General features: G+C 36.7%; 2 protein-coding genes and 1 non-coding gene across 3 annotated transcripts; all 3 read left to right on the forward strand.

Moving 5' to 3' along the window:
- The first annotated feature begins 26574 nt into the window (after positions 1-26574).
- LOC112721605 (uncharacterized) lies at positions 26575-28281 on the forward strand. The gene has a single exon (XM_025772653.1). It carries the CDS (start codon positions 26575-26577, stop codon positions 28279-28281), a length of 1707 nt encoding a protein of 568 aa, XP_025628438.1.
- A 377-nt stretch (positions 28282-28658) lies between these two features.
- Positions 28659-30645, forward strand: LOC140176166 (uncharacterized). Its single transcript, XM_072206056.1, has 5 exons — positions 28659-28866; positions 29005-29310; positions 29629-29842; positions 29924-30245; positions 30469-30645. The coding sequence occupies exons 1-5, from the start codon at positions 28659-28661 to the stop codon at positions 30643-30645; spliced, it is 1227 nt and encodes a 408-aa protein (XP_072062157.1).
- A 16115-nt stretch (positions 30646-46760) lies between these two features.
- LOC112724646 (small nucleolar RNA R71) lies at positions 46761-46868 on the forward strand. Its single transcript, XR_003163800.1, has one exon. It is a non-coding gene; the product is annotated as a small nucleolar RNA R71 (small nucleolar RNA).
- Positions 46869-72089: the final 25221 nt, after the last annotated feature.

Consider the following 72089-nt stretch of genomic DNA (forward strand, 5'->3'; position numbering starts at 1 on the left):
ATTTCTTCTAAATTTCTAATTATCTGGACTTAACAAGATACGTGACATATAATCCTCTTATGTTTGGGTAATTAGAAATTCTGTGGCATATAAACTAAAATTGAACTTAACCCTCTAATTGGAATTAAGTGACGAAGGAATTGGCGGTTGATGAATGTTAGAGGAGACTAAAAAGGTCTAAGGAATTAGGGTTTAGTCACATATAATTTGTCATGAATTAAATCCTGTATGATTAAAATAGTTGGTAAGAAAAGTTAATCCGAAAAATAAATATCTCTGAAACCTTAACTGTTTTCTCCATATATTTCACAACCCGTTTACTGCTTACTTTCTAATCTTCTGAATTTATTGTTTGATGCAATTGAACTCTCAACACTCTTTTTTGTTTGTCTAACTAAGTAAATCACTTAACCATTGTTGCTTAGTCCATCAATCCTCGTGGTGACCCCATCGGTAACCACCATCGAATGCCAATGCATACTGTTCGCGGGAGATTTGGTTTAACCAGTTAGTGTAAGCCTCGTCCCGTTCTCTTAAACGCTAGTAACGCAATTCGTACTTGCGAACCGTCCTCGAATATCCTGCACAATAAGAAAAAACAAATAGAAAAAAACTAGATCACTAAGACTGTTTGAAGGTAACTCTGTTAATAATGAACTTCGAATTACTCAATATTACCTATATTGACGACAAGTTTTTGCAGGTACAGTGCCTTGAACTTTTTCAAAAAATTTGACTCTATATGCCTGATGCAAAACATGTGGAAAGCTCTAGGAGGCGACCAAGCTCCGTTACTGCGGGTCACAGGCACAGCTGCATTGATGGATTCGTGTCGGTCAGAGATCAGTCACACACCATTCCGAGTCACTACATGTTGTCGCAGGTTACTAAGAAAAAAGTGCCACACATCAGAAATCTCCCCCTCCACAATAGCAAATGCATTTGGGACGATATTGTTGTTACCATCCTGTGAAACTACAACCAACAGACAATCCTTATACTTTCTGTACAAGTGAGTCCCATCCACCTGGACAACTGGTTTACAATGTCTAAATGCTCTAATACAGGGGGTAATAACTCTAGAAGACTCGATGCGATACCCGGATATCAATTACCAAGTCATCGCCTTAATATGCAGGCATAGTCTCAAAATGGACGACTGCTGATGGCTCTTTATGACACATAGCCTCAAATAATATGGACAAAGCTTCGTACGCTACTTTTTAACCTCTAAATATTTTTTTCACTGACTTTTTCTTAGCCAACTATGCTTTCCGATAGCTGATGGTGTAATTGAATTTCGACTGCACTTCCACAATAACTGATTTCACCTTTATCGAGGGGTCAGCCTCAACCAATGGCTTTATTGCTTCTGCAATTGTGTTCAAATCCAATTTCGAATGATCCTGAGAAATGGTTGCTCTGGTATAAGTGTGACTACCATTATACCTCCTTATAACCCAACAGTACTTTCTATTAATCATGCTAACCTTGATAAGCCAATCACAACCTGACCCATACTGCATATATAACAACTCTAATTTTTGCACTAACGCAAATTTTTCTTAAAATAATATTTTAAAAGCGATTAGTTTTATTTTGACGAGTCAACTTCGAACTCCAAAGTAAAATAAATGATAATATAATTTTATTATTATGTTATTTATTTATTTTAGTTACTCTAATTATAATGGAACTTAGTTAATCATATTAATATTATTATCAAGTTTGACTTTTACCGATATAAATAATTATTGGTATTTTTTGATGAGCTTAGAGTTACTAAAGCTTCATCAAATATCTTTTAATTTCTAAATTATTAATGTCATTTATATGAGTAACTCATACCTATTTAACCTTATATATATTATTATTATAAAATTGTTATCTTTATATTTACTATATGATCATTATTATATTAATATTTATTTTTCTTTTCTTTTGGCCGAAAGCCATTACGGATCACATTTTATTTGCATTAATCATAATCATTCATATATATGAATAACCATATGTGTATATATATGTGCATATATATGAACATGGCGTGAAGGCAATATACACATGCGTATATATATGAAAAACTAAGACACCTAATCCTTTTTATCACATTTAATCATCATCATTCAGCTTCCTTTGGTTCCATTTCTTTCTTTCACTAACGGTGAGAGTGAGAGACCGAAGCTGCATGGAGAAAACCGTAATCCCACCGAACTTTTGACTTCAATTTTTTACGATTTCTAACTCTAATAAAAAATTTAATTCGATAAAAGTATTTGTATCCTTTTTTTTACATGTTGATATTATTTTTGTCCAGTAGAAGTTAACGGTGATGTAGCTCCTCTTCTTCTCGAGTTCAACCAATTATAGACGATTTTTGATGTTTTTCTCTTCAGTAGCTCGATTAAAAAGTTTTTTCAGAGTTTTCTTTGATTTTGAATTTGTACGGAGGTAGGGTTTCGTAACTTTATAATAATTAAATGTGGATTTGGTTGATTATTGTTTGAGTTTGAATGAGTTTATGTTGAATTATTGTTGTTGCTTGTGATTTGTTAGTTTGGCTATGAGGAACAGCTCAGTTATGATTGTTTTAATAGTTTTGGGACTATTGTGATATGGTATTTTGAGAAAATTGATGAGATTTGGTGGTTAAAAGATCAAATTAAAATATGAGAAAAATTGGTAACTGAAAGACTTGAAAACGGATTAAATTATAAATAATATTTTAAAAGAAAAGGGCTAAGGATTTCGGTTTTAGTATAAGAGAAAAATTAGTATTTAAACTTTATTTTTAAAAGAAAATATTGTATTTGTGAATAAAAATCGAGGTACAATTTGTAATTATATAAGTTTTCAGGTACTTTTGGTAATAAGTAAAGTTCAGGAGTAAAAATATGTATTTTATAAAACTTTAGGGTTATTTTTATAAATATGAAAATAAGTGAGGGTTCAAATATAATTTTATAAAATATTAAAGTTAAAAAAAGAATATTAAAAAGTTTGTGGTTTAAAAATTAATTAATAAGAGTTTAAAAACTAAGGTTTTATAAACTAAATTTTAAGAAAAGATATATATATATATATATATATATATATATAAATATAAAATTTAAAATATTTTATTTATATTATTGTTATTATTATTTTATTAAGAATATTATTTAGTAAAGATATTATTAATATTATTATATGTTAGAGAAGAGCAAACAGAATGATCTTAAAAGTTTTAGAGAATGCAGACTTAATTAAAGTACTTTACAATTTTTTTCCATAAGATATTTAGGGAAAGGCGAAGGAAGAATGTGAAGTTGAGTTATGATAAAGAATTAAAAGATTAAAGATAAGAATAGAGAAAGAAAAGAAGTAAGAAAATAAAAAAGAAAGATGAAAAAGAAAAGAATGTATTAACTAAAGGGATATCTGCCACAGGAGAATAGAGAGCAAAGTCTAAAAGATTTTAATGAACGTCTGCCATAGTAGAGCAGATAGAAAAGAAGGTATTAATTAAAGGGATCTTTACCGCAGTAGAGTAGAGAGCAAAGATTGAAAAGAAATTGAATACTGTTTGGGCCTTACTGCCAAGTGTCTAGTGGGGACGGCGATACATAATGTTCACTTGATACTATAAGGAAGGCTCAGTGAGGACGGCGATACGTAACGCTCACTGGACACCGGAAGGAAGGTTCCCCCATGAGGACGGCAATGTGTAACGCTCATGGAGGGGACGTTGGCTGAGATAGGGACGGCGATACGAAATGTTTATCTCAGGACCAGTGTCAGGAATCGGGCAACAAACCGACACATGAGCTCATGGCCTGTATAGGACTAGACATGCATCATACTTGTTTGCGCATATCTCTATGCTGTGAAATTCTGTGAACGTGTCTGCGTGCTTTTTGGTTAATTGACTTCTGAGTGAATTACTTGTCATGATTTGTTGAAGTTTTGTCTATGTTCTGTGGTGTATTCTGTTGACAAAGGATTAAAATAGAATGAACCTAATTATCCACCCCGACCCTAATAAGAACTCCCAAGTTCTTACCCTGTAACACCCTACCATACAGAGTCTTATGCTTAAGTCATAATTCAGAGATGGCAAGGTATTACGACCTCTAAAACAAAAATTTAGTACGTATAGTATTATGAATGATTGATTATAACTAGGAGCCTTTGAAGAAAAAGGGGTAAACAAAAACCGTAACTCGAAAACGCAACACTCCGAATGATAACGTAACGAGCAAAGGATAAGCTAGCGCAAGATCATATATATAAAGAGTGTCAAAAACGGGAATATCAAGACTCAAAACCCGGTTGCGAAGATAACCGGTCCGAGCATAGCAATATATACATATAATAAAATAAGGAAAACCCCAAGGAAAACCCAAAGGGACATAAATACCGAAAACCTAATCTCCAAAATCCCCTCTAGAAGGAGTAATCACAGTTTGTATTATTTAATGGAGATAAAAGTATCTAAACAAAATATATATCCCAAAACAGAGTCCCGAGAACAAAGGATCTTCGCTAATCCAGAAGTCTCCAGCATGCCTCAACGAGAAGCCTCGCGTCCTGCATCTGAAAACCACAAAATCCGCATGGGTGAGAACCAGAGGTCCCCAGTACGGTAACAGCTTCCACATATATAATACATAATAATAGAGGAAAGCCGAAGGCAATCCTAGAACTTCCTTCAGATAATATCAAAGCTTATAAACAAGCTAAACCGTAAGTGGCAACTGACTAAAGATTCTTCAGTCTAACTAATACTTCCCTTTCCAATTCCTTCAGACCTCCCAACCACCAGCAGGAGTATAATATAGCAAACACAGTTATATCAGACAAGAGATTTACAAATAGGAACAGATAAGGCATTTAGGCAATTAGCAAGTAATATGCAGTCAAATAGGCAATCTCAAACAATTCATGTAGTATGCTTATGATGCATGCCTGTCCCTAGTGGCTGATGATATCATCTGTCGGTTATAGAGCCAACCCGACAAGTCCTGGTAGCTAGCCATTGGACTGTCCCTCTGTCGTGCATCCCCAACTCGAGTTATACTCATCATAAACTTGATCATAATCATGATCCATATCCATCACCCTCACTGGTGAATATTTATCCATCACCATCACTGGTGAATATTTATGGGGGCGAGCTCATCCGGGCCTTTCACAGTGCCCGGCCACACTTACGACATAGGGTCAAAAGAGCTTCGAGTCTCAACCTGGAGCACATGGTGGCTAGCCATTGCTACTACCCAGGGAAACCCTCATCTCCAATGGTGGAAGTGCAAACCTTCACAATTCAATCAACATCATATATGCATTTATACTTGGCCATAAACATGGCTCCGCCGTAACACGGCAATAATCTAGCCATCCGGCTCACGGTTAAATCCATAACCAGCCAATTCATTAACAATTACGGCCCTTCGGCCCATGGCACAACAAGCACTTCCACCGCCATTCTCCGCATCTCACATAATCATCTTTGATCCTCAATGATCATTCATTTTTCCCTTGCTTCACTCGCAAGTTACCACATTCACTAGCCCTTTTTCTCATGCTAGGCATATCATAATGATTTAAGACATAAGTGGTGAGATCGGAGGCTTAGAAGTATGAAATTTGGCTTTTAAAACTCAAAAATCAACTTTGGGATGAAAACAGGTCCACGCGTACGCGCACTCCACGCGCACGCGTGGATGGCGCTTTCTCGAAGAACGGCGCGTACGCACCAAGTGCGCCTATGCGCGAGGGGTCATTCTGCTAAAAATTTTCTAAGTTAAAAGCTGCAGAATTTATAGATTCAAACCCCAATCTTCCGACGGACATAACTTCCTCATTTTAAATCGTTTTTCACTCGTTCTTCGAACGGCATGGACATCCCGGATCCAATTTCATTTCTAAACAGATTTGGCACAAATCAGAGATCCGTAGTCCAAGTTATGTCCCGTCAAAGTATGCCCAAAAACCATGTTTTCATACAAAACCACAAGGTGCCATTTTCAAAACAAGCCACTTTCAACTCTTTTCAAAATCAATCAAACATGCCAATTTTAATCCTTCTCTTTGAAATCATTCAAAATGTACCAAAATCAACAACAAGCCATCCTCAACTCACACATTGACACTTTACCAAGGTTTCCAAAACCACATCCAACCATTTTAACACTTCTCAATCAAATGGCTAAAGGACAAACACAATATCATGTCATACATCCTTCCTCATCCCAATTTCCAATAATACCATTTCCAATTAACCATCATTATACATAATCAACATCATACTCACCATCAACATGGTACCACCCATCAATTCAACCTCAATCATCCATCAAGCATATATCACAACACGCATTTCTCATATTTCACACAATCAAGGCATCAATATTCATAATCACATATATGAACACATCATATATTTCAACCATTCAACAACACCAACAATTCAATGCCTATCTTAGGGCCTCTAGCCTAAGTATTTCCTACCACATTACATATTAGATACGGGAAACTAAAACCATACCTTAGCCGATTCCCCAAGCTCAACCGGAGCACTTCCAAACCACTTGTCCACAAGCTCTCAAGGTATCAACACCTCCAAGAACAGATTTTATCACACAAAACCCTCTTCCAAGCTTTCCAAAATCACCAATCAAGCTCCAATATTCACATATACACAACCTAAGCCACAATCATCATACCCATACACAACATCTCAATACCCAAACATCATAGAACAACAAATTATACTAGGGTTGAGAATCTTACCACACCCAAGGTCCAAGGAGACAAGATTAACCTTCTCCTTCAAGAGAGTTGGGTCCTATAACATCAAAGAACCCAAAATCTCAACATTTTTGCTCATGAAACTCGAAATCAAGGGCTGGAATTTCGAACAGTAAAACGTGGCTTACCTCAAGATTGATTGTATGGGTTTTGTAGAGCTCTCCGCGGTGAACGCGTGGCCGCAAACGGAGCGGCAATCGGAGCTCTAGATCAAAAGTTATGGTGGTTTGAAGATTAAGTGAGAGAAAGAACTTGAGAGAGTGTTCTTCCCTCCATAGCCTCCATTTTCAGCGTGTTTAGTGTGTTGTGAGGAGAGAGAGTGCTGAAAACTAGGGTTTTGGTTTAGTTATGTTGGGCCAAGGGCCCATTTTGGGTCCGGTTGGTCCGGTTTGGCCCGTTCGGTCCAATCTTGGTCTGATTTCTATAAAATTGGTACCGAAATTCTCGTCTCAATTTCCTCTATCACATTTAGCCATAAAAATAACATTTTTGGCTTTCTAGAATAAATTCTCATTTATGGGTTAATTAGCCATTAATTAACCGGGTCTTACATTCTACCCACCTAATTGGGAATTTTGCCCACAAAATTCAAATTCAATTACCTGAGAATAAGTGCGGATAATCCGTTCGTATCTCCGACTCAAGTTCCCAAGTGTGTTCTTCAACACCGCCTCGACTCCAAGCCACTTTAACTAATGAAACCTCTTTTCCACGCAATCGTTTGATACTAGTATCGTCAATTCTAACTGGAGCCACTGGAAGCGTCAAATCTTCCCTTAACTGAACCGATTCGGGTTCTAACACATGGCTAGCATCAGGGGTGTACTTCCGAAGCTGCGACACGTGAAACACGTCGTGCAGGTTCGAAGGATGAGGTGGTAGAGCCACGCGATACGCCACCGGCCCAATCCTCTCCAGGATCTGAAATGGATCAATGTATCGAGGATTCAACTTCTTTGCTTTAATCGCTCTACCTATTCCTGTGGTCGGAGTAACCTTAAGGAAAACATGATCTCCTTCCTCAAATTCCAAGGGCTTCCGCCTCTGATCGGCGTAACTCTTTTGGCGACTCTGCGCCGTAAGCATCCTATCTCGGATTTTCTTAACTTGTTCAGTAGTCTCAGCTATCATTTCCGGCCCCAACAAGCCTTTCTCTCCAGTTTCATACCAGCATAGCGGAGATTGACATTTCCTCCCATACAATGCCTCATACGGAGCCATTCCGATGCTCATATGGTAACTATTATTGTATGCAAACTCCACTAACAGCATATACCAATCCCAACTTGCCGGTTGATCCAAAACACAAGCTCTCAACATATCCTCTAGTGTTTGGATCGTCTTCTCAGATTGACCATCTGTTTGAGGATGGTAAGCTGTACTCAAGCTTAATCGGGTTCCAAAAGCTTTCTGAAATGCACCCCAGAATCTCGAAGTGAAACGAGGATCTCTATCAGAGATTATAGTAGCAGGTACACCATGGAGTCTCACAATCTCCTTTATGTATAACCGAGCTAGCTCCTCAAGGGTGTAAGTCATCCGAATGGGCAAAAAGTGAGCTGACTTTGTCAGTCGGTCCACAATCACCCAGATAGCATCAAAACCAGTCCTTGGCAATCCCGACACAAAGTCCATTGCAATACTTTCCCACTTCCATTGCGGAATCTCTAAAGGTTGCAACATCCCGGAAGGTCTTTGATGTTCAATCTTTACCTTTTGACAAGTTAAGCACTTTGAAACATATTCCGCCATATCATTCTTCATACCCAGCCACCAAAACATCGCCTTTAAATCATGGTACATCTTAGTACTTCCCGGGTGAATGGAGAATCCGCTTTTGTGTGCCTCCTTTAAGATATCTTGCCTCAAAGTACCAACATCCGGCACAATGATCCTACCCTTGAATCTCCATAACCCATCTTTTTCTTCCGACACTCTCCACTATTTTCCTTGCTCGATAGCCGGTAACACCTTCCATAACGCTTCATCATTTTCATGAGCCTTTAGGAGTTCGGACTTAAAGTCACTTGAGATTTCTAATCGGCTTAAACACAAGGTTCCAGATACTTCTCGAGCACCAATTTTTAGACTCTCGAATCCCTTGAGCAACTTCTCCTCTTGAAGCATCATTCAAGACGCATATAACGACTTCCGACTTAACGCATCCGCCACTACATTTGCCTTTCCCGGATGGTAATTCAACTCAAAGTCGTAGTCCTTCAATAATTCCATCCACCTCCTTTGCCTCATATTAAGCTCTTTCTGATCAAAGAGGTATTTCAAACTCTTGTGATCGGAAAAGACTTGGAACTTAACCCCATAGAGATAATGCCTCCACACCTTCAAGGCAAATACGACCGCAGCGAGTTCCAGATCGTGCGTAGGGTAACTAACTTCATGAGGTCTCAACTGTCGTGAGGCATACGCCACCACATTATGATGCTGCATCAGCACGCACCCTAGACCCTTCAACGATGCATCACAGTACACCTCAAAAGACTCGTTCGGCTCAGGTAACACTAACACAGGTGCAGTGGTCAACTTTTTCTTCAATGCCTGAAAGCTCTCCTCGCACTCAGGAGTCCAAACAAACATAGTGTCTTTGCGAGTTAACTTTGTCAACGGCAAAGCTAATTGCGAAAAGCCTTTGATGAACCTTCGGTAATAGCCAGCTAAACCCAGAAAACTCCTTATTTCAGTTACTGTGGTTGGTTGCTTCCATTCCATCACAGCCTCCACCTTAGTTGGATCTACGGCTATTCCCCTCTTACTCACCACGTGACCCAAAAACTTTACCTCATCCTTCCAAAACTCACACTTAGACAATTTCGCATAGAGTTTCTTCTCCTTTAAAATTTGCAACACGGTCCGCAAGTGTTCCGCATGCTCTTCTTCGGTCTTGGAGTAAATCAGTATGTCGTCAATGAAGACAACAACGAATTTATCCAGAAACGGACGGAATACTCTATTCATGTAATCCATAAACACTGCAGGAGCATTCGTCAACCCAAAAGACATCATAGTATACTCGTAATGACCATAACGAGTCCTGAAAGCGGTCTTAGGGATATCCTCACCCCTTACCCTTATTTGGTGATAACCGGATCGCAAATCGATCTTAGAGAAAACCCCAGCTCCTTGTAACTGATCCATGAGATCATCAATCCTTGGCAATGGGTACTTATTCTTTATAGTGACCTTGTTCAGCTACCTGTAATCCACACAGAGCCGCATACTTCCATCTTTTTTTTTCTTTACCAGTAACACTGGAGCACCCCACGGGGAAACACTTGGTCGGATAAAGTTCTTACCCAACAATTCCTCTAACTGAGACTTTAGCTCGGCCATCTCTAACGGTGACATCCTATAAGGAGCACTTGAGATTGGTCCCGCCCCAGGCACCAACTCAATAGCAAACTCGACCTCTCGGTTAGGTGGAAATTCCTCAATATCATCGGGAAACACTTCCGGAAACTCACACACTACCGGAATCTGATCCAACTTTTGATCATCACCCGAAACACCAGCGGTTAACAACAGGATACCCTGACATTCGATTCCAGAACAGTTCACCATCATCGAATTCAAGTAATAATTATTCACCACGACCGGCCCTTCTGTATCTTCCGGCATAAAGTACACCGACTTTGTAGAACAATCAAGCAGGACATGGTTCTCAGATAACCAGTCCAATCCCAAGATAAGATCAAGACCGATCATCGGTAAGCAGATTAAATTATGGACAAAATCACGCTGCTTGAACCTGAATGAAACTTTCGGGCATCCTAGCCTAGTTACCATGGCCTCATAGGTAGCATTATACACTTTTAAGTCATAACCTAAGGTTACGATCTTCAATCCTAACTCATGGGCTTTCTCAAATGCAATAAATGAATGTGATGCTCCCGAATCAAATAAAGCATTTAAAGTTTGACCAGCCATTTCACAGTTACCTCGAATGAGTGTCTCAGATCCCTCTGCACCCACAGCTGAGGTGGTGAACATCCGACCAGTCTGTTGTGCTTTTCCAGCACCTTGCTTTTGCTTCTCCGGACAACTTGTGGCTTTATGCCCTGCTTTTCCACAATTGTAGCACAAACCCCATCCGGCTTTGCATGGTGCTCCCGGATGGTGACTTCCACACCTAGTACAAGCTTGATCATTCTGAGGCTGCTTCCCAAACCTTTTCCATTGGGAGTGGTTGTTGTTGGGCCTCCTAAAAGAACCTCCCCTCTTGAAGGGCGGACCTCTAGGTGCAAAGCTCTTCCCTCGATTTTGTGAAAATGATCCTTTGTGACTCCCTTTCTCAGTGGCTGCCCTCTTCACACACTCTTCAGCAACCCTACACTTGTTCACCAACTCGGAGAAAGTCCTAATCTCCATTGACCCCACCGAACCGAAAATATCACTCCGGAGTCCTCCTTCGTACTTACACACTTCCATTCCTCATATTCCACCGGAGTCCCTTGACACATACGAGAGAATCTGAACAGCTCCTCAAACTTGTCAGTATACTCAGATACGAACATAGTACCCTGCTTCAGCTGCAACAATTCAAGCTCCTTGGCCGTCCTAGCAGAAGTCGGAAAGTACTTCTTATAGAACTCCTCTTGGAAGACATTCCAGGTGATATAATCATCACCCTGCTGCAGGAGGCGTCGGATTCCTTGCCACCAATGCGACGCTTCCCCAGTGAGCAAATAGGTAGCGAACTCTACACGCTGCCCTTCAGGTACCACCTGCGCTTGCAGTGCTCGTTCCATGGCTTGAAACCACGTATCGGCTTTAGTCGGGCTAGTAGTTCCCTTGAACTTAGGGGGATTAACCTTCAAAAAGTTTGCCAGTGTCATCGGGCCCTGAACTCTACCTCCGTCATTACCATGGTTGTTCATCTGTTGACCAAGAGCCTCAGCAGTGGCTTGCATAGTAGCAGCCATGTTCTCCAACGCAGTCATAAAGTTCACCGGGTCATTAGGATTAGTCTCCGGCGCACGAGCATTAGTACGACCTCTCTCACGACCTCTACCGCGTCCACGAGGCGCCATTTGGTTCCTATACACACCAAACAATCGATATTAAGTTGATCAGTCTCAATATCGGAAGTTCAGTGCTTCAAAGTCCCAAATGCATGCTCATGAACGTTTATGCCAATTATATCAAGCAGATATACTAGTAGCACATAACACACACACAGAGAATGCACAGAAGCATAGTCAGTCCATTCCTCAGGCTCTACAGGAACGAACTGCTCTGATACCATAATGTAACACCCTACCATACAGAGTCTTATGCTTAAGTCATAATTCAGAGATGGCAAGGTATTACGACCTCTAAAACAAAAATTTAGTACGTATAGTATTATGAATGATTGATTATAACTAGGAGCCTTTGAAGAAAAAGGGGTAAACAAAAACCGTAACTCGAAAACGCAACACTCCGAATGATAACGTAACGAGCAAAGGATAAGCTAGCGCAAGATCATATATATAAAGAGTGTCAAAAACGGGAATATCAAGACTCAAAACCCGGTTGCGAAGATAACCGGTCCGAGCATAGCAATATATACATATAATAAAATAAGGAAAACCCCAAGGAAAACCCAAAGGGACATAAATACCGAAAACCTAATCTCCAAAATCCCCTCTAGAAGGAGTAATCACAGTTTGTATTATTTAATGGAGATAAAAGTATCTAAACAAAATATATATCCCAAAACAGAGTCCCGAGAACAAAGGATCTTCGCTAATCCAGAAGTCTCCAGCATGCCTCAACGAGAAGCCTCGCGTCCTGCATCTGAAAACCACAAAATCCGCATGGGTGAGAACCAGAGGTCCCCAGTACGGTAACAGCTTCCACATATATAATACATAATAATAGAGGAAAGCCGAAGGCAATCCTAGAACTTCCTTCAGATAATATCAAAGCTTATAAACAAGCTAAACCGTAAGTGGCAACTGACTAAAGATTCTTCAGTCTAACTAATACTTCCCTTTCCAATTCCTTCAGACCTCCCAACCACCAGCAGGAGTATAATATAGCAAACACAGTTATATCAGACAAGAGATTTACAAATAGGAACAGATAAGGCATTTAGGCAATTAGCAAGTAATATGCAGTCAAATAGGCAATCTCAAACAATTCATGTAGTATGCTTATGATGCATGCCTGTCCCTAGTGGCTGATGATATCATCTGTCGGTTATAGAGCCAACCCGACAAGTCCTGGTAGCTAGCCATTGGACTGTCCCTCTGTCGTGCATCCCCAACTCGAGTTATACTCATCATAAACTTGATCATAATCATGATCCATATCCATCACCCTCACTGGTGAATATTTATCCATCACCATCACTGGTGAATATTTATGGGGGCGAGCTCATCCGGGCCTTTCACAGTGCCCGGCCACACTTACGACATAGGGTCAAAAGAGCTTCGAGTCTCAACCTGGAGCACATGGTGGCTAGCCATTGCTACTACCCAGGGAAACCCTCATCTCCAATGGTGGAAGTGCAAACCTTCACAATTCAATCAACATCATATATGCATTTATACTTGGCCATAAACATGGCTCCGCCGTAACACGGCAATAATCTAGCCATCCGGCTCACGGTTAAATCCATAACCAGCCAATTCATTAACAATTACGGCCCTTCGGCCCATGGCACAACAAGCACTTCCACCGCCATTCTCCGCATCTCACATAATCATCTTTGATCCTCAATGATCATTCATTTTTCCCTTGCTTCACTCGCAAGTTACCACATTCACTAGCCCTTTTTCTCATGCTAGGCATATCATAATGATTTAAGACATAAGTGGTGAGATCGGAGGCTTAGAAGTATGAAATTTGGCTTTTAAAACTCAAAAATCAACTTTGGGATGAAAACAGGTCCACGCGTACGCGCACTCCACGCGCACGCGTGGATGGCGCTTTCTCGAAGAACGGCGCGTACGCACCAAGTGCGCCTATGCGCGAGGGGTCATTCTGCTAAAAATTTTCTAAGTTAAAAGCTGCAGAATTTATAGATTCAAACCCCAATCTTCCGACGGACATAACTTCCTCATTTTAAATCGTTTTTCACTCGTTCTTCGAACGGCATGGACATCCCGGATCCAATTTCATTTCTAAACAGATTTGGCACAAATCAGAGATCCGTAGTCCAAGTTATGTCCCGTCAAAGTATGCCCAAAAACCATGTTTTCATACAAAACCACAAGGTGCCATTTTCAAAACAAGCCACTTTCAACTCTTTTCAAAATCAATCAAACATGCCAATTTTAATCCTTCTCTTTGAAATCATTCAAAATGTACCAAAATCAACAACAAGCCATCCTCAACTCACACATTGACACTTTACCAAGGTTTCCAAAACCACATCCAACCATTTTAACACTTCTCAATCAAATGGCTAAAGGACAAACACAATATCATGTCATACATCCTTCCTCATCCCAATTTCCAATAATACCATTTCCAATTAACCATCATTATACATAATCAACATCATACTCACCATCAACATGGTACCACCCATCAATTCAACCTCAATCATCCATCAAGCATATATCACAACACGCATTTCTCATATTTCACACAATCAAGGCATCAATATTCATAATCACATATATGAACACATCATATATTTCAACCATTCAACAACACCAACAATTCAATGCCTATCTTAGGGCCTCTAGCCTAAGTATTTCCTACCACATTACATATTAGATACGGGAAACTAAAACCATACCTTAGCCGATTCCCCAAGCTCAACCGGAGCACTTCCAAACCACTTGTCCACAAGCTCTCAAGGTATCAACACCTCCAAGAACAGATTTTATCACACAAAACCCTCTTCCAAGCTTTCCAAAATCACCAATCAAGCTCCAATATTCACATATACACAACCTAAGCCACAATCATCATACCCATACACAACATCTCAATACCCAAACATCATAGAACAACAAATTATACTAGGGTTGAGAATCTTACCACACCCAAGGTCCAAGGAGACAAGATTAACCTTCTCCTTCAAGAGAGTTGGGTCCTATAACATCAAAGAACCCAAAATCTCAACATTTTTGCTCATGAAACTCGAAATCAAGGGCTGGAATTTCGAACAGTAAAACGTGGCTTACCTCAAGATTGATTGTATGGGTTTTGTAGAGCTCTCCGCGGTGAACGCGTGGCCGCAAACGGAGCGGCAATCGGAGCTCTAGATCAAAAGTTATGGTGGTTTGAAGATTAAGTGAGAGAAAGAACTTGAGAGAGTGTTCTTCCCTCCATAGCCTCCATTTTCAGCGTGTTTAGTGTGTTGTGAGGAGAGAGAGTGCTGAAAACTAGGGTTTTGGTTTAGTTATGTTGGGCCAAGGGCCCATTTTGGGTCCGGTTGGTCCGGTTTGGCCCGTTCGGTCCAATCTTGGTCCGATTTCTATAAAATTGGTACCGAAATTCTCGTCTCAATTTCCTCTATCACATTTAGCCATAAAAATAACATTTTTGGCTTTCTAGAATAAATTCTCATTTATGGGTTAATTAGCCATTAATTAACCGGGTCTTACATACCCCATCCTTCTTCCCCTTCAGATGTAAACAGGACCCACTACAGGATATAAAGGTGATAAAAATCTTGTCTTTTGGCTGCAAAGATTGATCAGGGACAGTAAGAGCTGGTAGTGTATTTTGGGTGGCGCCTTCAGCTTAGCGTAGGAATTTTGGTTTAGTCTCTCACTGTCGGATTGATCCACCGAGAGATTAGGAGTTGTGCAGACTGGTTAGATTAGTTTGGATTCCAGATTGGGGGCTTTCTTTATGGGCCAGGGCCCGGAGTGTTATATATATATATATATATATAAGCAGTATAAGTTGGTACACTGACTTGACTTCTGTATGACTCTTGTTTATAATGTTTGTGATGTATATTATTCTACTTATCTTACATGCCACTTTACTCATTGGTTTCTTGTAATTTTGTACGTGAATGTTTAAGCTTTCCGAGATCTGCCGTTTTTGTACCAAGATTTTCACATAAAAAAGAGGAAGTTTCCAAGAAAAATTAATCTCATGCTAACACGATTACAGGCTTAATAATAAGTAATAGTTAAGTCTAGGAAGGCAAGTTAGTAGCGCTCGGTTTTCAGTATGATCATGACATATTGGAAATTGGGTCGTTTTAGCGTACACTTGGCATAAAATTTCAGCGACTCCGCTTATACATCCGATAGTCTACACCGCTTCGGATAGTATAATCTTTCATCGCCATAATAACAGCTTCCCTGGAACTGAATTCCATTTCCACGACAAATTCACCATCTGCCACAATAGAAATTTCTACCACGACAGCCATACGATAAATATTTAATAAGTGAAATTAAAAGTAAATCAATACTCACTAAATCAATATTAATATAAATAAATTTTACATCAAGTTATTATTATCTCAATTTTAACAAAATAAAAACATAAACACATAAATAAATACTAATTAATAAATATTAATTAATATTTAACTAAATCAATAACTAACTAATAATATTATTAACTAAATAAACACATAAACAAATACTAATTAAGTATATTATCAAATGTCACGTAATTATTTGGTCCATCGATCAATATAAATTATTACAAAATTCTAATCCTTCGTATAAATATAAGCAATTACGTACCTGCATTCATATATTCTGGAAACTCCGGAGCATGCATGACTTCTAAATCCAAAATTCACATGAAAGATGGCTCCTCAAATGGATGTTCGTTTGCGAGTGCATTTGTCACGTCTGTCACATTTAGTGCCATAGTGCCGTCACCTTGATTTTCGTCTCCGTCTGGACCAACGACTTCGTAATTGCTTTCAAACTCTTTCTTATTGTCACTGTTGTAATCTTCCCGTTCAATATTTTGGTCGGCTTCAGATTGTTTGAATTCAATATACAACTCAATGAATGATATCTAAGTGTGAATTTCAATGTACATTGAAAGCATCTCTTACATGCTCGCTTCATCAGTTACATATTTGGTTTGAAATTGAACGAATCCACCAAATACCAGTATGGGATATCTGTATAAAATACATTATCTTTTTCTTGACAACCCAGAACCTATCTTCTCACAAATCACACCTTTTAGTTCTTCGAATGAGATTGTGAATGAAATAACAATATCTAACAGATTTTCACAAATAAATTTTACTCCTTCAGATGTTTGTAATAAAATCTGACCAAAGTAATATACTTTTAGTAAGATTCTATCATCTATTTTTCTCACTCACATGAATAAGAACTTCAGTATCAAATTTTTTTACTTGATACAAAAGAACAGAGATAGAGGAGCTGAGGGAAGAAGAACAACAACAACAACGAGAGGAGATCTCAGAGCTCGAATACGAGTTACACAGACTTATGTATATTTAGGAAAATGCTATGTGTCCTTTAAAATTCAGCCTTCAATCAGCCTTTTAATTCAAATAATATTATTTAATTAACATTCCTAGTTTGTAGTTAAACATGTTGGTAATTAAAATTAATTTAAATTTTAAATACTAGAATTTCTCTAACTCCCTGCTGACTTTATAAAATAGTTATTTTATCATTGTTTCATTTTTTTTGTACGTCCCCCCCTCTCTCTCTTTACAAAATTTTCATAGAAGATTATTACTACTCTACAGGTAAATTTATTACTTTATATTTAATATTTTATTATTATTATTATTAGATGAGTCATGCTATTTTGTTCTTATTTGGGGTGACTATACATGCTAACTCAAAACTCATTCATCATCATTGTTGAATAAAATTTTAATAAGATTATATCAACATTTGAATTAAACAATAAACGAATTATGAGTCTATGCATCAATATTCTTTCCTCTTCTTCACTTTTTTTTTCTTTCTTTCTTTTATTTTTTTATTTCTTTATCTCTAGAATGATTAGAGAAGACCACCAATATAAAATAATTAGACCGAATTAAAAATAAATAAATGAACAATTACAAGTATTCGGGAGAAAAAAAAAGATAACAAATAAAAATTTAATAAAGGTTTATAATTTTCAACAATTTTTTTATTATTAGTTGAATCTTTTTATTACTTATTTGAACATTAACGATGCTTTTAAAATTATTAAAATAGATGTTCATAATTTTTTTTAATTGTAACACATCTAAAATTATTAAGTTATACAGAAAATATTTTTAAAACACATCTAAAATCATAAATTTAAAATTTAAATTTAAACATTAAAAATAAAATTAATTTTTTATATCTTATTCAATAAAAGCTCATCTAATATTTCTTTTATTTAGTAGTTAGATTTTTTGGTTACTTATTTAAATATTAATACTTTTAAAATTATTAAAATGTATGTTCGTAAAAAAATTTATTTTTGTTTTCAATTGTAACATATGTAAAATTATTAAGTGATACACAAAATATTTTTGAAACACATCCAAAATCATAAATCAGAAATTTAAATTAAACGTTAAATATAAAATTAATATTTTTATATCTTATTTGATAAAAACTCATCTAATATTTGTTTTTTTATTATTTGTTGGATTTTATCGTTATTTATTTGAACATTAACACTTTTAAAATTATTAAAATGTATGTTTATAAAAATTAGTTATTTTTTCAATTATTACACATTTAAAATTAATGACTGATATACAAAATATGTTTGAAACACATCCAAAATTATAAATCTAAAATTTGAATTGAAACAATAAAAATAAAACTAATTTTTTTATATCTTATTCGATAAAAACGCATCTAATATTTCTTATTTTTCATTAATATTTTTAAAATGATTAAAATGAATAATTAAGCTAAGTTTTTTAGATCTTATTCAATAAAAGTATATCTAACATTAATTTAAAATATAATCTCTTTTAAGGGGTTTAGATGTGTGGGTTAATAATTCAAACCTTTAAAATTTATCTTTTGAATTTTAAAATTAAAATTTTTAATTTTACAGAATTTAATTTTTGGATGCGTATTTAAATGATAATTTATTAATAATTAAAAAAGCTAAAATTGAAACAAAAAATTTAAATTTCAGTTTTATTTAGTTTATATTTTAGATATGTATTTAATTTTCAAAAGACACTAAATTTATTTAGATGTATTTGTTTCAATGTTTTTAAATTATTGTAATAAAAAACTGAATAAAAGATCACTTTTAAAAAATATCTAACCATACGCATATATATATATATATATATATATATATATATATATATATATATATATAAAACAAATCGGACCCACCGATTAATATTCACAAATTTAAATAAAATATATAATAATCAAATCGGACCGTCCAATTTAATTTTTGCAAAATAAAAAAATTAAACCTATATAAAAATCGGACGGTTCGGTCAATTATGTCAAAATTTAAATTCTCCCTCCCACACAAATCAAACGATTTGATTGGTGGGTCAAATTTTTTTAACAAAAAAATTGAATGAACTTACTTTTTTTCCTATATTTCAAAAAAAAACTATCCCTCGTCCATATCTAACACCCTCATATTCTATATTCACGCACAACATACACAGTCCTGTATATCTAAAAAAATGAGCCTTGATTGATTTTGGTCACAATAATTGTGTACTGAATTCTATGAAGGTAAACAGAAACGATATGCTAAAATAGAAAAGATGCTGGAATATTCATCTCTGACAAACACGTGCTTCACATCACATGGCTGGTTATGGAAGCAGGCGAGCAAGCCACACAATACGATAGATGTGTTTGGCATTGTATAAATAATGCTAGGTAAAGAATAAAATTAGATTAAGAGTAAAAATTGTTCTTTTTATAATATAAAAAATAAAAGTATTATATACAGTGGATACTTTTATAAAAAATTAGTTATAATTTTTACATTTTACCTAACTTTATTTTTTATTTAAAAAATATTCGCATTCTACATATGATATAAAATATGACTGCACGAATCGGGTTCTTTTAGAGAAAAAAAATGATAAAATAAAGAATAAAAGATTTAGTTATCTTTAAATTAAAATAATAAGATTGACTTATATTATGATTAAAAAATTACTTTTTATTTTACTAATTTTCATATTCTGAAATCTTTTTCATGTTCAAGTATTAGCTACTATCCAGAATGGGTTTAATTTTGTTTCATAACTTCTAAAAAGTAAACAAAAAATTTTATATAAAAACAAATTTACTATTAGGCTATATATATTCAATAGAAATATATTCAAACCGAGTTCAGTGAGGTCCATGCAGGGATGCACATGTGTTTTCAAAAAAATGAGTGAATATATAATGGGGAAATAGGACAGTGATAGAGAAAATAGTTTCCAGTTTATCAATTGTCAGTTAATTAGATGTATGTGAAGTCGTTTTCAAATTAATGCACAGTGAACTTTGCTATAAAACTCTCCATAAGCTCATACTAGGCGTTTAGATACAAGCGTTATATACCTATCTTTTAAGAAGAAATTAAGATTAAGATATACATGTTATTTTACGTACTTACGTTATTATATATAGGTCAAACTAGAAATTTGTAAGTCAGCCACGGCATTTGTTCAACTAAGAATTAATAATACTACGACGACCACAGGATAGATGCCTGCCGCCTGGCCAACAAATTTGAACGAGTAGTGTTGAATATGTACAAATAAAACGGCTTTCCATTTTTTTTTAAAAAATCATCCAATGATCCTTTGCGTCTCATTGTTGCTTTAAGAACTTAGATCCTTAGAGGATCTAAATAAATGATAAAATGATAGAGGTCATTCAGATAAAGACGTTTAAAACAAGGTTCTGAAAACCGAACCGGTCATTGAACCGTTCTAAGTACTGGTTCACTGGTTCATAGGTTCAACCGGTTTGATCGTGGTTGAACCGTAAAAACCGTTTTATAATAAATAATAATTAAAATGTAAATAAGCACATGAAAATATAATTATAGTCTAATCTAAACTTTAAAATATCATTCAAATTAAAAGTACTACATAAACCAAATGTTATAATCTCATTCAAATACAAATTCAAAGTTCAAAAGTCCTCAAATAACCAATCAAACCCAACATAGCATCATCAAAATGATCCAAGTACTCAGACAAAATAAGCATTGGTAATGCGGTTTTCCATTTATATTCTGTAAAGCAATGTATCTCCAAGCAGGATCACTTTTCCCCCTAACACTACAAGTTTGTGATTGATTTTCGTTACTCGCGGGAGGAGGAGAACGTTCATTCGAAGCAGAATTTTTTTCAGCATTATTATTCCTAGGTAGGTCTTGGTTGATACTTTCTTCCATACCTAAATATTACCAGCAATCCAACCCAATAATCTCAACTCTCAATTTCACAATAAATGAACAAACAACATCCAAAATCCAAAATCAGAGTATACAAACAAGTACAACATCTCAGGTTCAATAAAATTCTTTGTTCACAAAATCAGAATTCAGTTCATCAGAGTTCAGTTCATCAGAGTTCAGTTCATCAGAATCAATGAAATCCCAAAATTATTTCATAACAGTTTCAGAGAGTAGAGACTCAGAGTTCAGTTCATCATAGCACAGTTCATCAGAAATAATGAAATCAAAAAATAAATTCATAACAGTTTACTCAGAGTTCAGTTCATCAGAGCACAGTTCATCAGAATCAATTCATCAGAGCACAGTTCATCAGAATCAATGAAATCAAAAAATAGATTCATAACAGTTTACTCAGAGTTCAGTTCATCAGAGCACAGTTCATCAGAATCAATGAAATCAAAAAATAAATTCAAAACAGTTTCAGAGAGTAGAGACCCAGAGTTCAGTTCATCAGTTCAGTTCATCAGAATCAATGAAATCACAAAATGAACTCATAACAGTTTCATTTTTTAGAGAGTAAAGACTCAGACTTCAGTTCATCAGAGCACAGTTTCATCAGAATTGGATTGCATCACAAAATCATGTTGATAACCTAATTAAAAATTACCTGGAAATGAGGAAATCTGTTGCTTTCTCTCAGAGCTTGAAGGACAACGCTTCAACGCTTCTCTACTGCTTTCTCAGAGGCAGAGCTCGACGGAGGTGACATGCGAAGTGGCTGAGGGCGTGAGTGCGACGGCGGTGAGGGCGTGACCGTGCTGAAGGTTGGAGTTGAGGGCGTGAGTGTGACGGCGGTGAGTGCGTTGAGGGCCTCCTGGAGTCTGGAGTTGACAACTGGGTGGTGAGTCCGGTGAGTGCGGTGAGTGCGGTGAGTGCGGTGACTGGGTGGTGTTCTGTTCCTTGGAAGGCTGGAGGAACGAGGAAGTGGAGGGCTGGAGGCTGCGAACCTGCGAAGGAGAAAGAAAACTCAGAATTAGGGTTCCCTCAGCAGCACAAAACGGCGGCGTTTTGCTGCAATGTTAAAAAACCGGCCGGGTCCCGGTTCGGTTCGACTGACCGGTAACCGGCCGGTTCGTCGGTTCAAATTCGGTTTTCAAATACTGCGGTTTTTACTATTGCCCGAACCGCTACAGCCACCGGTTCACGGTTCGACCGGTCCGACCGGCCGGTTCGAACCGGTTTTCAGAACATTGGTTTAAAATGTCTTTTTTTTAAAGATGTTTTTATGTTGTATTTTAATTGGTTTTTGTATAATTTATTCGGTGTTTCTCATCACATATTATTAAATTTCTCAAAAGATTTTCTTTCTAAAAATAATAAAAAATATTTAATTTAGACTAAAATAAAAAGGTAATAGATTAACTATTAAATTTTTTTTAAAAGATTATTTACATAAAAAATATATCACATTCATAAAATAATATATATATATATATATAAAACAAGCTCTTAAAATTTTTATAAATAAAAAAATAATTAATTTTTATTCGTATAATATATAAAATAATTACTATGTTTTTATTATTATATTATAGATTAAAATTTACTAATTTAAATTTTATTTTTATTTTTAATATAAACATTAGAAATAAATAATTTTTTTATAACAAGATGTAATGTAATAAAATATATATAATATTAATTAGTTTTTAAAATATTCTGAAAAGATGATTTTTTTAATAAAGTGTTATTAAAAAATTAACATTATAAAAACTAATTTCAACCAATATGATATAATAGGTTATTAAATATATTTAATACAAAACACATTGAATATAAATTTTTATTGAGTTTAAATTTTAAATAATTTTTAATTGAATTTAATATTTTTATTTTAAAGAGTTAGAATATTTTAACATCATTTTTTTCATATCTTTTTAATTGAGTCTTTGATTTTTAAATTATAAACCTTATTTATAATTAAGAGTAATATTTTAACACTACCAATTAGTCACACATATAAAAATACAAGAACAATTCTATTGTCATAATTATAATCTAATTTTATAAGCAATACAATACAATGAAACTATATATAAGTAATATAACTAAATTTTATCTACATCTATAGTCATATTTCATAAATAATATAATTAAATTATATTTATATTTATAATTAAAATATGAATAACAATATAAAAATTATCAGGATAGTTAATTTTTTTCGTTCATAAATTTTTTATTATTTTTGTTGTGAAAAGTTTAATTATTTTAATAATTAATTATTTTTTAAAAAAGATAATTGAATAACATAAAAAAGTCTTATTAAGAGTGTGGATCTGATATCAAATATATCCATAAAATAAAAAATATTAAAAAATTTTATTTTTATAAAAAAGTCAATAATTTTTTTGTTTACTTTTGTAAACATATTTACTTCTATTTGATTAGAGTGTGGATCCGATTCGATCCAATCCGATCATCTTACAGATCAGATCATATCCTCAAATTACAGATCAGAAACGGATAAATACTATGGATTTATATGGATATGATCTAATCTATGAACACCCCTAACTACTACTATAGGTTCATTGTTGCAAAAGAATGCTTCTTTTATTATAAACCATTATTAGATCTTAATTACCATTAAAACAACTTAATTGTCAACAAAGAGATAATACTTATTGGTCTCTAAAATTATGTTCGTATTTGAATTCATAGTTATAAAAATCGAACTGGATCGACCGGAAAACTAATGAACCGAACTAGTAGTTCGGTTCGGTTTACTCTTTGGACCGTTTAAGGAATAAAATCAGTGTGAACCGGTCTAACCGAACTGATCTGCTTGAAAAATTTTTTAAAATGTCTCCACAAGGTCTCGAACCAAGAACCTTGGAGCAAAAACAACCTCTACTTGCCACTTAGCCATTGCACTTTAAAGTATTATGTTTGACAAATACTAATTATATAGTATACATAAATATCTAATTTAATTTAATTTTTATTTTTTCTATTTTAAAATTAATTATATTTTAATTATATACCATTATTAATATAAATATAAATTTCACTAAAAATTTATTAATTTACTTGATCTATTTTATTGCTAGTATTTTGATTAAGGTTATTTATTTTGATGTTAGTGTTAAAATCTACTGATATTATAGTTAGATGATAGGCTTTGTGAATTAATTATTTTTTTATTATGTCAAAATAAGATATTATTGTAGCATTAAAATTTTATGATTTTTTTATGTTAGTTATTTTTAAAAGTTGAGACTTGATTCTTCATAAAATGTTAGTGAAGATATGTATTTCAAATTTTAATTTTAAGTTTTTAACTATTTTATATTTTATATTTATGTGAGACCGGTTTTATCGGTTCAACCAGTAATTTATCGGTTGAACCAATAAACCAGTGAACCAGTAGCTTGACCGGTTCGATCACTGGTTCGGTTCTAACAACTATGTTTCAATCTAATTTCAAAAATTTCGATTTACTCAATTTAGTCTCCCAACTTAATAGTTATGACTCACATTGGTTCCTAATCTTATTTTTGTCACTGTCTCACAAAATCGTTAACGACATGCTGAGATGGACTAACGACTGTTACATTATACATTCTAGCGACTGTTTGATGTGACAATTGAATTTTTTTTTACCTTTTTTTTTTCAACTAAACACTTAAAACCCTAATACGAGTCACGGATACCTAAGTTAAAAAATCAAACTAAGTAAATTAAAACTTTAAAAGTCAGATTAAAGCTTGAATATAACTTCAAAATAGAACTTTAACTTATGTAGTGATTAATTTAAATGAGAATCAAATAAATCAAAATTCAACATAATTTTTATCAATATTTTCAAATTCGAAATTTCTATACCAAAATTAACTAGGATTTTTCTTTAAATTAAAAATTTAATGAAATAGTGACTTTAATTATCTTAACCAATGTCCTAATTAATTATTTTTATGTCTTAAAAAAACTGTATATGAGAAGAAAATAATTAATTTGTTTACTTTAATAAATAGTTATTTTACTAAACTAAAAGAAACTATTTTTTAGAATTTTTTAAGAACTAATTAATATTATATATATTTTGTTACACTACATTTAGTTATAAAAATTTTATTTATTTCTAATGCTTATATTAAAAATAAAAATAAAATTTAAATTAGTGAATCTTAATATATAATATAATAATAATATAGTAATTATTTTATATATTGTACGAATTTAAATTAATTATTTTTTTATTTATATATATATATATATATATATATATATATATATGAATGTGATATATTTTTTTATGTAAATAATCTTTTAAAAAAATCTAATAGTTAATTTATTACCTTTTTTTTGTTTTAGTCCAAATTAAATGTTTTTTATTGTTTCTGAAAAGAAAATTTTTTGAGAAATTTAATAATATGTGATGAGGTACACCGAATAAATTATACAGAAACCAATTAAAACACAATATGAAAACATCTTTAAAAAAAGACGTTTTAGGCGTCTTTATCTGAGTGGCCTCCTAAAATAATAAAATAAAAAATTAATCGTAATTGAATTTATAATTTTTATTGTATATCAAATTTATTATTTTAATTTAAAAATAATTAATTTTTATTTTATTACATTATTAATTTTTTTATTTTGAAAGATATTGATCATATTTTGTACCAATGTTGTTGTACAAATAAATTGATGGTTGCATAAAAAGAATATATATCGAACGGTTTTTATTTGATTATATTTATTTTTAAAATTTTAATCCAATTTTATTTGTTATTCATTTTTTTATAAATATTTTCAGAGTATTGTGTTAAAATTATTTTCACGTGTATTCTAATTCTATTTACTAGAATAAGAATTGTTCTATTTTTTAATTTTATTGTTGTATTATTAGTTTTCAGTTTTGATTTGTTAATGTAATAATATTATTATTTTATGATAAATATTGACATGGTCACCATTAATACGAGCTATAACTCGGTCTCATAACCGTTACTGACCGTCGCCATAACTCGCCATTTGCCGTTATTGCTCAGCCCTTATGAGCTATAACTCGGTGGCGTTATTATTATCATAACCGACGTCCCAAACGGTAAGATAAAATCGGTTACGAAACCGATTTTATCACCTAAAATGTAACGGACGAATATATATATCTATAAAAGAAAGGTAAAGTATCTTTTTTAAGGGACAATTCTGAACTTGACACCATAACTGACTTAAGTATTGGAGTGCCTTTGCAGGTACACTCCCCCTCTTTGTATTGCTCGCACTCTCGCACCTACAGCGAACATAAGGAGCTCAGACTCTGAGGAGCAGGCGTTTAACCTTACAGCACATAGCTCGGCTGATCTTGAGGAGTTGAAGCCGACCTATTCCCAGGCAAGATCAATTGGCGCCCACCGTGGGGCCGAGGAAATCGTATTTTTTCTTTTAGTCCCATCACCTCCGTCTGCATCCATGGCTGACGCACCGCCTCCTTCACTGTCCGAACTTATGCGAATGGTAGTTGAGCTACAACAAGCCAATCAGCGAATGGCTGACGAGAACCAAATAATGGCTGCCCAAATTGCTGAAATAAATCATGCTCGGATTGAGCACAACGATGCTCATCGCAAGCGAGCAGAAGACGAGGAACATCAGTCCCAACCCACTCATGTTTCGGAGACTGCTCGACACGAGGAGCAGCAGCCCGAAGATGAAAAAGAAGAGTCCGAAGACCCTGTGGGTCCCTTCACAGAAGAAGTAATGAACTTCGAACTGCTGAAGAGGTTCACTCTGCCGCTGACCCTCACGCCTTATGATGGACTCGGAGACCCGAGGAAATTTCTAAAGAAATTCCGATCAATAATGATTGTCAATGGTGCATCAGATACAGTCTTATGTCGTTGTTTTCTGAATTATTTAGATGGTCCTGCACTTGATTGGTTGTGTGCTTTGCCTGCAGGTTCCATTTCGCGCTTTCATCAGTTGGCGAAGTTATTTGAAGAGCATTTCGCTGGATCCGCAATATACTTGCATGATTCCGATTACTTGAACACTATCAAGCAAGGACCGAACGAAAGCTTAAAGGAATTAATGACCCGCTTCACCAAGGTCGCGATCAGCATACCAGACCTCTACCCCGAGGTCCATCTGCACGCGATTAAAAGTGGCCTCCGACCCGGAAAGTTCCAGGAGACAATCGCAGTAGCAAAACCGAAGACTCTAGCAGAATTTCGGGAGAAAGCAAAAGGACAAATTGATATCGAGGAACTCAGACAAGCTCGGAAGTCTGACAAGTCAAACTTCCGCGAAGAAGATAAGAGCTCAACCATTAAGAAAAGTTTTAAACTAACACCTCGATTTGATTCCTATACGCAGTTTAACACTAGGAGGGAAGACATAATCAAAGAAATCTTGAACTCCAAACTAATCATGCCTCCAAGAAAGGCCGACACGTACCAATATGCAAAAAACATGGACAAATCGAAGTACTGCGCTTTCCACCAGAAACACGGCCACAATACCGATGATTGTGTGGTCGCCAAGGATCTTTTAGAACGACTAGCAAGACAAGGACACCTAGACAAGTACGTCGGTGGTCACATCCAAAAACGCGGCCCTAGTTCCACAACAAACGACCTCTCTGAACAAAACCGAGGAAAAGAGAAGGCATCTACAAGCCAATATGAAAGACCACGAGGTATAATCAATTGTATTTCAGGAGGATACGCCAGTGGAGGATACTCAAACTCGGCGAGGAAAAGATCGTTTAGATCCATATGTTCTGTAAACGGACCACAACAAGACGTAGCAACCACTAATCAACAACCCGAAGTCACTTTCACACACGCCGACTTCAACTCCAGTATACAAAATTTGGACGACCCCGTGGTGATCACCCTTCAGCTAGGAGATCTATTAGTGAAAAAAGTACTCTTGGACCCCGGGAGCAGCGCCGACGTTCTGTTTTACTCCACATTTCAAAAGATGAAGCTCAGCGACAACATGATGCACTCAACAGGAGGAGATTTGGTCGGCTTCTCAGGAGAACGAGTTCCAATACTCGGATCAGTGTGGTTACAAACCACACTGGGTGAGCATCCTCTTTCAAAAACTAATGATATTCAATATTTAGTAGTTGACTGTTTCAGTCCATATAACCTTATGGTCAACCTTTTTTAAATAAGTTCGGCGCCATTGTCTCTACCGTCCATCTCTGTGTAAAGTTTCCACTGCAGGGTGATCAGGTTGTAACCATCCATGGAGATCATAAAGAGGCACGACAGTGTTACAACATCAGCATGAAGTTCCAAAACCGCTCAACGCAACAAGCCAACAATGTCGACCTCAAACAAAAAGAGGACACACTGACCGACCTCGACCCAAGAGCCGATTTTCTTGAACGCCCAAAACCATCCGATGACCTACAAAAAGTGTATTTTAATAATGACCCTAACAAATTTACATATGTAGGTACATCAATCAACACAGCTGAGTTATAGGCCATAACAACCTTCCTGCAAGAAAACGCCGAGCTTTTTGCCTGGAAACCTGCAGACATGTCCGGCATTGATCCACAAATTATCAGTCATAAACTAGCAATAAACTCGGCAGTCCGACCAATACAGCAGAAGAAACAAAAACTCGGCGAAGAAAAGAGGAGAGCATCACTAGAAGAAACACAAAAGCTCATCAACGCCGAATTTATCAAGGAGATCAGATTCACTACATGGCTAGCCAATGTGGTAATGGTAAGAAAACAAAACGGTAGGTGGCGCATGTGCGTCGATTTCACCGATTTAAACAAAGCATGCCCAAAGGATTCTTACCCCCTACCATCCATAGACTCTTTAGTAGACAATGTATCAGGCTATGCTACTTTAAGTTTTATGGATGCGTATTCAGGGTATAATCAAATACTCATGCACCCCTCCGATCAAGATAAAACAGCTTTTATCACTGATTTCGGTAACTATTGTTATAAAGTTATGCCATTTGGATTAAAGAACGCAGGTGCAACTTACCAACGCCTTATGGATAAAGTGTTCGCCAAACAAATCGGCAGGAATATCGAAGTTTATGTTGATGATATGGTCGCCAAAACAAAAATCGGACATAATCAGATCAGCGACCTTACAGAAATATTCGGCCAGATCCGCCAGTACAACATGCATCTCAACCCCGAAAAATGTGCCTTCGCCGTTCAAGGGGGTAAGTTTTTAGGTTTTTTGCTAACATGCAGGGGAATAGAGGCAAATCCAGACAAATGCCGAGCAGTGCTGGACATGGCCAGCCCTAAAACATTAAAAGAAGTTCAGCGTCTCACAGGACGCCTTGCCGCACTTTCCAGATTTGTTCCCTGCTTAGCTTCAACTTCTATTCCTTTTTTCCAAACAATTAAAAAGAAAAATAGATTTGAATGGAACGACGATTGTGAGAAAGCCTTTTTGAAATTAAAAACAACTCTCTCACAACCGCCGATTTTACAAAAACCCCTACAAGGGGAAAATTTATTTCTATATCTGTCAGTTACTGATTGGGCGATAAGTTCGGCCCTTGTATCAGAGAGAAACAAAGTTCAGCATCCGATATACTTTGTCAGTAAGACTCTCCAACATGCCGAACTCAATTATCCAAGGATTGAGAAGCTCGCACTGGCACTAATATTCTCGGCACGACGTCTCCGACCTTACTTCCAGAGCCACGTTATTCACATCAGAACAGATCACCCACTGAGACAAGTGTTACGCAAACCAGAAATCGCAGGACGACTCATAAAATGGGCAGTCGAACTGTCTGAGTTCGATATCAAATACTAATCCAGAGGACCGATCAAGTCACAGTTTCTAGCAGATTTCATCGCCGAGCTTACTATACCATCCGAGGAAGATCATGCAAAACAATGGATCTTATATGTAGACGGATCTTCCAATAATGGGGGCTGTGGAGCAGGAATTCGTCTAGAAGCCGAGGACGGATTCATACTGGAACACTCAATACACTTAGCTTTCAAAGCCAGCAATAACCAATCCGAGTATGAAGCACTACTCGCTGGACTCCGACTCTGTTTAGATCTCCACATCTCGACAATCAAAGTATATTGTGATTCTTTGTTAGTGGTACAGCAGGTAAACGGCCTCTTTCAGGTAAAAGATCCTCTACTCTCTAAATACCTGCTATTAGTAAAAAAATTATCAACAAAATTCGTCAAATTTAAAATAGAACATATACCACGCGAACAAAATCAAAGGGCAGATATCTTATCTAAACTCGGCAGTACACAATCCGAGTTATCCACACTGCAACAGTTCACAATAACATCACCCACTGTTACTCTGACAAATGTGTTAAGTGTTACACATGTAAAAGATTGGAGGGACGACTTTATACACTATTTACAAACAGGTAATATACCAGAAGGGGCCGAGAACAATAAAAAGTTCCGACGGTAAGCATCTTCCTTCACAATACTCAATGGGACATTGTATCGACGAGGATATACTCGCCCCCTACTCAAATGCCTCAACAAGTCAGAAGCTGACATAGCATTAGCAGAAACACATGAAGGAATCTGTGGCACACATACAGGAGCTCGGAGCCTAGCATCAAAGATCCTCCGAGCTGGATTCTTTTGGCCGACTTTGAAACAGGACAGCCAACAAAAAATCAGGTCATGCCAGAATTGCCAAAGACACGCACCACTGATACACATACCTGCCGAGCATATGCATCATTCAGACATCAGCTGGCCATTTAACCAATGGGGTTTGGATATACTCGGGCCGTTCCCTACGGCACCGGGCCAGGTAAAATTTCTTATTGTCGGCATTGATTATTTCTCCAAATGGGTGGAAGCCCAACCTTTAGCAAAAATAAAATCTCAACAAATGATTTCATTCGTTTGGAAAACCATTATTTGCCGTTTCGGCATACCTCAACATATCACAACTGACAATGGTCGCCAGTTTGCCGATCAGAAGTTTCAATCTTTTTTGCAGAATCTCAAAATAAACCAACACTTCGCCTCTGTTGAACATCCTCAAACGAACGGACTAGCTGAGGCCGCAAATAAGGTCATCCTGCATGCACTAAAGAAAAAGCTAGATGACGCTAAAGGACTGTGGGCCGAACTAATACCTGAAGTCCTTTGGGGATACAACACCACCCCACAAACATCAACAAAAGAAACGCCATTCAGGCTGGTATACGGATCGGAAGCCATGATCCCCCTGGAGATCTCCCAGAACTCAATCCAAACTTACATCGACAATCAAGACGAAGCTCGGAGATCCGAGCTGGACATCATCGAAGAAGTAAGGGACATCGCCGCCTTGAAGCAACGCGCGGCCCAGCAAGCAATTGCAAGACAATACAACAAGTCGGTCAGAAGTAGATCATTCGTCAAAGGAGACTTAGTCCTCCGCAAAACCGAAACTGCTCGGAAACCACCAACACATGGAAAGCTCGCAGCCAATTGGGACGGTCCATACCGAGTATCACAAGTACTCGGTCAAGGAGCATACAAGCTAGAATCACTAGATGGTAAACTCATGCCTAATACATGGAATGTGTCTTCCTTAAAGAAATTTTATAGTTAAAAGACAGGGACAGGCTTGTACTCTTTTTCCTACTACCAAGATTTTATCCCAAAGGGTTTTGCTTGGAGAGGTTTTAACGAGGCTAGCCTACCTGCACCTTTGTATTCAAAAGGTTCATAAAGACTCCGAATATATAGGAGGCAAATATTATCTTCTTTATCAAATAACTATACGACTGATATTATCAATCCAACATAACTCTATCAATACAGCTCAGACAAAGCCCAATACATGTCTAAGCTACAACCTGCAATTATCAGATAACAAAAAAAATACCAATAAGCTCGGAACACTTTCCGACGAATAACAAACAGCTTTTATAAAAAGCGTCACATTCAAAATTCAAACAAGTCAAATTCAACAAAGTTCAAACCAAACAAACTAACTATTACATATGCAAAATAAATTCAAATAAGTTTCTAACAAAACACATTAAACATTATCGGCTTCATCTTCTGCATCGCCATCATCTTCGATTAGTTGACCATCTCGAACTATCTTTCTAGGATCCATGCCAGAGAGATCGGCATCCGGAGCCAAAAACTTAACCTGCAACCTTGCCCTTTCAAACCCTTCAACAAATGAATCTAATATCTCATCCGCCTTTTTCTTCTCCATCTCCTTAAATTGAGTAGTAAGCTCAATCAGACGAGTTTGCATGTTCACCAGATCACTTTCCTTTTTCTTCAAATTTTCCACATCTTTAGAGTAACTTTCTTTAGTTTCCTTCAACAACTTCTTGGTCTCAGTCAAACGCGCTTGAAGCTCAGCAGCAACACTCTTACTCTTCACCAACTCCTCCTTCAAAACAGAAACCTCTCCTTTCTCTGCAACAACCCTCTTATTTTTCAACTCTTGGCTACGCCCAAGACTTGCAAGGCGCAGACCAACAACCTAAAGAAAGACATAAAACCATAATTCATAACACTCCTAGAGGAAGAGTAAGGAAAAACCAATAGGTCATTACCTGCATATACTGCCCAATAGCCATGTCCCCGACTTCCTTTGCAAGAGTAACATCAGCCGACGACTGACAATACTCGTCCACCACAGCCATATAAGGATACTCCTTTTCCCACACCGAAAATGCCTCACTTTGTTCAGAAATTTCATGAAGCCTTTTTTGATTACCCATAAAAGCCTGTATCTCTTCCAGAGGAACCCCTACTTCCTTATCATCAGAATCATCAGACAAATCAACAAGGTCAGACTTCTTTCTTTTCTTCGCAATCACTTTCCTCCGACCTTGACGAGGCTGCGTAACCTCGCCGGCACCAGCAACTTTCTCAGCATTAGACGACGATACCTCCTTCTCCAGATTCTTATTCTTGAAGCGCGTCCTCAGAGACGCAGCTGAAACACCAGGGTATTTACCACCTGCGAAAACAAAACAACATCAGAAATATGACAAGAAGCAATAAAGACCTTAGAAGCAACCCTATAACTCACCCAAATAGGCTACCACAGTATCTTTATCCTCCTCCCAATTCAGAAGCTCATACATTGAAATTAGGTCTCCCCGACCGATATTTTCAACAAGAAACTCAATCACACAAACATTCCTCGGGGAGATAACCTCAGAACCGAGTATATTTTGAGGTTCCGAACACCAATACAACGGGAATTTCTCAGCCAGATTTTCATCTACAGAAAACGGAAAATCTTTTTCCAAAGCCCTAACCTTTAAATACATCTATTTGAAATCTTTAAAAGAAGATTTGTACAATTTGAAAATGCCAAAACCAGGGGTGCTATTGAAGTTTATCCAACCACCTTTCCACACCCCTTTGGCTTGAAATAAAGAAAAGAAAAGGTCAACAAATGGCACCACTTCCAGAAACTCCATTAAAATTTCAAAGGAACGAAGAAACGCCCACCCATTTGGATGAAGCTGCGACGGAGCGTAGTTTAACTGCCTCAAGACCTGACATTCGAAATCAGTGAAAGTTAACCTAACTCTCAACTCCTCAAGAACGCAGCTGTGCATATAGAAAAATTCAAACCCTCTGCCCCGGTGATAAACCCTATCATTAACACTACAGGGCAGTAACTCAACCCCAACCCCAGAATTCTGCCTCACCACCCTACTAGCATCCACCTCCTTAACAGCAGCTTCATCACAGAACAGTGACACCCGAGACCTCACGTCATCCCCAACCCAATCATAAGACCAGTCTATTTCACCTTTCTTCTCCTTCTCAAACCCCATCAGAAACAGTAAACAAACATGCAACCAAGAAATACAAAGGGATGAGAGAAGAAACGAATTAGAAGAACACAAACCTAACCATACCTCTCTTGCTCATTCTCCACACAAGAAGCAGAAAACCAAAAACGCCCAAAATTCCAATCAGCAGAAACAATTAATCGCAAACAAAAAAACGTTCCAAATATCAACCCTGCCTCAGTCACATCAAACGGCGAAAAGAGCATTGGAAACCATCAAAATATTAATGAAGCTCCCACTCCTTCTCTCTCCTGAATAAAAAGCGCGCACAATTTCCCACGTGGCACAGATGGGAAGTTACTTTAATGAAGTACGTTGAACTGGGGGCTCACTCAGTAACCCACTTTTACCGAGTTATAACTCATCACAAAAGCTCAACCTGCTTCATTAAAAAACTTCCCTCAGGCTAAGCTTGGGGGCTGTGACATGGTCACCATTAATACGAGCTATAACTCGACCTCATAACCGTTACTGACCGTCGCCATAACTCGCCATTTGCCGTTATTGCTCGGCCCTTATGAGCTATAACTCGGTGGCGTTATTATTATCATAACCGACGTCCCAAACGGTAAGATAAAATCGGTTACGAAACCAATTTTATCACCTAGAATGTAACGGACGAATATATATATCTATAAAAGAAAGGTAAAGTATCTTTTTTAAGGGACAATTCTGAACTTGACACCATAACTGACTTAAGCATTGGAGTGCCTTTGCAGGTACACTCCCCCTCTTTGTATTGCTCGCACTCTCGCACCTACAGCGAACATAAGGAGCTCGGACTCTGAGGAGCAGGCGTTTAACCTTACAGCACATAGCTCGGCTGATCTCGAGGAGTTGAAGCCGACCTATTTCCCAGACAAGATCAAATATGAACGAAGAATAAGGATCTGAACGAAAAATTGAAATTAACACAAATGGAGATGATATTATTTTTATTTATATGAAATGCATACAATAAGTTAAGAAGTGAAAAGAAATAAAATATTAATACTTTAAGAAGAAAAACAAAAGGTAAAGTGATTAGCTCAGGGACTCCTTCGCTTCCGCGCTCTCTGAAGTTTTTGGGCAAGCTTCATAGCTATTGCATCCATCACCAATGTAGGTGTTTTTTTTTTTGCTCAAATAACCATTCATTTCTTTCCTTCCACAAACTCTAACACAAACTAGCAATCTTTTTCATACTCCTTTGTACTCTTCCGTTTATAACTTTTGTCCAACCTTTGAATTCACCAAGTAACAAAATTAGGAAGCAGTAGCTCAACTTCTTCAACGTACACAAGAGATACTGTAGTCCAGGCTAAAGTTGATAGTGGACATTTCAAAATGTAGTGCATGACTGATGTATCTTTAGATGATATCTATTACAAGTTGGCAATGTTGATGAAAAAATTTGTTAAATGAGTTCAAGCACATAAATTCTTTTATATACAGCTCTCCAAATGAAAATTTACATTTTTAAAAAGTTTTCAGATTACAAATAGAGTTCCATAACTTCTGATTTTGTAGCAGATGGGAGCATTACTCAATGGGTGGGAGTCAGAAGCCATAAGCAATTTGATACCTGGATGTGACATCGTAAGTTCCATATTTGTTCCATGCCCAACTCCACGAATCATGCCCAGAACCATTAATCGGAGTGGCTAGAATTCTGCCTACCATTTCAGATGGGAAAGTGTTTTCAATTAAGGTTCGATTCCATCTCGTTTCTTCATTGATCAAATCTTTGACCTGATAGACATTTGAGTTGTTTATACTTGTACTATTGATCATAAAAGGATAAGATGAATGAAGCCATGGATCATTGAAAATTCGAATATTGTCTCTAGCACCTATACTCCATCTTAGACCCTTTTCTAGAACTATTTTTCCTTCTAGTAGCAAGCTCTGCCAACCTTAAGATGATTGAGATCCCTATTCCCCATTCAATAGCAATGAATGAGATTTAGTAATAACTCTCCAACATTGTTTTCCAAGCAAAGCCAAATTGTGAGCCCTTAAGTCTTTGAATCCTAGTCCACCTTCTCTCTTTGGTCTCGTCATTGTTTCTCAGTTGATCCAAGACATTCTACGCTCTTCACCTTTTTGGCCCCACCAGAATTGATTTAGGATTCAGTGAACATCATCTAATAGAGTGTTAGGGAGTTTAAAGCATGATAACATATACACCGGGACAGCCTCTCCTACTGCTTTGATGAGCACGTGTCTCCCTTCGGCAGAAAGGAGGTTTCTCTTCCAATACTAAGCTTTCCTTTGGAATATCTCCTTTATTTTCCCAAATGTCACCTTTTTTTATCTTTGCACTATTGAAGATAATCCAAGGTATTTATCTTGAGTTCCTATGTGTTCTATATTCATAACTTCTGCTAACTGTACTCTGAGATGCTGAGGAGTGTTATTGCTAAAGAATAATGCTGACTTATGTAAATTGACTTTTTGATCACTCACTTTTTAATATTGCAAGAGCATTGAAAGAATGTTTTGATAAGAGTCCAAGGAAGCCTTGTTGAATAGAATAGAGTCATCTATAAAAAGTAAGTGATTGACTGATGGGCTTCTTCTGTTAATTTGAATTCCTTGGATTATACTATTTTGTTCTGGCTTATATAGCATAAAGGAAAGACGTTCAACACAAATAAGAAATAGATAAGGTGATAAGGAGTCTCCTTGATGCGTGAGTATATTGTACCCTTTTTCTTATTATTTTTTAGTTATTTTTAGTTAGATTTTATTTAGTTTTACTTGATTTCAGTGTAACAATTCTCTTTGGATGCTACTTTGAGTTGTTTTAGTATTTTTATGATTTCAGGTTAAATTCGAAGCAATTTGGCAGAGTTATGAGCTGAAAAGGAGAAGCTGGAAGCACCCCCTGGGCCCTAAACGCTTCAGTAAGGCTCCAAATCCAGCAACGTCCCTGTCCCTATAGGGTGTTAAACATCCATCTGTGTTTAGCGCTAAGCCTTGGCGTCTGAATTCACCCTTTTTGTGCATCTTCAAGTGGATTTAGCATTTATTAGTTATATTTTATTTTTTTTATAGTTTTTATTTACAAATAATATCTTTTAATTTTAGGGTTTAATATTTTACTTTATTTCTGAATCAAAATTAGGAGATATAAAAGGAGAAAGATTCTCCCTTTTAGAGGATTCGAACATTCTCTCTTCCACACTTTTCGGAACCCTAGTTTTCTTTGTAAGTCATGAGCCACTAAACCTCTGCTTTTCTATTTTAATTACTGTATTGATTTAGTTTCAAGGATTGTTTATGTTCTTAATTTTATGTATCTGGGTGGAACGAGAGTATGACCTTTATTCTACATGAGTTCTTATGATTCTTGAGAGAGTTATCTTGCTTGAACAACAGATTGAAAATAAATTCCCCCTAAATTGTTAATTACATGACCTAATTGGGATATGTAACATATAATCCTGTTAGCTTTGGGTAATTAGGTTTTTTGTGGCCATAAACTAGTTTTGCACTTAACCCTCTAATCAGAATTAAGTGACCATGACAGTGGTGATTAATGAAGGTTAGAGAAAAATAAATCACTAAGAGATTATGGTTTAGTTAATTACAGTTTTCTAGCGAATGAATCATGCATTGTTAAATTAGTTGGTGAGAAATTTTAATCCAAAAAAGTAAACATCTCCAAAGCTTTAACTGTTTTCTCTCACTGTTTTTATACCAAACCCTTTATTTGCTTTCTTTATGCTTTTGATTATTGCTTTATGCGTTTTCAAGAACAATGGTGATGACTGGTGATGCTTTGAGGTCGGTGGACTTGTTGGATGTGGATAGTGTGCCAGGCACTATATCCTTGGAGTGATTTATGATGAAATAGATGTTGTTGTTATTTTTCTTCTCTGCCGCAAGAGTGTGCTAGGCACTATATCCTCAGAATGAGCATGCAAGTGTGCTAGGCACTATATCCTCAGAACAAAAGTGTGCCAGGCGCTATATCCTCGGACGTGGCAGAAAGGCGACATCCGGAAGGATGTGTCGGGTTGGCATTCATAGACTGACAAGTGATATCACGAGCCAATAGGATAGGCATTCATCATGTGCATTTACTATGTATTTTTTTTGCTTTGCCTAATTGCATCTCTTGCCTAAATGAATAATATGCTTATTTGCTAGTTGTTTTACTTGCTGTACATGTATATTACTCGTGATTTACTTGCTTGTATTACTTGTGATTGTCTGGTGCTGAGGAGGTAGGCAGGTGGTGGCGATGGGATTGCACGGAGGTTAGGTTGGTGAAGGTTATGGGATACAGTAGTGTGATTAGTATTAGTTAGAATTCTCCTAAGTTTAGATAACCCGGTCTATGTTTTAAGTTCTTTATTTATTTAATTTATTCTAAACTTGAATATCCGTATCTGATGTGAAGTTTTAGGATTGCCTTCAGCGTCCTGGAGCCTTACATCTTACATATTGGACACTGTTACCATACTGAGAACCTTCGGTTCTCATTCCATACTTTGTTGTTGCTTTCTCAGATGCAGGTCGCAACCCACCTCGGTGAGTTGCTTTGATGGTGACAGAGCAGAGGATCCTGGATATGTTTTGGAGTCTTTTTGATTATTTGTTTGTTCCACACACTTTTGTATTTACTTATGCCTAGAGGCTTATTCTGAGAGAAAATCTTGTATAAGCTGTTTTTAACTTTTAGATTTCTGTATGGTCTGTATATAGCTAGCTGGCTTAAACTCCGTGGGCCGAGGCTAGATCCTTATACTCTAATATTTTGTTATATTATATCTTTTCTTGTGTGTTAAGTTAGTAGCTTCGTGTGTACGTTCTGTGCTTTTCAACTCCTGTTTTTAAGTTGTATCCTTCATCGGGCTTCTAAAATATATTACTTCTTCTATATATATTAGATGTATAAACTTTAGACTTGTTGTAACCTTTGATTAACCTTTACTTTACGGCGTGAGGTAAGGCTTAGGGTAATTAGGGTGTCACATTTAGCTTCTAGACTATATTACTTCTTATATATATATATATATATATATATATATATATATAAACTTTAAACTTGTCGTAACCTTTGATTAACCCTGCGAGGTAAGGTGACGAATGGACTTTTGCTAGTAAAGAATTTTTATAAAAATAATCGGTTGTAAGTATAGTTTCTAAACCAACAAAAATCCCTTCGTACACAAACTTTGGTTGTCACAAGTAACAAAACCCAATAAAATTTATAACCGAAGTATTTAAACCTCGGGTCGTCTTCTCAAGGAATTGTAGGAAAGTATGATTTATTATTGGTTATGGAAAAGGTATGTTTTTGGGTTTTTGAAATAGGGAACAAGTAATTTAAATGGCAAGAAAAATAAATTAATAATTATAAAGAAAACTCTTGGCAAGATATGAGAACTAGAAATCCCATCCTGTTATCTTTATCAGGTGTGGTGAGAATTGTTTATCGCTCCCACTTAGTTAACCCTTACTAAATAAAGGAAAGTCAAGTAGACCAATCAATTTGATCCTCAAGGTCCTAGTCAACTCCTGTGAAAAGACTAGTTTTAGAGCGATCCAAATCAATCAGCGAGAATTCCAATTTTTGATCAACTGCTGAGTTTGATAACTTAAGTGTCACTAATTACTTAACCAAAGCCAAAAGGGAAAAAATCTAAATTATATTGAAAGTATCATAAATAGAATAAAATAATTATAAATCTGAAATACCTCAAATTATATTAAATAGAATATTCAAATCTAACATGGAAAGATTCATAAGCCAATTTGGCAACATAAATAATTAACAAGTAAAAGCATTAGAGTAACTAAAAGTAGAAGAGAAACATAGATTAAAGGAATATTGAACCTGGAATGGAGTAATAACCATAAAGTAAAAGAAATCCTAATTCTAAAACTTGAGAGAGAGGAGAGAACCTCTCTCTCTCTCTCTCTCTCTCTCTCTCTAAAACTACATCTAAAATCTAAAATTGTGAATTATGAATATTTGATGAAGTTGTCATTTATGAATAGATTGATTCTCCCACTTTATAGGCTCTAATTTGTGTTTTCTGGGATGAAAACTGGGTCAAAAACAGCCTAAAAATTGCCCCCAGCGATTTCTGGTATGTACAGGTTGCTGCAAAGTCACGCGTTAGCGTCGTCCACGCGTTAGCGTGGATTGGGTTTTTGCCAGGTCACGCGTCCGCGTGATCCACGCGTGCGCGTCGCCTAGTGGTGCACGAAATTGTGATGTCCAGGCTCGAACCATTCCTGGCACGTGAGCAACTTGGTACGCGTAATAGTGATTACACATTCATAATTTGTCACAACTTCGATACAACTGACCAGCAAGTGCACTGGGTCGTCCAAGTAATACCTTACGTGAGTAAGGGTCGAATCCCAGGGAGATTGTTGGTATGAAGCAAGCTATGGTCACCTTGTAAATCTCAGTCAGGCGGATATAAAATAATTATGGATTTTTCGAATAATAATTAATAGAATAGGGATAGGAATACTTATGTAAATCATTGGTAGGAATTTCAGATAAGCGAATGGAGATGCTTTTCGTTCCTCTGAACCTCTGCTTTCCTGCTATCTTCATCCAATCCGTCTTACTCCTTTCCATGGCTGGCTTTATGTGATACATCACCACTGTCAATGGCTACTTTCGGTCATCTCACGGGAAAATGATCCAATGCCCTGTCACGGCACGGCTAATCGTCTGGAGGCATCACCCTTGTCAATGGCTTCATCTTATCCTCTCAGTGAATAATATTCTCACGCACCCTGTCACGGCACGGCTATTCATCTGTCGGTTCTCGATCATGCCGGAATAGGATTTACTATCCTTTTGCGTCTGTCACTAACGCCCTGCAACCGCGAGTTCGGAGCTCGTCACAGTCATTCAATCATTGAATCCTACTCGGAATACCACAGACAAGGTTTAGACCTTCCGGATTCTCTTGAATGCCGCCATCATTCTAGCTTGCGCCACGAAGATTCTGGTTAAGAGATCTAAGAGATATTCATTCTAGCTTATTTCATGTAGAACGGAAGTGTTTGTCAGGCACGTGTTCATAAGGGAGAAGGATGATGAGCGTCACACATAATCATCACCTTCATCACGTTCTTGGGTGCGAATGGATATCTTAGAAGAGAAATAAGAAGAATTGAATAGAAAATAGTAGTACTTTGCATTAATCTTTGAGGAACAGCAGAGCTCCACACCTTAATCTATGGAGTGTAGAAACTCTACCGTTAAAAATACATAAGTGAAAGGTCCAGGCATGGCCGTGTGGCCAGCCCCCATGGTCTAAGAACAATGCGTTCAAAGATACCTAATACAATAGTAAAAGGTCCTATTTATAATAAACTAGCTACTAGGGTTTACATGAGTAAGTAATTGATGCATAAATCCACTTCCTGGGCCCACTTGGTGTGTGTTTGGGCTGAGCCTGAGTGTTGCACGTGTAGAGGTTCTTCTTGGAGTTGAACGCCAGTATTTGTGCCAGTTTGGGCGTTCAGCTCTGGTTTTGGCTCCTTTTCTGGCGCTGGACGCCAGATTTGGGTAGGAAGCTGGCGTTGAACGCCAGTTTACGTCATCTATTCTTGGCCAAAGTATGAACTATCAACATTGCTGGAAAGCCCTGGATGTCTACTTTCCAACACAATTGGAAGCGCGCCATTTCGAGTTCTGTAGCTCCAGAAAATCCACTTTGAGTGCAGGGAGGTCAGAATCCAACAGCATCAGCAGTCCTTCTTCCAGCTCTGAATCAGATTTTTGCTCAAGTCCCTCAATTTCAGCCAGAAAATTCCTGAAATCACAGAAAAACACACAAACTCATAGTAAAGTCCAGAAATGTGAATTTAACATAAAAACTAATGAAAACATCCCTAAAAGTAACTAGATTCTACTAAAAACATACTAAAAACAATGTCAAAAAGCGTATAAATTATCCGCTCATCACAACACCAAACTTTAATTGTTGCTTGTCCCCAAGCAACTAAAAATCAATTAGGATAAAAAGAAGAGAATATACTATAAATTCCAAACTATCAATGAAACAGAGCTTCAATCATATGAGCGGGACTTATAGCTTTTTGCCTCTTGAATAGTTTTGGCATCTCACTTTATCCATTGAGGTTCAGAATGATTGGCATCTATAGAAACTTCAGATTTCGAATAGTGTTATTGACTCTCCTAGTTCAGGATGATGATTCTTGAACACAGCTTCTTTATGAGTCTTGGCCGTGGCCCTAAGCACTTTGTTTTCCAGTATTACCACCGGATACATAAATGCCATAGACACATAATTGGGTGAACCCTTTCAGATTGTGACTCAGCTTTGCTAAAGTCCCCAATTAGAGGTGTCTAGGGTTCTTAAGCACACTCTTCTCTTTTTTTTTTTTTGCTTTGGACCTTGACTTTAACCGCTCAGTCTCAAGTTTTCACTTGACACCTACACGCCACAAGCACATGGTTAGGGACAGCTTGGTTTAGCCGCTTAGACCAGGATTTTATTCCTTTAGGTCCTCCTATCCACTGATGCTCAAAGCCTTGGGATCCTTTTTATTTGCCCTTGCCTTTTGGTTTTAAGGGTTATTGGCTTTTTCTGCTTGCTTTTTCTTTTTCTTTCTATTTTTTTTTCGCCTATTTTTTTTATATTTTTTTTTCTGCAAGCTTTGTTCTTTGCTGCTTTTTCTTGCTTCAAGAATCATTTTTATGATTTTTCAGATTATCAAATAACATGTCTCCTAGTCATCATTCTTTCAAGAGCCAACATATTTAACATTCTTAAACAACAACTTCAAAAGACATATGCACTATTCAAGCATACATTCAGAAAACAAGAAGCATTGTCACCACATCAATATAATTAAGCTAAGTTCAAGGATAAATTCGAAACTCATGTACTTCTTGTTCTTTTGAATTAAAGCATTTTTCATTTAAGAGAGGTGATAGATTCATAGGACATTCATATCTTTAAGACAAAGTTACTAACTACTAATGATCATGTAATGAAGACACAAACATAGCTAAGCACATAACGAAAAACAGAAGAAAGAAGAACAAGGAATGAATCCACCTTAGTGATGGTGGCGTTTCCTTCTTGAGGAACCAATGATGTCCTTGAGCTCTTCTATGTCTCTTCCTTGTCTTTGTTGCTCCTCCCTCATTGCTTTTTGATCTTCTCTTATTTCATGAAGCATGATGGAGTGCTCTTGATGTTCCACCCTTAGTTGTCCCATATTGGAACTCAATTCTCCTAGGGAGGTGTTGATTTGCTCCCAATAATTTTGTAGAGGAAAGTGCATTTGAGGCATCTTCGGGATCTCATGGTGGTGAGCTTCCTGCGCCTCTTGAGCTCCATGAATGGGCTCTCTTGCTTGCTCCATCTTTTTCTTAGTGATGGGCTTCTCTTCCTTAATAGGAATGTCTCCTTCTATGAAAGCTCCAGCTGAGTAACATAGATGGCAAATGAGGTGAGGGAAGGCTAACCTTGCCATAGTGGAGGACTTGTCAGCCACCTTGTAGAGTTCTTGAGGTATAATCTCATGAACTTCCACCTCTTCTCCAATCATGATGCTATGGATCATGATGGCCCGGTCTATAGTAACTTCAGACCGGTTGCTAGTGGGAATGATTGAGCATTGAATGAACTCCAACTATCCTCTAGCTATAGGCTTGAGGTCCAATCTTCTTAGTTGAACCGGCTTGCCTTTGGAGTCAACCTTCCATTGAGCTCCTTCTGCACATATGTCCATAAGGACTTGGTCCAACCTTTGATCAAAGTTGACTCTCCTTGTGTAGGGGCGTGCGTTCTCTTCCATGTATGGCAAGTTGAACGCCAACCTCACATTTTCCGGACTAAAATCTAAGTATTTCCCCCGAACCATTGTAACATAGTTCTTTGGATCCGGGTTCTTACTTTGATCATGGTTCTTGGTGATCCATGCATTGGCATAGAACTCTTGAACCATTAGGATGCCGACTTGTTGGATGGGATTTGTTAGAACTTCCCAACCTCTTCTTTGAATTTCATGTCGGATCTCCGGATACTCATTTCTTTTGAGTTTAAAAGGGACCTCAGGGATCACCTTCTTTTTGGCCACAACATCATAGAAGTGGTCTTGATGGGCTTTGGAGATGAACCTTTCCATCTCCCATGACTCGGATGTGGAAGCTTTTATCTTCCCTTTCCCTCTTCTAGAGGATTCTCTGGTCTTAGATGCCATCAATGGTAATGGAAAAACAAAAAAGCTATGCTTTTACCACACCAAACTTAGAATATTGCTCGCCCTCGAGCAATAAACAAAAGAATAGAAGAAGAAGAAGAAGAAATATGGAGAGGGAGAGGGAGATGTGGTTTCGGCCAAGGAGAGTGTAGAGGGGTGTGTTGTGTGAATTTGATGAAGAATGGAGGTCTTTATATAGGGAAGGGAGGGGGGGTTAAGGTTCGGCCATATGGGTGGGCTTGGGTGGGAAATTGGTTTTGAATTTTGAAGGTAGGTGGAGTTTATGAGGTAGGTTTATGGGGAAGAGTGGATGGATGTGAGTGGTGAAGAGGTGATGGGGAAGAGAGTCTGAGGTGATTGGTGAAGGGTTTTTGGGGAGGAGTGTTTATGGGGTTGTGTGAGAGAGAGTGGTGAGAAGAAGTGAGTGGAGGTAGGTGGGGACCCACAGATCCTGAGTTGATCCTGTGGGGTCCACAGATCCTAAGATGATCCTGTGGGGTCCACAGATCCTGAGGTGTCAAGGCATTTACATCCATGCACCCATTAGGCATGTAAAAATGCCTTTGTACCCAACTCTGGGCGTTCAGCGCCAGGTTGGTGGCCATTTTGGGCATTCAACGCCCATTTGTGTGCCATTTCTGGCGTTGAACGCCAGAACCATGCCTGTTCTGGCGTTCAGCGCCCAGAAGCTGCCCATTTTGGGCGTTCAGCGCTAGAACCATGCTCTGTTTTGGCGCTGAACGCCAGACATATGCTCCTCCAGGGTGTGATTTTTCTTCTGCTGTTTTTGATTCCGTTTTCAATTTTTATATTTATTTTGTGACTCCACATGATCATGAACCTAAGAAAACATAAAAAACAATAAAAATAAGAATTAGATAAACATTGGGTTGCCTCCCAACAAGCGCTTCTTTAATGTCAATAGCTTGACAGTGGGCTCTCATGGAGCCTCACAGATGTGCAGATCTTTGTTGAAACTCTCCAACACCAAACTTAGAGTTTGGATATGGGAGTTCAACACCAAACTTAGAGTTTGGTTGTGGCCTCCCAACACCAAACTTAGAGTTTGACTGTGGGGGCTCTGGTTGACTCTGCTTGGAGAGAAGCTTTTTCTGCTTCCTCTCCATAGTTGTAGAGGGAGATCCTTGAGTTTTAAACACAAGGGAGTCCTCATTCCATTGAAGAACTATTTCACCTCTGTCAACATCAATCACAGCTCTTGCTGTGGCCAGGAAAGGTCTTCCTAGGATGATGGATTCATCCTCTTCCTTTCCAGTATCCAGGACTATGAAATCAGTGGGTATGTAAAGGCCCTCAACCTTTACTAATACATCTTCTACTTGTCCATAAGCCTGTTTTCTTGAGTTGTCTGCCATCTCTAGTGAGATTTTAGCAGCTTGCACCCCATAGATTCCCAGTTTCTCTATTACAGAGAGGGGCATGAGGTTTATTCCTGAACCAAGGTCACACAAAGCTTTAAAGATCATAGTGCCTATGGTACATGGTATTATGAACTTTCGAGGATCCTGTCTCTTCTGAGGTAATGTCAGTTGATCCAGATCACTCAGTTCATTGATGAACAAGGGAGGTTCAACTTCCCAAGTATCAATGCCAAATAATTTGGCATTCAGCTTCATGATTGCACCAAGAAACTTGGCAGTTTGCTCTTCAGTAACATCCTCATTCTCTTCAGAAGAGGAATACTCATCAGAACTCATGAAGGGCATAAGGAGGTTCAATGGAATCTCTATGGTCTCTAGATGAGCCTCAGGGTCCTTTGGTTCCTCAAAGGGAAGCTCCTTATTGATCACTGGACGTCCCAGGAGGTCTTCCCCCTTGGGATTCACGTCCTTTCCTCTCCTCACAGGTTCGGCCATGGTGCTTATGTCAATGGCCTTGCACTCTCCTTTTGGATTCTCTTCTGTATTACTTGGGAGAGTACTAGGAGGGATTTCAGTGATCCTTTTACTCAGCTGGCCCACTTGTGCTTCCAAGTTTCTAATGGAAGACCTTGTTTCATTCATGAAACTTACAGTGGCCTTGGACAGATCAGAGACTAAATTTGCTAAATTAGAAGTATTTTGTTCAGAGTTCTCTGTCTGTTGCTGAGTTGATGATGGAAAAGGCTTGCTATTGCTAAACCTGTTTCTTCCACCATTATTAAAGCCTTGTTGAGGCTTTTGATCATTCCATGAGAAATTTGGATGATTTCTCCATGTTGAGTTATAGGTGTTTCCATAAGGTTCACGTAAGTAATTTACCTCTGCTATTGCAGGGTTCTCAGGATCATAGGCTTCTTTTTCAGAAGATGCCTCTTGAGTACTGTTGGATGCAGCTTGCATTCCATGCAGACTCTGAGAGATCATATTGACTTGCTGAGTCAATATTTTATTCTGAGCCAATATGGCATTTAGAGTATCAACTTCAAGAACTCCCTTCTTCATAGGCGTCCCATTACTCACAGGATTCCTTTCAGAAGTGTACATGAACTGGTTATTAGCAACCATGTCAATGAGTTCTTGAGCTTCTGCAGGCGTTTTCTTTAGGTGAATGGATCCACCTGCAGAAGTGTCCAGTGACATCTTTGATAGCTCAGATAAACCATCATAGAATATATCCAGGATGGTCCATTCTGAAAGCATGTCAGAAGGACACTTTTTGGTCAACTGTTTGTATCTTTCCCAAGCTTCATAGAGGGATTCACCTTCTTTCTGTCTGAAGGTTTGAACATCAGCTCTAAGCTTGCTCAGCTTTTGAGGAGGAAAGTACTTGGCTAAGAAAGCCGTGACCAGCTTATCCCACGAGTTCAGGCTGTCTTTAGGTTGAGAGTCCAACCATAATCTAGCTCTGTCTCTTACAGCAAAGGGGAAAAGCATGAGCCTGTAGACTTCAGGATCTACTCCATTAGTCTTAACAATATCACATATCTGCAAGAATTCAGTTAAGAACTGAAAAGGATCTTCAGATGGAAGTCCATGAAACTTGCAGTTCTGCTGCATCAGAGAAACTAATTGAGGTTTCAGCTCAAAGTTGTTTGCTCCAATGGCAGGAATGGAGATGCTTCTTCCATGTAAATTGGAATTAGGTGCAGTAAAGTCACCAAGCATCTTCCTTACATTATTATTATTTTCGGCTGCCATCTCCTCTTCCTGTTCGAAAATTTCTGAAAGATTATCTCTGGATTGTTGTAATTTAGCTTCTCTTAATTTTCTCTTCAGAGTCCTTTCAGGTTCTGGATCTGCTTCCACAAGAATGTTCTTATCCTTGCTCCTGCTCATATGACAAAGAAGAAGGCACAGAAAAATAATGATAATAATAGAGATCCTTTATACCACAGTATAGGGATCCCTTTGTGAGTAGAAGAAGAGGGGGAGACAAAGAATGTAATATAATGGAAGAAACACAACTGTGAGGAGGCTAGAGATGTGAGATGAGATGTTAGGATATGAATGAATAAATAGAGTAAGATGGGGGAGGGAAAATTTTCGAAAATTATTTTGAAAAAGAGTTAGTGATTTTTGAAAATAGTTTTTGAAAAATGTTTAGTATTTTTTTTTCGAAATTTTTTTGAAATAAAAAATAAAAATAAAAATAATTAGTTAATTAAAAAGAAATTTTTGAAAAAGGGGGAGATATTTTCGAAAATTAGAAAGAGAGAATTAGTTAGGTGGTTTTGAAAAAGTTAAGAAACAAACAAAAAGTTAGTTAGTTAGTTGAAACAAATTTTGAAAACCAATTTTGAAAAGATAAGAAGTTAGGAAGTTAGAGAAGATATTTTGAAATCATATTTTTGAAAAAGATAAGAAGATATTTTTGAAAAGATATGATTGAAATTAGTTTTGAAAAAGATTTGATTTTTAAAATCACAATTAATGACTTGATTCATAAGAAATCACAAGATATGATTCTAGAACTTAAAGTTTGAATCTTTCTTAACAAGCAAGTAACAAACTTCAAATTTTTGAATCAAAACATTAATTGATTATGTTATTTTCGAAAATTTGGTCTAAAAATAAGAAAAAGATTTTTGAAAAATATTTTTGGAATTTTCGAAAATAACTAAGAATTTTGAAAAAGATTTGATTTTTGAAAAAGATTTTGAAAAAGATAAGATTTTCAAATTGAAAATTTGATTTGACTCATAAGAAACAACTTGATTTTAAAAATTTTTGAAAAAGTCAACCCAAATTTTCGAATTTGATGAGAGAAAAGAGGAAGATATTTTTTTGATTTTTTGAATTTTTATGAAAAACATGAAAATTATGCAATGCATGAAATTTTTTAGATCAAAACAATGAATGCATGTAAGAATGCTATGAATGTCAAGATGAACACCAAGAACACTGTGAATGTCAAGATGAACATCATAGACACAATTTTGAAAAATTTTTAATGCAAAGAAAACATGCAAGACACCAAACTTAGAATTCTTTAATGCTTAGGCACTAAGAATTCAAAAATGCATATGATAAACATGAAAAGACACAAAACAAAAAATCATCAAGATCAAACAAGAAGACTTACCAAGAACAACTTGAAGATCATGAAGAACACTATGAATGCATGAAATTTTCGAAAAATGTAAGATGCATATGCAATTGACACCAAACTTATAACATGACTCAAGACTCAAACAAGAAACACAAAATATTTTTTTGATTTTTATGATTTTCTAATTTTTTTTTTGGATTTTTTTCGAAAATTAATTGAAAGAGAAAAATAAGGATTCCAAAATTTTTAATATGAATTCCAGGAATCTTGCATTCTTAGTCTAAAGCTTCAGTCCAGGAATTAGACATGGCTCACTAGCCAGCCAAGCTTTCAAAGAAAGCTCCAGTCCAAAACACTAGACATGGCCAATGGCCAGCCAAGCTTCAGCATTTAACACCAGAGTATATTGCTCTTGATAACAAATTGCTGCTCATCATTTATCAAGTATGTAACTTACCTCTGATGGTTTGGAAGCCTCAGTCCAAAAGAATTTAGACATGGCTTTACAGCCAGCCAGGCTTCACATGCTTCATGAAACACTAGAATTCATTCTTAAAAATCTTGAATAAAAAAATTTTTTTTTTTTGAAAACAGATGAGAGATTTTTGAAATTTTTTTTTTGAAAATAAAATAAAAAGAAAAGTACCTAATCTGAGAAACAAGATGAACCGTCAGTTGTCCAAACTCAAACAATCCCCGGCAACGGCGCCAAAAACTTGGTGCACGAAATTGTGATGTCCAGGCTCGAACCATTCCTGGCACGTGAGCAACTTGGTACGCGTAATAGTGATTACACATTCATAATTTGTCACAACTTCGATACAACTGACCAGCAAGTGCACTGGGTCGTCCAAGTAATACCTTACGTGAGTAAGGGTCGAATCCCACGGAGCTTGTTGGTATGAAGCAAGCTATGGTCACCTTGTAAATCTCAGTCAGGCGGATATAAAATAATTATGGAGTTTTCGAATAATAATTAATAGAATAGGGATAGGAATACTTATGTAAATCATTGGTAGGAATTTCAGATAAGCGAATGGAGATGCTTTTCGTTCCTCTGAACCTCTGCTTTCCTGCTATCTTCATCCAATCCGTCTTACTCCTTTCCATGGCTGGCTTTATGTGATACATCACCACTGTCAATGGCTACTTTCGGTCATCTCACGGGAAAATGATCCAATGCCCTGTCACGGCACGGCTAATCGTCTGGAGGCATCACCCTTGTCAATGGCTTCATCTTATCCTCTCAGTGAATAATATGCTCACGCACCCTGTCACTGCACGGCTATTCATCTGTCGGTTCTCGATCATGCCGGAATAGGATTTACTATCCTTTTGCGTCTGTCACTAACGCCCTGCAATCGCGAGTTCGGAGCTCGTCACAGTCATTCAATCATTGAATCCTACTCGGAATACCACAGACAAGGTTTAGACCTTCCGGATTCTCTTGAATGACGCCATCATTCTAGCTTGCGCGACGAAGATTCTGGTTAAGAGATCTAAGAGATATTCATTCTAGCTTATTTCATGTAGAACGGAAGTGTTTGTCAGGCACGTGTTCATAAGGGAGAAGGATGATGAGCGTCACACATAATCATCACCTTCATCACGTTCTTGGGTGCGAATGGATATCTTAGAAGAGAAATAAGAAGAATTGAATAGAAAACAGTAGTACTTTGCATTAATCTTTGAGGAACAGCAGAGCTCCACACCTTAATCTATGGAGTGTAGAAACTTTACCATTAAAAATACATAAGTGAAAGGTCCAGGCATGGCCGTGTGGCCAGCCCCCATGGTCTAAGAACAATGCGTTCAAAGATACCTAATACAATAGTAAAAGGTCCTATTTATAATAAACTAGCTACTAGGGTTTACATGAGTAAGTAATTGATGCATAAATCCACTTCCTGGGCCCACTTGGTGTGTGTTTGGGCTGAGCCTGAGTGTTGCACGTGTAGAGGTTCTTCTTGGAGTTGAACGCCAGTATTTGTGCCAGTTTGGGCGTTCAGCTCTGGTTTTGGCTCCTTTTCTGGCGCTGGACGCCAGATTTGGGTAGAAAGCTGGCGTTGAACGCCAGTTTACGTCGTCTATTCTTGGCCAAAGTATAAACTATCATACATTGCTGGAAAGCCCTAGATGTCTACTTTCCAACGCAATTAGAAGCGCGCCATTTCGAGTTCTGTAGCTCAAGAAAATCCACTTTGAGTGCAGGGAAGTCAGAATCCAACAGCATCAGCAGTCCTTCTTCCACCTCTGAATCAGATTTTTGCTCAAGTCCCTCAATTTCAGCCAGAAAATACCTGAAATCACAGAAAAACACACAAACTCATAGTAAAGTCCAGAAATGTGAATTTAACATAAAAACTAATGAAAACATCCCTAAAAGTAACTAGATTCTACTAAAAACATACTAAAAACAATGTCAAAAAGCGTATAAATTATCCGCTCATCACCTAGCTTCGGGGAAGCTATAGAAAATTATATATTTTTGCGAATCCCCAGACGTTAGCTTTCCAACGCAACTGGAACCGTGTCATTTGGATCTTTGTAGCTCAAGTTATGGTTGATTTTGTACCAAGAGGTCAGGCTGGACAGCTTTAGCAGTTCCTTCAGTTTCTTGTATTTCTTCCACTTTTGCATGGTTCCTTTCCATCCTCTAAGCCATTCCTGTCCTGTAATCCCTGAAATCACTTAACGCACATATCACGACATCGAATAGTAATAAGAGAGGATTAAACATAGCAAAATTAGGGCCAAAGAAGCATGTTTTCAATCATAGCACAAAATCAGGAAGGAAAACGTAAAACATGCGAATTGTATGAATAAGTGTGAGAATAATGGATAAAATCCACTAGATTAAGCACATGATAAACACTAAAAATGGGGTTTATCAACCTCCCCACACTTAAACATTAGCATGTCCTCATGCTAAGTTCAAGAGAAGCTATAAAGGAGTGAAGAGGAATGGTAGAATGTATGAAATGCAACTATCTATGTGAATACAACTATATGAAAAATGTTTCTACCTACTTGGTTAAAAGTAAACAAATCTTTTAAGAACAAATATGAACTGGATTTCACTAATTCAAATCACAAAATAAGGTACAAGTAAACTTGCAGAAGAAAATAGCTTATGAAAGCCGGGAACAAAGAATCGAGCATCGAACCCTCACCGGAAGTGTATACACTCTAACCACTCAAGTGTTTAAGGTTCGACTCTTTCAATTCTCTACTAATCTTGCTTTCTAAGGCTTGCTTTTCTTCTACCAATCAACAAAAATTTAATGCACAGATACACATATCAAGAGGTCTTTTAAGGGTTGTAATGGGGTTAGGGTCAAGGTAGGATTGTATTTGCCCAAGTGGACTAAAATCTGAATCCTTAATTAACTTAAAATTTCCACCTAACTTAAGACAATCCATGTAATCATAATACCACATCTAACTATCCATTAACCATGTTTTCCACATATTCATGCATCCTAATTTCGAATACAGTACATATGCATTGCTTTCACCATTTACTTTGGGGCATTTTGTCCCCTTTTTGTTATTTGCTCTTTTTCTTCTTTATATATATATATATATATATATATATATATATATATATATATATATATATATATATATATAATTTTGTTTTTTCTCAATGCATATGATTAAGGTATTGAATGCATGAACATATTCTTAACATTCTTTCACATTTTCAGAAAATTCTAACATACTCAATTTTCAAACCAAATGTTTCCAAACCCAATTTCACCACACTTAAATCATAAGCACTCTCACTAGTCTAAGATAACCAAGGATTCAAATTAAGGACATTATTGTTTTCTGCTTAGAGTTAGTGATGAGCTAAAGTAAAGAACAAAGGGGTAAAATAGGCTCAAATTGGTTTGCAAAGGATAATGAAAGGTTAAGGCCATATGGGTATGTAAGCTCAGTGAAACAAAGGCCTCAATCATATAAGTGCATGCATACATCAAACCATGAAAATATAGAATTAAGCAAGACAAAGATCACAATTTTAGAGAGAAAAACACACACCAAAAATAAAATATTGGTTGGTAGAATGCAACTAATTCAAATAGGCTCAAAATCTCACAGGTTTTGTGTGTTCGAGCTCTAAACCATGTTCCAGTATAATATTTCTTCAATCAAGTTCAATAAAAATTTCAATTCAAATTAGTGAAATGCTATAAAAAATTTCTTAAAAAAGAAATTTGTTACTTCAACCAAGCAGTGGTGGAATATGCACAATATCAAACAAATATGCAATCAAACATGCAAATACAACAATGAACAAACAAAGAAAATAAAACATTGGTGTTGAGAAGAAGGTAACTAACCCACGGAAGTCGGTATCGACCTTCCCACACTTAAAGATTGCACCGTCCTCGGTGCATGCTGAGATGTGCAAGTGGGCGGGTTGCTCTAACTGACGCTTTTCTCTATAGATTGTGCAGATGGACTTGTCTGTTGTCCCATGTAAAAGTTTTTCATTTCCCTTCCTCGGTGGCCATCCTGAAAGAAGAGAAAAAAGAAGAAAAGTAACCCAAGAATAAAGAAAAGAAAATAAATAAAGTATGGGTGGGTTAATGCCAAATAATGGGGGCCTCAATTACATGGTAGGTACAACATGTAAGTGAGAAAATAGTAGAAGTAATTGGCATATCAATAGTGTAAAAATTGCAACAAAGGGGAAGAGTGTGGGTAATGAAAGATAGTGTAAGTTCATATCAATGCAAGAGGAGTATAAGTATCATAAAAGATTAGCATTGATTTAAATAATATTACCCAATCAGAATAAAACAAGTTATGAAGCACCAGGATAATGCAAGAAAAGATGTAACAGTTGAATAAGAAAATTTAACACCAATGAAAAAATAATAAATTTAGAAAAGAAAATAAAAATATGCACAAAATTAAAATGCAATGAATGAAAGTATGCAAATAAAATAAGTAAAATAGAATGAAAGAGAATAAGGATGAAAAGTTAAAGAGATGAAGAAAAAGAAAGTAAGAAAGGGGAGAGAAAGAATAAAAAAAGATAGAAGAAAGAAGAAAGAATGATAATAGAAAGATAAGTAGGATTGGAGAGGGAAAGATAGGAATTCTGGCGCTGATTTGGATAAACTATGCGTCGCATGCGACGCGAACGCATGGTTTACGCGTTCGCATGCTTAGCACTATTTTCAGATGACGCAGACGCGTGACCTGATTTGTGCTATTGGCGCGAGTGCAGCCTCGCGCACGCATAACTTTCTATTTCGTACGCATATTGCCAAAATTTAGGGTGACGCGTGCACGTGGGTGACGCGCACGCGTGAATGGCCTGTTTTTGAAAGATGACGCGGACGCGTGGGGCACGCGTTCGCATGATAGGGCTTGTGCTTCTAGCATCATTCTAGCCCCACTCCATCATAACTTTCTGCCATACACTCCTTTACGTAGATTTTGCAGGGTCACGCGTGCGCATCGGCGACGCGCACGCGTGGGAGGCTGATTTTCGCAAACGATGCGGATGCGTCAGGGACGCATTTGCGTGGGAGTGTTTGTGCCTAGGCACGCCTCCAGCCACGCTCCCGCGTGACTCTCTACTTCTTTTCTTCTTGTTGCGAAAGCACTTATGACGCGGACACGTCAACGACGCTTACGCGTCGCGTGCATTTATTTTTATGCAGAATGCAAAATGCAGAATGTAGATGAATATGCAGGAATTATGAATGAACACTACTAAAAATAAAATAAATTAGAACTAAGATTAAAATAAAATAAAATTGGGACTGAAAAAGAACGATCATACCATGGTGGGTTGTCTCCCACCTAGCACTTTTAGTTAAAGTCCTTAAGTTTGACATTTGATGAGCTCCCTGTTATGGAGGCTTGTGTTTGAACTCGTCTTGAAACTTCCACCAATGTTTGGACTTTCAATAAGCTCTATCAATACCAGGTAAATTTCTCAAGCTTTGGTGGAGTTCTTTACAAGATTTGAGCTCCCAAAATTGATCCTCATATATTCCTGGATTCCAAATCTTGATTCTACACCCGTCTTCAAGTTGATCATTATGATTCCATCCGGGTGGTAAGCAATCTGAATTCTCACTAAGGCATCCAAACAGCTTCCTAGACCCATTCAGTTGAGCTTTACACCAACCTTTGCATTTAAACTTTGAGCTCCCAACCACAACGAACCTAGGATTGTGTTGCCAACCACTAACCATCTCCCTCTTACTCTTAAAGCCACAAAGAGCTCTAAGCTGACCATCTGTCTCAAGTAAACCATATTCAAGTGGGAAAGTAAAGGTCAAGGATAAGGATTTTACCCATTTGAATGTTGTATTGGATGGTAATGGCTTTGGGAGAGGTGTTTCCAATGGTCTTGCAAGCTCCACTCCCTTGTGCTCTTTCTTGACAACTTCCACCTCTTTGCAAGCTTTTTCAATTTTAACCTCTTCCTCTTGGTAGCTTTCTTCCAATTCAATCTCTTCTTCATTGCTTACCAAGGGCATGGGAAGTTGTGCTTCTTCTTCTTTAATCTCCATGTCCAGTCTAGTGGGAGAGGATTCAATTGTAGGTAAGAATTCATCAATAATTGAATCCATCTTATGATCAACCTCCTCCAAATCTTCAACCATGATATGCCTTGGAGGTTGTAAACCCTCTTCAACATCAAATTCAAATATCTTGGAAGGAGGTTTCTATGACTGGACTTTCCCATGGAGGTTCTGCATCTCCCAAGTCTGCAACCTCTTCTTCCTCTTCAATAATTGCTGCTTTGTCCAGTTGTTTTAGTATAAAATTGTACTCCTTCTTGATGATTTCCTTTCCATGACAACTCCCTTCAACTACTCCTTCATCTGCAAGGGTCTCTCCTATCTCCACATTTTGGGCCTTCTCTTGCTCTAAGACAAAATCAGACTCCTCCTTGATGTCTTCCTTCACTAATTCTTCCACCGCTTCTTCGACTTCAAGGGTCTCTACTACCTCCACATGTAGGGCCTCCTCTAGCTTCTTATGAAGTATGAATTTACGAAGACGATCCCTTTTCTCTTGTTCCTTGTCAATAGCATAGCTGGGATCATCTTGCTCTTGGATTGATAGATGTGGGTGCTCTTCCGTGGAGGGTGGTGATAGGATAGGAAGATTATTATGTGGTTAAAAAGGAAGCGCACTAAAGCTTGAGGGTTGAATATTGGAGGTAGAGGGTTGGTCCATGTGGGATATAAGTGCTTGAAAAGAGTAGAGGTGAGACTAGTGATAGAGGCAAGTGTGGTATGAAGCTCTATTTTCCCTTGGTGAATAACACCAATGGTGTTGTCATCCAGTGGAGGTTAGAGTGGATATAGGTTAGGGTCATATGGAGGTGAATGGTGTAAAGGGGCTTGTGAGTATAGTGGTTCAAAGGTGTATTGGGGAGGTGGTTCATAAGCATATGATGGGGCTTGTTGGTAACTACAAGGGGGTCCACCATATCTATCATCTTGGTATGCACCTCGGAATGGCTCCTAACCATAGTAATTTGGTGGAGGTGGTTTGTCACGAAAGGGTCCACCATAACTATTGTCTTGGCATGCATTGTAGGATGGTCGTTGTCCATGGTATCTTGGAAGGTGTTGTTGCCGAAAGGGTTGATCAGATCCTCGTGGCTCCTTCCATCTTTGATTGTTTCGACCTTGATGCATGTTCCTGTTATAGCTTCCATTCCTTTCAACAACATTAGAACCAAACTCAAAGCGACGTGGGTGAGAACTCATAGTAACTAATAAAAATTAAAAACAAAAATAAAAACAAATAAACAAGCAAAATAAAATATTTACAATAACCAATAATAAGGCACACGTTTGCAATTCCCCAGCAACGACGCCATTTTGACGAACGGACTTTTGCTAGTAAAGAATTTTTATAAAAATAATCGCGTTGCAAGTATAGTTTCTAAACCAACAAAAATCCCTTCGTACAAAAACTTTGGTTGTCACAAGTAACAAAATCCAATAAAATTTATAACCGAAGTATTTAAACCTCGGGTCGTCTTCTCAAGGAATTGCAGGGAAGTATGATTTATTATTGGTTATGGAAAAGGTATGTTTTTGGGTTTTTGAAATAGGGAACAAGTAATTTAAATGGCAAGAAAAATAAATTAATAATTATAAAGAAAACTCTTGGCAAGATATGAGAACTGGAAATCCCATCCTAGTTATCCTTATCAGGTGTGATGAGAATTGTTTATCGCTCCCACTTAGTTAATCCTTACTAAATAAAGGAAAGTCAAGTGGACCAATCAATTTGATCCTCAAGTCCTAGTCAACTCCTGTGGAAAGACTAGCTTTAGAGCGATCCAAATCAATCAGCGAGAATTCCAATTTTCGATTAACTGCTGAGTTTGATAACTCAAGTGTCACCAATTACTTAACCAAAGCCAAAATGGGAAAAATATAAATTATATTGAAAGCATCATAAATAGAATAATACAATCATAAATCTAAAATACCTCAAATTATATTAAATAGAATATTCAAATCTAACATGAAAAGATTCATAAGCCAATTTGGCAAAATAAATAATTAACAAGTAAAAGTATTAGAGTAACTAAAAGTAGAAGAGAAACATAGATTAAAGGAATATTGAACCTGGAATGGAGTAATAACCATAAAGTAAAAGAAATCCTAATTCTAAAATCTAAGAGAGAGGAGAGAACCTCTCTCTCTCTCTCTCTAAAACTACATCTAAAACCTAAATCTGGGAATTATGAACGTTGTATGAAGTTGTCGTTTATAAATGGATTGATTCTCCCACTTTATAGCCTCTAATCTGTATTTTCTGGGCTGAAAACTGGGTCAAAAACAGCCCAGAAATCGCCATCAGCAATTTCTGGTATGTACAGGTCGCTGCAAAGTCACGCGTTAGCGTCGTCCACGCGTTAGCGTGGATTGGGTTTTTGCCAGTCACGCGTCCGCGTGATCCACGCGTGCGCATCACCTGGCTTCGGGGCAGCTATAGAAAATTATATATTTTTGCGAAGCCCCGGACGTTAGCTTTCCAACGCAACTAAAACTGCGTCATTTGGATCTCTGTAGCTCAAGTTATGGTTGATTTTGTACCAAGAGGTCAGGCTGGACAGCTTTAGCAGTTCCTTCAGTTTCTTGTATTCCTTCCACTTTTGCATGGTTCCTTTCCATCCTCTAAGCCATTCCTGTCCTGTAATCCCTGAAATCACTTAACGCACATATCACGGCATCGAATGGTAATAAGAGAGGATTAAACATAGCAAAATTAGGGCCAAAGAAGCATGTTTTCAATCATAGCACAAAATCAGGAAGGAAAACGTAAAACATGCGAATTGTATGAATAAGTGTGAGAATAATGGATAAAATCCACTAGATTAAGCACAGGATAAACCCTAAAAATGGGGTTTATCATAAGGCATAGGGTAATTTGTAAGACCTAGAAATTTTAGAAGATCTTATTAAGAGCTAATTTAGATTTATTTATTATTAAGTATTTTAATCCCTGAAATTATTCTATTAAAGATAATTAAAATAAATTTTGATTAATTGAGTTTAAAATAATTTAAGATTTTATCTGATTTTATAATTATTGAATTATTTTCTATATTTAAATTATAAAGTTTAGCAAATGTAAAATAATAAGAATTTTATATGATTTGGTTTAAATAATTTAGATTTTGGAATTTAATACTTTAATTCTTATAAACAAAGAAAATTAATTATATTATCTCTAATCCTTTAATTAGAATATTTTATTGAAATTAATTTGTAAATTTATGATTAAATAATATTTCAATTACTCTACTATCCCTAATTTTAGTAAAATGACTAAACTGCCCTTAACCCTAATTTTACTATCCTCATAGCCTCTCTTTCCTCTTCAGCTGCGCAGCCCCAACCCTCCTCTCCTCACCCTTTCTGCCCTCCAACCATTAACACACAAAACAAACACATTCACATACGTGGAGGAGAGATCCGAGAGAGGCAGATGCATCATCGGTAGGGTGTGGGCTGCCATCATGCCGTCGTCGAGCTGGAAGGAGGAGCCATCGCCGCCATGCCTTACCATCGAAGCCCCACGTCATTGCCGCTGCCGCTCTCGAAGGGAGAGGAAGAACGTGCACGAGGTTTGCTCAGTCGCGGGGAGAGGAGATGCGCGTCTTGCACGTCGCCGCCGACCTGACCAGCCCGACCCGTCGCCGTCGCTGCTGGTTTGCATTGGATCTGCCGTCGTCGCCATTGAAACCGAGGAGAGAGAGGGAGTTTGCGAGGAGAGAGGGGATGCACGTGTGGCATCGCCATCGCCGTCTTCGACTGAGCCGCCACCAGATCCACTGCTGCCGGAGCTTTTGGCCGCGCCTCTGCTGCCAAGGAACGCAACTGCCGCCCGAGACCTACTGCCGTCGCCGGGAAGACTCTGCTACTGCGTTGCCGGAGCTCCTCGCTGCCGCTGCTGGTGCCGGAAACCTCCTTTCAAGCCGGTGTCTGTTGGTTATATGGTCATCGCGAGTTTCTCTACTGCCGTTCAGCTTACTGCCGCAGAAGATCCATCGCCGTCTCGTTGCTGCTGCTGCCGCTGGGTCCGCCATGGCCGTGCGAAGAAGTTCAAATGGGAAAGAAAACTTGACGGTTACTTTTGCGAAAGTCACTATTGGAGGAGGAGATAGCTGTGTCAGCGTGATTCTGGCCGCCAGAACCACCGCCAAAGTTTCTACAGTTTGGTTCAGTCATTATGCCTTCAATACGGTAAGAGTTTACATTTCAGAACCTTTGAAACTCTGTATTCTATTATAATTATGTTTGGTTAGAAATTCTGAGGTTTTGGTAACGTAGGGTTGAATCCTGATTACTGCATGTCGTGATTAAAGCTATTGTTGTTACTGTGAATGGTTTGGAGCTGAAGTTGCATCTGCCGCCGTTGCAAGCTAAGGGAAAATGAATTTGTAATGCGTTCTTGAGTTTTCGAGTTTCGACAATCGAGGTAGGGGTTTTTCTTAAAACTTAATCTTATCTTACATAGTTGTTATAAATAGATATCAATGTGAAAAATATATTTCTGTGATTATGTTTGTCTTATGGATGTAGCTGTTTGCTGTATTGAATTATTGATTGCTTCAGTGGTGTGTGGTTATTGATAAAAGAGTGGTTTGTAAATTTATTTGATTTAATGTTTTTAAATGTGGTTTTTTTTGGTCTTGGAGTTAGTTTGTTAATGTAAATGAGTCAGTTTTTGAAATGCTTTGAGATATGAAAATGAATGGATTTTTGGAAGTGGTTTGGTTTTAAATTACTTTGATTTTATAAATTACTTAACATTGGAGCTGGTTTGATTTTGAAGAAAATATTTATTATTGGAATTGATTTAATTTGAAAATAATTGAGTAAAGTTTTGTTTTTGTCCCAAACGTTTGGGGTAAATCCTATTTGTATCCCTAACATTTAAATCGTCCTATTTGTATCCCTAACGTTTGTAAAAGTGATTCAATGTTATCCTGCCGTCAATTACACATCATGAGCGCTTTATTTTGAGTTTTAAAAATCTCTTCTTGAAGTTAGAATACAAATGTTTGGGATAAAATCGATGATCTACTCCGAAAAATAGCTCATTAAATGTTGAAACTAATTCCTACAACATTTACATAATTCACTTTTCTAGGGATATAATTGAATCTAAACACAAATAGTGGGTATAATATTAAAATCGAACACATCCAAGTGAGACCTAATTGAGAATGAATACATCTAAGTGAGAATAATTGAAAAATATAATCAGATTTGTTAGTATAATTGATAGTAGGATAACATTGAATCACTTTTATAAACGTTAAGGATACAAATAGGACGATTTAAACGTTAGGGACACACATAGGACTTACCCAAAACGTTGGGGACAAAAACGATACTTTAATCAAAATAATTTGATATTAGAAATGGATGAATTTTGGAAAATGATTGAGACTTGGAAATGGACAAATGGTTGAGAAGGGTTTGAAAATGTTTGGATGGGACCCGAAAAGGGTAGCAGAGTCTGAGTTTTAGAGGAGATGCTGCCAAAATTTTATAAAATTAGAAGTTTCGTTTGAAGTAATTATTTTAAAAGAATTACATTTTGGATTGGGTTTGTTAATGAACGGAATGGAAAGAAGGATGATGAGGATTTTCTTTGAAATATGGTTTTTGAATGAATTTGGAAATGAGATATGGATTGACGAATGATGATGATGTTGAGAATGACTTAGACATTGATGAATGTTGAATGAATTATTCATATGGCTTATGAATTTGAATTATCTGAGACACGAGTTCCCTTGGGTAGATGCAGTGGCTTGCCACCACTTGCTCCAGGTTGAGACTCAATACTTTGTTGACCCTACGACGTAAGGGTGACCGGGCACTTATAAATTCCCGGGAATGGTACCCCCATTGAGCGATTTGATATATATATGTATGAGAAAAAGCTATCCATAGACTCATGAGGATGCGTGTCAGGGGACAGTCCAATGGTTTAGCAAACTGGACTTGTCAGGTTGGCTGTATAACCAACAGATGAGCTCATTAGCCATAGGACATGCATGCATCGTATGCATATGTATGCTTTGCTTGAGTTTGAACTTGTTTTGATTTGCCTAATTGTTAAACTGTTCTTAACTGCTACCTGAACTATTCGCTGTAACTGCTACCTAAACCTGTGCTTTCCTTGTCTGTTTTGTATGTGTTTGTCCTGGTGTGCTACTTTTGAGAATGAGCTTTGGTACTGAATTGATGAATGTGTTGATTGATTGCGTGGTTGGTTTTTGATTAAGATTTTCTTATAAGAGAAGAAATGTTTTAGATTTCTGCAAGATTAAATATCGTTTCTTTTAAAAGGTTTTGAATGATTAGCTAATGGTTTTTTAAAAGAATCATAAGGCAATGATAATCACTGATCCTGAAAACAGTTTTCTTATTAAGTATCTTCTTATGACAATTCTGAAACTCCGTGGTGAGACCATGTAGTTAGGTTCTCACCCCCTGTAGCTTTACTTTTTCAGGAATTAGATGAAGAAGCATTATGAAGAGTTATGCTGCATTTTAGTTTATAAGATGTTGTATTAATTAGATTATTTTTCTCCGCTCGTCTTTGTTATTACAATTTTGTAAGAGGGATAGGAGTTGTGTGTTTTATATGTATATTATATTATAAGCTATTATGTAAGAAATCTTGTGTATGAATCTATGCCTGTTTGTTTTTTTTAAGATCAAGTATTTATTTCCGGTTTTTAAAGAAATCAGCGATACGGTGTTGAGTTACAGGCTCCTATTTTAATATTAAGTATATAAAGTAGTCGTAAACTTCTTGCTATCAGAGTGGCGCAGACGGAAGCACGACATTCTGGTAGTGAAGGTATTTCATTATGGTAATAGAGCAGTTCATCCTGATTAGAGCCTTGGGAATGGACTGATTATGCTTCATTGCATTCGCTGAATGTCTGTCATGTTGTAGGTCTTGTCTAAGTAACAAGAATTAGAGTTTTATGCACATGACTGCCTATTAATTAACATTGTTAGCTTATTGTTGCATATCTGTTGATGTTAAGTATGGCCAACTTAATGTTGATGGCTTATGTGAACGGGGAAGTTAATAGGTTATTATGGGCGAATTGGAATTGATAAGTAATAGGTAACGCTTATCGCGCGGCTTGCGGACATTAGCAATTGATTTTCGAGGATATTCTTTTATGTGTCTTGAAAACTCTACTGATGACTTGTAACTTGTTCTTTCATTGTGTGCCTTGAAAACCTTTATTTGAGGTTTCTTTTCGAAAAGTCATTTGATTATTTCTTAACCTTATCTCTTGTTGAAATGCATTCTCGTTTAATCCTAACTACCTACGTTTACTTAAATTCCTTGAAGGATTTGTTTTTGTCTGTTCAAACTCTTTTTTATTCATGTACTCTTTTATGTGCCCTTGAAATTGTTTAATGCATAAAAAAAATCTTTGAAATCTTTAAAAAATTGCTATTGATTGGGTTGTTTTTCTTTGAGAATTTTGTATTTCTTCGGATTAGCTGAGAACTTATTCGATTTGTCGTGTCTTGTAAATTCTGTTCGAGTTCCTTGATTAAGTTTATTTCTCAAAATGTGAGTGGGTTTCTTTCCTTACATCTCTCAATCTTCTTGAATATCTTTATGAGATTGTGATTTCAAAAAAAATACACTTGGAATTTTAATTTTAAACTTTTTAAAAGAGATTTTTGATTCTCTTAGAAGAAATTTCAACTAAATCCTTTCTTAGTTGATTGTACCTATAATTATTCTTTAAATTTGACAAAGATGTTTTGAATTTGGCATGTCTTTATTCATATGTATTTTTGAAACCATACCTCAAATTTTTCTTTTTAAACAAAATTTGAAATTTCTTTCGATATCACCATGATTTTACTATATACTCCTAATTGACTAAATGCTTGAGTATCTTTTATGATTTCTGAGGAATTACTTTTGGTCCTTAGTCCAATTAAATTCCAGCTTTCAAATTTCACATATTTTGTCTCTACCTTAGAAATAGTTTTGGCAAAAAAAAAACTTGATTTCCTACCAATCTCACTTTGTTTTTATGCAAATTCTTAATTGATTATGTAAAGTACCTTTCAAGGTTATCGAGAAAACATTTCATCCTTAGCCTAGCTAATTTTCATTTCACAAATCTTGCATAATTTAGTTTGACTTGAATTTGTTTTAACATGATGCAATATTTACGTTTTTGATGATTCTTTTGAATTTTGTAAAACAATTGCCCTGTTCTCCTCCATGGTTTCTATTGGAGTTCTTTGAAAACAACATTTTTCCTACTTGCATTTTGATTCTTCCTTCTAGCATACTTTATGACTTTTGACTATTCTTATTTGTTGGTAATTTGAACCATTCCTTCATATTCTTGTGAACCTTGTGCTCCTCTGATTTGATTTTAGTTTATTTTGATCTAATTTACCACTACCCTTTTCTTATTTCCTTTGGAGTTCCTAAACTCAATATTTCTTGTTAGGATACGAAACTCTTTTTGAAACGTTTTCTCGTGCCTGTACATTATTGTTTGGTTGTAATCATACGCCTCCTTCCGAATTCATGTGAATCTTATCTTTGTTGTTTATTCTTCTCTTATTGAGATTTGTATCTCTTTGAACATACTTGCGCCTATCTCTTTGAAACTTATTTTGGTACAACACGGATCCTTGAATCTTTGAAAATATTAAGTGCTCCTTCTAATTGGGTGGTATAGGCTTAAGCATTCTAATCGTGTCGTGTAATTTGACGTGTTGTTTATCCTTTTTCTTTTTTTTAAGATGTAATTTATATTTCTTTGTTTTGATAATCTGTACCCTATGCATATCTTGATCTGTTTACACTTCTAACTATGTTAAAACTCTTGCAACGCGGTTGTTGATACCACAAGCCATGAAACCCTTATAGTAATCTGAAGTTGTTCCGTTGTGATACGTCATTATTGTCTTTAACCATTTTTCTTCTATAAAATCTCATACTTTTTTCGACTCAACTTGAATTTGTTTCAAAACAATGTGCTGTTTTTCTTCTTATTAATTCTATCAAAATTCTCTTATTCAAGAGTTACCCTTGTAGTTGCTAATTGATTCCGTTATGGCATATTTCATTGCTTGTGTAATCTTGTTTACCTGCAATTTCATTCATTCTTTCAAATCATTATCTGTACTATCCTTGTCCCTTTTCTTTCTTTTCTAAGGTCTACTATCCTTCTGAGTATACTCGAGAATAGTTTTGGTATCTTGTGCGATCATTAGATTTAGTAAACGACATATTAATCTTTTAGGACATGTTTAGTGGACGTAAAAGGTAAAACTTGTAAGTGTACGATGTCACAGGGAGTTGTGGAACCTTGTGTCACGTGAAAGAGTTTTGTTGATGTGGGACTTATGACCAGTAGTAAAGTTTGCAAAGTGTTTAATGAGGTTGAGAACCTTTGGATAAGTTGCCTAATAAAGTACGGTTGAGAATGGTGGAGATAATTTATGTTGAAGTTTAAGTAGTTGAATCTTTGAAATTGGTACGAGATCAATATGCGGACGTCGAGCACGTCGTATTAACCCTAGCTTGTTTTATAACCTTTGGTCGCCTTACTTTATCATCACACGTTTAAAATATATCATTTTGTGTATCAAGCCTATCTTGTAACCTTGTTTCGCATCCCACTTATATCGTTTATATGCTGAGGTCTTTCTGCTTTTTCTTTAAATGTGTTTAAGGGTGAAGTGATATGAAATCTCTTTTAGTTTGTATCAATTAAAATGATATAGTATCTTATGTATTACTTTGATTTTCGAGGACAAAAATTTTTATAAGGTGGGTAGGATGTAAGACCTAGAAATTTTAGAAGATCTTATTAAGAGCTAATTTAGATTTATTTATCATTAAGTATTTTAATCCCATAAATTATTCTATTAAAGATAATTAAAACAAATTTTGATTAATTGAGTTTAAAATAATTTAAGATTTTATCTGATTTTATAATTATTCAATTATTTTGTATATTTAAATTATAAAGTTTAGCAAATATAAAATAATAAGAATTTTATATGATTTGGTTTAAATAATTTAGATTTTAGAATTGAATACTTTAATTCTCATAAACAAAGAAAATTAATTATATTATTTTCAATCCTTTAATTAGAATATTTCATTGAAATTAATTTGTAAATTTATGATTAAATAATATTTTTTTAAAGATAATTTTGTTGAATTAAAATTGGTTTTCAATTACTCTACTACCCCTAATTTTAGTAAAATGACTAAACTACCCTTAACCCTAATTTTACTATCCTTACCGCCTCTCTTTCCTCTTCACCTGCGCAGCCCCCAACCCTTCTCTCCTCACGCTTTCTGCCTTCCAACCATTCATACACAAAACAAACACATTCACATACATGGAGGAGAGATCCGAGAGAGGGATATGCGTCGCCGGTAGGGCGTGGGCTGCCATCATGCCGTCGTCGAGCTGGAGGGGAGAGCCGTCGCTGCCACGCCTCACCATCGAAGCCCCACCTCGTTGCCGCTGCAGCTCCCGAAGAAAGAGGAAGAACGAGTGTGAGGTTTGCTCAGTCGCGGGGAGAGGAGACACGCGTCTCGCTTGTCGCCGCCGACCCGACCAGCCCGACCCGTCGCTGTTGCCGCTGGTTCGCCTGGGATCCACCGTCGTCGCCATTGAAACCGTGGAGAGAGAGGGAGTTTGCGAGGAGAGACGGGACGTGCGTGTGGTGTCGCCGTCACCGTCTTCGACTGAGCCGCCACCAGATCCACTGCTGCTAGATCTTTTGGCCGCGCCTCTGTTGCCAAGGAACGCAACTGCCACCCGAGATGTACTGCCGTCGCTGGGAAGACTCTGCTGCTGTGTTGACGGAGCTCCTCGCCGCCGCTGCTGGCGCCGGAAACCTCCTTTCAAGCCTGTGTTTGTTGGTTATACAGTCACCGCGAGTTTCTCTACCGCCGTTCAGCTTACTGTCGCAGAAGGTCCATCGCCGTCTCGTTGCTGCTGCTGCCGCTGGGTCCGCTATGGCCGTGGGAAGAAGTTCAAATGGGAAAAAGAACTTGACGGTTACTTTTGCGGAAGTCACTGTTGGAGGAGGAGATAGCTGTATCACCGTGATTCTGGCTGCCATAACCACCGCCAAAGCTTCTGCAGTTTGGTTCAGTCATTATGCCTTCATTACGGTAAGAGTTTACATTTCGGAACCTTTGAAAATCTGTATTCTATTATAATTATGTTTGGTTAGAAATTCTGTGGTTTTGGTAACGTAGGGTTGAATCTTGATTACTGCATGTCGTGATTAAAGCTATTGTTGTTATTGTGAATGGTTTGGAGCTGAAGTTGCGTCTACCGCCGTTGCAAGCCAAGGGAAAATGAATTTGTAATGCGTTCTAGAGTTTTCGAGTTTCGACAATCGAGGTAAGGTTTTTTCTTAAAACTTAATCTTATCTTACAGAGTTGTTATAAATAGATATCAATGTGAAAAATATGTTTCTGTGATTATATTTTTCTTATTGATGTGGCTGTTTGCTGTATTGAATTACTGATTGCTTCAGTGGTATGTGGTTATTGATAAAAGACTTTCTTATAAGAGAAGAAAGATTTTGGATTTCTGAAAGATTAAATATCATTTATTTGAAAAGGTCTTGAATGAAGCTAATGGTTTTTTAAAAGATTCATAAGGCAATGATAATCACTAAGCTTGAAAACAGTTTTCTTATTAGATTATTTTTCTCCCCTCGTCTTTGTTATTACAATTTTGTAAGAGGAATAGGAGTTGTGTGTTTTATATGTATATTATATTATAAGCTATTATGTAAGAAATCTTGTGTATGAATCTATGCCTATTTATTTTTTTTAAGATAAAGTATTTATTTTCGGTTTTTAAAGAAATCAGCGATACGGTGTCGAGTCACAGGCTCCTATTTTAATATTAAGTATATAAAGTAGTCGTAATACTTCTTGCTATCAGAGTGACGCAGTCGGAAGCGTGACATTCTGGTAGTGGGGTGTTACATAATTAGGGTGTTACAATTAAGGAACAAATGGAAAAGAAAATTGGCCAAAGCCATTGAAGGCATAAAGAAAGAAAATTTGAAACGTGGCTTTTCTTGCATGAATATATATATAACTATGACACATGCCATTTCTCATTTAATCACCAATGATCCTTAATTAATCATCATCATACACGCATGGCTTTCATTCTTTAAAGAAAAAAAAGAAAGCAAATTGCCGAGGAAGAGAGAAGAGTAACCGAGAGAGAGAGAGAACTGTAACCCCACCGAACTTTTAGCTTCGATTTCTTGCGATTTGTAACTTCAATAAAAAATCTAATCCGGTAAAAGTGTTCATATCTTCCTCCTCTACACATTGGCATCACTTTTGTCTGGTAGAAGTTGATGGTGACGTAGCTCCCTGATAAACCACTATTTTATAGTTTATATTGTGCTAAATTGAGTGGTTTTTCATCCATTATTCTCACGCTTATTCATAGAAATCGCATGTTTTATGTTTTCCTTCCTGATTTGGTGCTATGATTGAAAACATGCTTCTTTGACCTTATATTTGCTAATATTAATCCTCTCTTATTACCATTCGATGCCGTGATATGTGTGTTAAGTGTTTTCAGAGATTACAGGGTAGGAATTGCTTAGAAGATGGAAAGGAAGCATGCAAAAGTGGAAGGAATACAAGAAATTGAAGAAATTGCTAAGCTGTCCAGCCTGACCTCTTCGCACTCAAATGGTCATAACATGCGCTACAGAGGTCCAAATGATGCGGTTTTAGTTGCGTTGGAAAGCTAATGTCTGGGGCTTCAAAATGATATATAATTTGCTATAGTGGCCATACAGCTAGATGACGCAAACGCGTACTCCACACGGACGTGTCGTAGTGACAAAAATCAACGTGGTTGAATTCGAAACCAGCGAATTCTGGGCTGTTTCTGGCCCAGTTTTCGGCCCAAAAAAATACAGATTAGATTCTATAAAGTGGGAGAATGCATCCATTCATCATGGAACAACTAATAACAACATATACAACATTCATATTCATAATTTTAGGTTTTAGATGTAGTTTTTAGAGAGAGAGGCTTCTCCTCTCTCTTAGGATTTAGGATTTAGGATTAGGATTATGATTCAGGATTTCTCTTAATTTTAGGATTGTCTCTTCATTCCAGGTTCAATGTTCCTTTAATTTATTTTCTATTTTTATTTATTCTATTGCTTTAATTATTATTTATCTTTTCAATTTGGCTTATGAACTTTTCATGTTAAGATTTGGATTTTCTATTTAATGAATTTTGAGGTATTTCAGATTTATTATTGCTTTCTTTAATTTATGTATCCAAATTATTTTCATTCAAGTAGATTTTTTTCTCCCTTGGCTTTGGTTAAGTAATTGGTAACACTTGAATTGTCAAACTCAGCTGTGGATTGAAATTGGAGTTGCTTATTGATTTGAATCACTCTAAAGCTAGTCTTTCCACAGAAGTTGACTAGGACTTGAGGATCAAGTTAATTAGTCCACTTGACTTTCTTTTATTTAGTAAGGGTTAACTAAGTGAGAGCAAAATCCAATTCTCATCATGATGCGTGAGCATCTTTCCTATCTTTTCCTAGTGAATTTGCATCTAATTTGTTGAGTTTAATTAAGAATTAATTATATTTTAGCCACTATGGATGCTATTTTGAGTTTTGTGCAATTTTATTTATTTTAGGTAGCATTCGGATGGATTTGATGAAGTTTCTGCAGAGAAAGAGAAGAAACCAAGGAGATGACCAGCGAATACCGACGCGGACGCATGGCTCACGCGACCGCGCGGAATGGAGGAGATCGCAATGACGCGATCGTGTGCCTGACGTGAACGCGTGGACTGGAATCTGCACAAATGACGCGAACGCATGGACGATGCGGACGCGTCACATGCGCCACGTGCAGAAAAATGTAGAAAATGCTGGGGGCGATTTCTGGGCTGTTTTGACCCAGTTTTTAGCCCAGAAAACACAGATTAGAAGCTGCAGGATGGACGAAACAAGTGGTCCCCATCCATCCATTGAAGACTTGATTATTTAAATTAATTCAAATTTAAATTCAAATCTTAAATTAGAAAAAAATATTATTTTAATTTTTAGTTTTAGATATTAGATTTTAAATTTATTAGGATTAGTTATAAAAAGGGAGAAACTTTTCTTCCTTTAGAGAGGTCATGGGGAGATTCCACCTGATCCCATCAGGGAAACATAATTGACAATCCTAATTTTCTCTCTTTTCTATGAGCAACTAAACCTCCACTGTTAAGGTTAGGAGCTTTGTCTATTTCTATGGATTGATTTTATTGCTTTTTCTATTTTAATTTATGTATGGATTTATAATTTAAGAATTGTTTTCGCTCTTTATTTTATGAACTTGGGTGGAACGGAAGTATGACCCTCTTTCTATTTGAGTTCCTGTAAAACTTGGAAAAGCTCTTTACTTGAACAACAGCTTGAAAACATATTCTCCTAAATTTTAATTATTTGGACTTAACGGGATACGTGACATATAATCCTTTTGTTTTTGGGTAATTAGAGTTTTTGTGGCATATAAACTGGAATTTGATTATCACCCTCTAATTGGAATTAATTGACCAAGGAATTGGCTGTTGATGAATTTTAGGGGAGACTAGGAAGGTCTAAGGAATTAGGGTCTAATCACATATAGTTTGCCATAAATTAAATCCTACATGATTAAATCAGTTAGTAAGAAAAGTTAATCCGGAAAAGTAGATAACTCTGAAACCTTAACCATTTTCTCCATATTTTATTTCCAATTTATTTATCTGCCTGTCTTTAATATTTTTAATATTGTTTAATGTCTTTTGAACTCCCAAACATTATTTTCTGTTTGTCTAACTAATCCTATCAAACGCTATTGTTGCTTAATCCATCAATCCTCGTGGGATCGACCCTTACTCACGTAAGGTATTACTTGGTACGACCCGGTGCACTTGCCGGTAAGTAAGTGTGGTTGTAAATTAGCACACCACATCACACCTGATAAGGATAACTAGGATAGAATTTCCAGTTCTCATACCTTGCCAAGAGTTATTATTATTATTAATTTACTTTATTACTAATTTATTCTCCTTGTTTCCTACTTTAAAAAACCCAAAAATATATCCTTTTTACATAACCAATAATAAATCATACCTCCCTGCAATTCCTGGAGATACGACTCGAGGTTTCAATACTTCGATTATAAATTTATTTGGGTTTTGTTACTTGTGACAACCAAAATTTTTGTACGAAAGGATTCTCTGTTGGTTTAGAAACTATACTTACAACGCGATTAATTTTATAAAAAATTCTTTACCGACATAAAATCAGTTCGTCAAAATGGCACCGTTGCCGGGAAATTGCAAACGTGTGCTCTATTATTGGTTATTGTAAATATTTACTTTTAAATTGATTTTTTCGGAAAAAAAAATTCAGATTTTTATTTTAAAATTTTTTTTATCTTATCTTATCTTAGTTTTAAATTTCAAAATTCAAATCTTTTTCAAAAATCATATCTTTTTCAAAATCTTATCTTATCTTATTTCAAATTCAATTTTCAAATTTCAATTAAATTCCAAAATTCAAAATTCAAAATTCAAAATTTAAATTTAAAATTTTAAAAATCAACCCTTTTCAAAATTTAAATCTTTTTCAAATCTTTATCTTATTGTTGACTTTTTCAAAATTCAAAAATTCAAAATTTAAAATTCAAATTTCAAATTTCAAAATTTAAAATTCCAAAATTTAATTTTTAAATTCAAAATTTAAATTTCAAAACCTTTTAATTTAAAAACTTATTTTCTCTTACCTAACTTATCTTATCTTTTCTAATCTTAAAATCAAATCTTTTTCAAATCTTTTCTCTTATTTATTTTATTTTATCTTTTTTTCTTTTGCTTGTTTATTTGTTTTTATTTTTGTTTTTAATTTTTATTAGTTACTTTGAGTTCTCACCCCCGTCGCTTTGAGTTTGGTTTTAATGTTGTTGAAAGAAATGGAAGCTATAACAGGAACATACATCAAGGTTGAAACAATCAAAGATGGAAGGAGCCACGAGGATTTGATCAACCCTTTCGGCAACAATACCTTCCAAGATACCATGGACAACGACCACCCTACAATGCATGCCAAGACAATAGTTATGGTGGACCCCTTCGTGATAAACTACCTCCACCAAATTACTATGGTCAAGAACCATTCCGAGGTGTGTACCAAGATGATAGATATGGTGGATCCACCCCCTTGTAGTTACCAACAAGGCCCACCATATGCTTATGAACCGCCTCCCCAATATACCTTTGAACCACCATACTCACAAGCCCCCTACAACCAAACACCTCCATATGACCCTGACCCTTATCCACCATACCAACCACCTTATGAGCCATATGAACCATACATAAAACCACCCCAATTCCAACCCAATAACTCCCAAGAACCACCACCTCCATATGCACCATATCCGTATCCATCAATCCAAGAGCCTTATGGTCCTACTTATGATAGCCGAGCGCAACAAGAATCACAGGATCGTCTTAAGGAAACAGTGGAAAAATTTCATGCAACCCTTCACCAACTAGAGCAAGCGATCAATCAATTACCTTCCCGACGTTCGGACACTCAAGGAACCCCCATGGCTTCATGTGGACAATCTAATGAAGAACGTAGCATGAAGGAGACACTAGAAACTCTGGTGGACAGTAAGGAGCATGACTTTGTATTGGAACAATTGGAGGAAGCCGTAATCGTTGAAAAGGAAGAAGTGGTCGAGGACTTAGGAGATGCAGAACGTCCATGGGAACCTCAAGTCACAGAACCCCCTTCTAAGGAGTTTGAATTTGATGTTGAGGAGGGTGTACAACCTCCAAGGCATATCATGGTTGAAGACT

Source organism: Arachis hypogaea, chromosome 11 (genome assembly GCF_003086295.3).
Source record: "Arachis hypogaea cultivar Tifrunner chromosome 11, arahy.Tifrunner.gnm2.J5K5, whole genome shotgun sequence".
In the NCBI taxonomy this organism is placed as follows: domain Eukaryota; kingdom Viridiplantae; phylum Streptophyta; class Magnoliopsida; order Fabales; family Fabaceae; genus Arachis; species Arachis hypogaea.

What these genes read in the sequence shown, in the direction of transcription:
- LOC112721605 (XM_025772653.1), top strand. Translation starts at nt 26,575, where the DNA reads ATGGCTGACGCACCGCCTCCTTCACTGTCCGAACTTATGCGAATGGTA.
- LOC140176166 (XM_072206056.1), top strand. Translation starts at nt 28,659, where the DNA reads ATGTCCGGCATTGATCCACAAATTATCAGTCATAAACTAGCAATAAAC. An exon ending in AATGGTAAGAAAACAAAACG is followed by an intron (nt 28,867 to 29,004) that starts GTAGGTGGCGCA and finishes ATGCGTATTCAG; the next exon opens with GGTATAATCAAATACTCATG. An exon ending in GATCACCCACTGAGACAAGT is followed by an intron (nt 29,843 to 29,923) that starts GTTACGCAAACC and finishes ATACTAATCCAG; the next exon opens with AGGACCGATCAAGTCACAGT.